This window comes from Oryza glaberrima, chromosome 4, assembly GCF_000147395.1.
Source record: "Oryza glaberrima chromosome 4, OglaRS2, whole genome shotgun sequence".
NCBI lineage: Eukaryota > Viridiplantae > Streptophyta > Magnoliopsida > Poales > Poaceae > Oryza > Oryza glaberrima.
This window is the reverse complement of record NC_068329.1, coordinates 17,741,504-17,810,593: the sequence shown is the minus strand read 5'-3', so window position 1 is coordinate 17,810,593 and position 69,090 is coordinate 17,741,504. Positions and strand designations below refer to the sequence as shown.

General features: G+C 43.5%; 8 protein-coding genes and 1 pseudogene across 15 annotated transcripts; 4 read left to right on the top strand and 5 right to left on the bottom strand.

The window, feature by feature from the left end:
* Positions 1-4,849: 4,849 nt before the first annotated feature.
* On the top strand, positions 4,850-6,654 carry LOC127771718 (E3 ubiquitin-protein ligase PUB23-like). Its single transcript, XM_052297643.1, has one exon. The coding sequence runs from the start codon at positions 4,893-4,895 to the stop codon at positions 6,258-6,260; it is 1,368 nt and encodes a 455-aa protein (XP_052153603.1). The 5' UTR covers positions 4,850-4,892; the 3' UTR covers positions 6,261-6,654.
* A 12,332-nt stretch (positions 6,655-18,986) lies between these two features.
* Positions 18,987-22,080, top strand: LOC127770668 (aluminum-activated malate transporter 1-like). Its single transcript, XM_052296466.1, has 6 exons — positions 18,987-19,459; positions 20,212-20,352; positions 20,711-20,983; positions 21,253-21,365; positions 21,484-21,633; positions 21,727-22,080. The coding sequence occupies exons 1-6, from the start codon at positions 19,126-19,128 to the stop codon at positions 22,078-22,080; spliced, it is 1,365 nt and encodes a 454-aa protein (XP_052152426.1). The 5' UTR covers positions 18,987-19,125.
* LOC127770667 (digalactosyldiacylglycerol synthase 1, chloroplastic-like) lies at positions 21,923-28,048 on the bottom strand. 3 transcript variants are annotated; one of them, XR_008017037.1, is made up of 8 exons: positions 27,389-28,048; positions 26,820-26,852; positions 26,189-26,276; positions 25,623-26,104; positions 25,259-25,525; positions 24,840-25,189; positions 24,153-24,740; positions 21,923-22,036 (listed from the first exon to the last, which is right to left on the bottom strand). XR_008017037.1 is itself a non-coding variant. In XM_052296465.1 (7 exons), the coding sequence occupies exons 1-7, from the start codon at positions 27,965-27,967 to the stop codon at positions 24,209-24,211; spliced, it is 2,331 nt and encodes a 776-aa protein (XP_052152425.1). In that variant the 5' UTR covers positions 27,968-28,048; the 3' UTR covers positions 22,336-24,208. The 3 variants fall into 3 exon arrangements, 1 of the variants encoding a protein (XP_052152425.1); XR_008017036.1 differs by having other exon boundaries at positions 22,026-22,132; XM_052296465.1 differs by lacking the exon at positions 21,923-22,036 and having other exon boundaries at positions 22,336-24,740.
* Positions 28,049-34,264: 6,216 nt separating this feature from the next.
* LOC127769439 (NDR1/HIN1-like protein 12) lies at positions 34,265-35,478 on the top strand. Its single transcript, XM_052295021.1, has 2 exons — positions 34,265-34,634; positions 34,722-35,478. Exons 1-2 carry the CDS (start codon positions 34,425-34,427, stop codon positions 35,172-35,174), a joined length of 663 nt encoding a protein of 220 aa, XP_052150981.1. The 5' UTR covers positions 34,265-34,424; the 3' UTR covers positions 35,175-35,478.
* Positions 35,479-43,759: 8,281 nt separating this feature from the next.
* On the bottom strand, positions 43,760-51,332 carry LOC127771180 (protein SMAX1-LIKE 3-like). Its single transcript, XM_052297019.1, has 4 exons — positions 50,910-51,332; positions 45,731-50,774; positions 45,044-45,287; positions 43,760-44,960 (listed from the first exon to the last, which is right to left on the bottom strand). The coding sequence occupies exons 2-4, from the start codon at positions 47,002-47,004 to the stop codon at positions 43,848-43,850; spliced, it is 2,631 nt and encodes an 876-aa protein (XP_052152979.1). The 5' UTR covers positions 47,005-50,774; positions 50,910-51,332; the 3' UTR covers positions 43,760-43,847.
* A 1,487-nt stretch (positions 51,333-52,819) lies between these two features.
* LOC127771181 (2-Cys peroxiredoxin BAS1, chloroplastic-like) lies at positions 52,820-54,927 on the bottom strand (annotated as a pseudogene).
* A 4,303-nt stretch (positions 54,928-59,230) lies between these two features.
* On the top strand, positions 59,231-64,414 carry LOC127770623 (transcription factor E2FA-like). Of its 5 annotated transcripts, none has more exons than XM_052296410.1 (15): positions 59,231-59,739; positions 60,844-61,033; positions 61,161-61,214; positions 61,377-61,462; positions 61,558-61,646; positions 61,719-61,770; positions 61,893-61,945; positions 62,022-62,072; positions 62,494-62,542; positions 62,666-62,731; positions 62,936-63,012; positions 63,088-63,298; positions 63,775-63,841; positions 63,951-64,089; positions 64,187-64,414. In XM_052296410.1, the coding sequence occupies exons 1-14, from the start codon at positions 59,551-59,553 to the stop codon at positions 64,079-64,081; spliced, it is 1,365 nt and encodes a 454-aa protein (XP_052152370.1). In that variant the 5' UTR covers positions 59,231-59,550; the 3' UTR covers positions 64,082-64,089; positions 64,187-64,414. The 5 variants fall into 5 exon arrangements, with proteins under 5 accessions (XP_052152370.1, XP_052152371.1, XP_052152369.1 ...); XM_052296409.1 differs by having other exon boundaries at positions 59,232-59,739; positions 63,951-64,084; XM_052296411.1 differs by lacking the exon at positions 64,187-64,414 and having other exon boundaries at positions 63,954-64,082.
* Positions 64,415-64,595: 181 nt separating this feature from the next.
* On the bottom strand, positions 64,596-65,675 carry LOC127770624 (uncharacterized). Its single transcript, XM_052296413.1, has 3 exons — positions 65,324-65,675; positions 65,057-65,245; positions 64,596-64,965 (listed from the first exon to the last, which is right to left on the bottom strand). Exons 1-3 carry the CDS (start codon positions 65,534-65,536, stop codon positions 64,807-64,809), a joined length of 561 nt encoding a protein of 186 aa, XP_052152373.1. The 5' UTR covers positions 65,537-65,675; the 3' UTR covers positions 64,596-64,806.
* Positions 65,676-66,217: 542 nt separating this feature from the next.
* LOC127770625 (putative lipid-transfer protein DIR1) lies at positions 66,218-67,374 on the bottom strand. 2 transcript variants are annotated; one of them, XM_052296414.1, is made up of 2 exons: positions 66,934-67,374; positions 66,218-66,516 (listed from the first exon to the last, which is right to left on the bottom strand). In XM_052296414.1, exons 1-2 carry the CDS (start codon positions 67,278-67,280, stop codon positions 66,462-66,464), a joined length of 402 nt encoding a protein of 133 aa, XP_052152374.1. In that variant the 5' UTR covers positions 67,281-67,374; the 3' UTR covers positions 66,218-66,461. The 2 variants fall into 2 exon arrangements, with proteins under 2 accessions (XP_052152374.1, XP_052152375.1); XM_052296415.1 differs by having other exon boundaries at positions 66,938-67,370.
* Between the last annotated feature and the right edge of the window lie 1,716 nt (positions 67,375-69,090).

The window sequence follows — 69,090 nt, the reverse complement described above, 5'->3', positions numbered from 1 at the left end:
GTGAAACCTACTACATACACGCACGTACGGTCGTACGCACTTCTAATGTATGTATACCCCCGAGCTTTTGCTTAATCCCTTTATCTATCCTAATTCTTACCTCATTATCTATATAAATCTTTTGAATTTTTTTTATTGTTGCGGGATAAAACCAACTGTGGACATATATACTCTCTCCGTTTAATGTTATAAAACGTTTTGATTTTGGTACTCTAAGTTTAACTAACTATATAGAAAAAAGTAGTAATATTTACAACACCAGCATATACAGTTTCATTAAATCTATAATTAAATAATTTTTCATAATATATTACTCTTGGTTAAAAATATTACTACTTTTTTTCTACAAAATTAATTAAGCTTAGAGTAGTTAACTTTGACAAAGTTAAAACGTCTTATAACCTAAAACGGAGGGAGTGTATAATAACGCAAAAAGCTATGGTTTTTTTTTCTTTACACTGTGAAAATCAACCTGACAGTCCTCATGGATTTGTACGTAGTACCAGGCCTTAGCTACGCGCAAATACGTGTTGAACGGTTTGCATATTCAATTTGTACGAATGAATACATACGCATGCATGTATATATTATGGTTTCTTCACTTCTTCAAGATTACGCACATGAGTAGCAATGTGTTTTTTTTTTTTTGCAACGAATTAATTTGGAGATGAACGAGTTTGTCAAGCATAGATCGATAGACGGTTCGAGACGTGTTGCAGTCGTGCGACGACTGCACCGTCACGATAATTAATCGCGGCCACAGGTTAGGTTAGATGCATGTATACTATACCGTCAGAATTAATAATATAAGTTGGAATGGAACTGCTAGTCTACTGTCAGCAACACATGGTAAATGCAGAATAGTGGACGAGATGACAACAATGCAAGTGACGTTATTTGTATATTGATTAGCAAAAATTTAGTCCACTAAGAAATGCTCGCGTGCTTTGAGACGTGAGACGGGTCAAAGGCGTATCGTTGGCCACATGTGGGCATGTAGAAAATGATGTGACTCCACACTATGCATTTCCTAATTGCAGCTACACAAAAAACTAATTTAGTTAATTAGCTGCACCAACCAATTTAAGAAAATAAATAAATAAATTGACAATAAAATTAGCACGAGTAATTAATTCACTTATACTTCACCGACAGGGCATGAAATGAAAATAAGTTGTAAGTACTAACTCCATGATAAAATATAAAAACTTTTACTTATAAGTCTGGACATTCTTATTTTCATAGCGAAAAGTAATTGCGTAAGTTAATTAGATTCAAATTTGATATCTTGATAACGTAATAAGTTAATATGTACCAACCAGTTAAAATAAACTTAGGCTATATTTAGAGAGCTTAAAATTATAAGAAACAGCTGATGAGAATCTGATGAAGTTGGGAAACCTAACTCCTGATTTCTACTTTATTTCCTGGTATCTACAACTACAGTTTTTCAGAATCTGAGTGAAAATTTAGATTGTTTAGGGGGGCTTATAGTAGCTACAGCTTCTAGAAGATTCTTGAGCTGCCAAAAGCTTCCCTAAATAGGCCCTTAAACTTGAACAAATAACTTAAACTAACAAAAACGTGTAGGGCATAATTGGCCTCCTACACTTAAAAGATGATACTATGTGATTCCAAGATAAATAATGTACTCTGCACCTTTATTGTATTTTACACAAAAATACATGGATTCTAGATCGTTGTGTGTCAGAGCAGACGTACACTGAAAACATCATTATTCCACGCTCTCCGCGGCGGCCTATACTATCGCTACTATTCCAGTTCAGCGCACGACATACTATACCTCCTCTGTTTTTTTTAAATGTTTAACACCATTGACTTTTTATCACATGTTTGACCGTTTATCTTATTCAAAAAATTTAAGTAATTATTAATTCTTTTCCTATCATTTGATTCATTGTTAAATATATTTTTATGTAGGCATATAATTTTACATATCTCACAAAAGTTTTTGAATAAGACGAACGGTCAAACATGAAATACCAGCATACTCCATCCGTCCTATAATATACTCTATCCGTTTCGAAATGTTTGACGCCATTGACTTTTTATCACATGTTTGATAGTTTGTCTTATTCAAAAAATTTAAGTAATTATTAATTCTTTTCCTATCATTTGATTCATTGTTAAATATATTTTTATGTAGGCATATAATTTTACATATCTCACAAAAGTTTTTGAATAAGACGAACGGTCAAACATGAAATACCAGCATACTCCATCCGTCCTATAATATACTCTATCCGTTTCGAAATGTTTGACGCCATTGACTTTTTATCACATGTTTGATCGTTTGTCTCATTCAAAAAATTTAAGTAATTATTAATTCTTTTCCTATCATTTGATTCATTGTTAAATATATTTTTATGTAGGCATATAATTTTACATATCTCACAAAAGTTTTTGAATGAGACGAACAGTCAAACATGTGCTAAAAAGTCAACGGTATCAAACATTTCGAAACGGAGCGAGTAAGAAATTTTGAGTTTTTGTTTGCACTGTTTGACCACTCGTCTTATTAAAAAAAATAGAATTATTATTTATTTTTTTACTTACTTTATTATCCAAAGTACTTTAAACATAACTTTTCATTTTTTATATTTACACAAAATTTTTGAATAAGACGAGTGGTCAAACATTACAAGCAAAATCTTAAAATCCTTATATTATGGTACGTGGGGAGTATATAAGCTCGATCAGCCGCTGGCTGCTGATCGATCGGAAGGGACAACATACGTACGTCCTCACAGTAATAAAACGTTGATTTGGGGTAGAAAAACAACGGCAGAAAATTAATTGCGGCTTGAAAATTCTACACTCGATCGAGCTGAAATCACGAAATTTTCAAAGCCAAACGAGAGCGAGCAAACCTGAGAAACGACGCGCGAGAAGAGTAGACGCGAGGAACGGCACAGTAACCGTTGAAAAATTGATTAAGAAAAAACCCCCACCCCGCGCGAGGTCAAAGCTGGAAGCAGAACGTTTCCGTGGTCATGAGGGCGCGCGCGGTGGCCGCCCCCGCGCGCCCGTCCGGCAAACACGACCCGATCGATCCATCCACCGACCGACCCCCGATCGGCCGTGCGCGCCATAGCGAATTAGCGTTCGATCAAAGCCCTCTCCTCCCATGCATATTATAATTCCACCGCCCGCCTCACGCAGCTCCCTTCCACACCAACCAACTTCAATTTTTTGAGAAACAACCAACTTCAATTCATCCTCATATTAAATTGATCAGCGCGCCGACTTTTCGAAACGATCTGGGATTAGGTCTATTTGATGCTTTCTACGTCCCATTCTAAATATAATCGTGAGTTTCTGTGTCCAACGTTTCATCGTTCGTCTTATTCAAAATTCTTTTATGATTATTATTTTTATTGTTGTTAGATGATAAAACATAAATATTACTTATGAGTGATTTATTTTTAGAAAATTTTATCATAAATTTTTTAAATAAAAAGGATGATCAAACGTTGAACACAGAGACCCATAACTGTACTTAAAATAGAACGGATAGAGTAGTAGGGATGATGATGGTTCAGTTCATAAAGTTTCCAGTTTCCAGTTTCTAGATGTGTTTTTGGAAACGGAAACTGCCGATCAGTTTTTTTTTTTGAGAATTTTTTAAACAAATTTAGAATTGTTATTTATATAACGGAAACGAATATAATAAGGCTACCATCCATTGGAAACCAGAATCGGTCGAAAACGAATTCGGAAACTCTTCATATACAACTGGTTTCAATCTTCTCCACTCTAAAATGTTCAGATTCCTTATGATTATTGAGGTGTTTAGTTAGATGAAGATGTTTCTTTTAAGGTTTTCTTTGGTCTAATTATTTTTTTATTAGGCTGAGCCATACTAATTACAGTATGTGAATATAGTTCTCGTTCTCGTGAAAAGTAAAGCATACTACTAGTTGTATTATTATTGAAACTGGTAAAATTATAAATGTCGATTTATTATTTTAGATAATATAACGAGCTACATCTTTCCGTTGATTTGAGAAGTTCAGTTTGAGAGATTTTTATATTCTGATAACTATCCATTATTGTATTGGATCCAATGCGCTTTATTTTCGTATTCGATAATATTTGATTCCGTTTGCATATCCAAGGTTTTCGATTCTAAAAAAATATGAAAAAAAAACAATAGGGATGGTTTCCATCCGTTTTCGAGCCATTTTCATCCCTATTTGGTAGAGCTCTAGCTTCACCTCTCCTGCTCAACCAAATAGTTTCAGCTTCACGTATAAAAAATGATCGGAGCAGACTAAAGTACTGTCACAAAATGAAACTTGGAAGAGATGGAGCATGATCCAAGCTGTTCCATAACTCCACTTTAAACATAACTCTCGGGGTTCAATTTAGAAGCCTACTCCCTCCGTTTCAGGTTTCCAAGACATTCTGACTTTGGTTAAAGTCAAACTGCATTAAGTTTGATTAAGTTTATAAAAAACAGTAATATTTTCAACCCAGAATAACTTTATTATGAAAATACATTCAATTAATTATTTGATAAAACTAATTTAGTATTATAAATATTACTATATTTGTCTGTAAATATAGTTAAACATGAAATAAATTGATTTTAACTAAAATCAAAATGTCTTGTAACCTTAAACGGAGGGAGTACTGGACAAGCATGTATATGGCTTTTCTTCGGTTGATACAGTCGCATAAAAAAAAAACAACACCGAACGAAGACTTGCGCCTTACTCGCTGGAACCATCCTTCTTGGCGTGGACTTCGGGTGTCATCGTCTCTCCTGTCCCTTATATAAGCTAGCTCCACAAGCTCTCCTGTTTCGATCGACCACTAGTGCATTTCTTGCTTCTCGTAGGCAGCTAGCTAGGCTAGGCTAGGCTTGCATGGGTGAAGAGTCGTCGCCGGCGGCGGCTGCGGCGGCGGCGCCGGCGGTGGAGGTGCCGTCCTACTTCGTGTGCCCGATCTCGCTGGAGATCATGCGGGACCCGGTGACGCTGTCGACGGGGATCACCTACGACCGGGAGAGCATCGAGCGGTGGGTGTTCACCGACGGCCACGGCGAGTGCCCGGTGACCAAGCAGCGGCTGGCGCCGGCGGACGGTCGGGAGCCGACTCCGAACCACACGCTCCGCCGCCTCATACAGGGGTGGTGCGCCGTCCACGCCGTCGAGCGCTTCCCCACCCCGCGCCCCCCCGTCGACGCCGCGCGCGTCGCCGCCATCGTGGACGCCGCGGGGCCGCTGCTGCGCCGCCGCCAGCGGGAGGAGCTGATGGCTTCGCTGAGGGAGCTCGCCGACATCGTCGCCGAGAGCGACCGCAACCGGCGGTGCGTCCAGGGCGCGCCCGGCGCCGTGGAGTTCCTCCTGTCCGTCGTCAAGGAGCGCGCCTCCGTGGGCGTGGACGACGCAACGTCGGCCAAGCCGGACGAAGAGACGACGTGCGGCGGCGTGCATGATCCGGCGAAGGCGAGCTCGCCGGAGGAGGCGGCCCTGAGCATCCTGCATTCGCTCAAGCTCTCCGAGGAGAGCTTCAAGAGGGTCTTGGAGGGCAGCGGCGGTGAAGATTTCTTGGAAACCATGGCGTGCGTGCTGCGGCGGCCGAGCTACCTCTCGCGGATGCAGGGAATCCACCTGCTGAAATCGGCGCTCCCGGCGATGGCCCCCGCGCGGCTGACGTCGGCGAGCGCCGCGCTGGTCGACGGCGTGTTGGGGGTGGTGGCGGACAGGCCGTCGGCGAAGGCGGTCAAGGTGGCGCTCCACGTGCTCTGCCGGCTCTGCCCGTGGGGCCGGAACCGCGTCAAGGCGGTCGACGCCGGCGCCGTGTCGGCGCTCGTGCGCCTCCTCCTCGACGAGGGCTGCGGCGGCGGCGGCGGCGGTGACAGGCGCGCGTGCGAGCTCGCCGTCGTGGCGATCGACCACATATGCGGCTGCGCGGAGGGGCGGCTGGCGCTGGTGGCGCACCCGGCGGGGCTCGCGGCGGTGGCGTGCGCGGCGACGCGGCTGCCCGCCGCCGCGGGCGCCGAGAGCGCCGTGCGCGTGCTGCACGCCGTGGCGAGGCACTCGGCGACGCCGGCGGTGCTGCAGGAGATGCTCGCCGTCGGCGTGGTGGCGAGGCTGCTCTTCCTGGTGCAGGTCGGCGCCTCCGGCGAGCGGACGAGGGCGAGGGCGAGGGAGATGCTCAAGATGCACGCCAGGGTGTGGAGGGACTCGCCATGCTTGGCCTCGCACTTGAATGCCTCCTACCCTCGCTGATATCTTCATCACATGCTTGCAAGATCCTCTTCGATCTTGGCTTCTTCATGATTTGATATACAGTGAGTTTAAGGTTCAATTAACCTTTTATTCCTTAGGGCTTCCTACGATTTTTGGATGTAAATTAAGATTGTATTATTTGTTACAATCGGCCGAAGGATTTTGATGTGTATAACGACTAGTAGCTCGTTCTCTGAAATTATTGGAGAGAACAAAATCAATAGAGGCTTGCAAAAGCAAGTGTACAATTTGGAAAACAACATTAGTTTGGATGATGATTCTGAAAAGAAATAAGATCATTTGCCCTCACTGAAAGATTTGATACCTGAAAGGATCCCAACTCCTAAAAGTGAGTAGTATGATCTTCAACTTGTCAACAGTTTGTATGATGATCCATTTTTTATCCATTGCTAAATTTTACCATTTTTTCAGTATAATCAATTTTCTAACCTTAGTTTGGCCATGGAGATTCCCTTTGCTTCAATTCGGAGGAACTAATCGTCTACAATGAAATGGCTAGAGTAGGATAAGCGTGAGGTGGAAGGGGGAACAAGGGGATCTTTAGGCTTAGAGCAGGTACAATAGCATGCTATAAGCCAGCTATAAATATATTTCAAAGAGATAAAGGAAGAGAGAAGAGCAGCGGGCTACAGATCTGTTGCCAGCTGCAGCACGGACTCCAAGACGTAACGAGTGTATGACAGGTGGGATCGGGTATTAATAGTATAGTAAGCAACTATTGTATGAATTAGCTATTTACATTGGCTGTAGATGGTTTAGAGCTAATAGTTGACTATACTATTAAACTTGCTCTTAGAAGAAGGCCAAAAGCGATATACCGATTGGGCCATGGAGCTAGACTGTGCATGGTATGTGTATATCCACTTGTATATATAGAGGTCGAATTTTATACATTATCTAAGCAAAATGAAAGGCGGTATGTGTTATATGGGAGAAGGGAATTAGAATAGGAAAGGCTGGGGAAATGGTCGACCGTGGAAGCACCAAAGATGGCAATGGAGAGGAGGAACATGAAGAGGCATCCATTAATTTCTGTCCAATGGCTGCAAAATCTGATCTTCAACGTTGATCTGTTAAAAATTATCAGCTGAGTGCCAATAATCTCATAATCAATTGCATACTTTAGAATGATGAATCCGCTTCAAAATTTCGATCGATAGTTCTGCTAAGAAAAAAGTTAGATGGTAGGAGATCATCAATTGGCAAGTATGACCATCTTTAAAGATCGCGAGTGTTCAAGTCTTTCAATTTGCAGTGGAGGTACACATATGAATAAACATATCTTGCCCATGGTTTAATTAGGGGAGAATCCAACCGGAAAATAATCGAGCGCTTGCAAAGCATTTATATTGCAATTCAAATGCGTCCAATATGGGGAGCCACATATTACATATACTACTAGACAATGGTATAATCCGGAGCCGAAGAAACTTGGCGCATAAAATAGTACGGGAGCAGGTTGATTGGTTGGAAGGCGATGATACTTGTCACTTGTTGCATGTGTGCGCCGCTGGTCGAGGGTGACCATGTCTCGATCGTGCCCCTGCAGGCCCATGCATGTGTGAAATTCAGTATGTTCAGATTAGTTGGCCGGTAGACTGGGAGCTTTTGGCATGGATGCAGGCCAATGTGGGCTCCATGATCGTATCCAAGATTCCAAGTACTCCCTCTGTCCTATAATTATACAAGGGATTTTGACTTTTTACTTACACTGTTTGACTATTCGTCTTATTAAAAAACTTTTGAAATTATTCTTTATTTTATTTATGACTTACTTTATTATCCAAAGCACTTTAAGCATAACTTTTTGTTTTTTATATTTGCACAAATTTTTTAAATAAGATGAGTGGTCAAACAATACAAGCAAAAAAAATCAAAATCCCTTATATTATGAGACGGAGGGAGTAGTAGCTAGCATACGAAGTATCCAAGGCAGCTGCTGAAAGTGAAACCGATTGAACAGAAATGTACACTGTACTGGTCTACTGGATGATCGATCTTGTATATACAAACTCGTTAGTAGCTAGGCTATGGTATTTGTTATATGTATGAGAGGTGGTTAATTATAAATATGAAGCTTAGCACCAATCATTGAAGCTCTAGTTGACCGTTCAACGGTTTGATATTATAATACTCGTTTGCTAGATCGGTCGGCTGATCACGGTTTTAAATTTTAGGCCGACAACGATTTTGCGTGCTTTCCGACTTTCGGAGCCGCAAAAGTGGGTACTATCGCTAGACATTTTTCTGGTCCAAATGCCATTCTTTGGTTTAAAAAATATTGCCTTAATTAGCTCTAACTAGAAAAATGGTGCGCCATTTGGCACACCTTGTAGTTAGCCCATTTGTGTAAGTGAAGAAAATTAAATATTTTTAACCCCTAGTAGATAAATATAAATCCATTTTTTTTCAACATTGTTTAGGGCATAACAGAATTTTGAGAACATGCAACTCAGCTCATAGAGCACACAACCATCTGTATAAATTGTAAAGGACTGTCTTTCTATTTTGATTTCAATATTAATTTGTGATTAAAATTTGTTTTTACTGTCATTTGATTTATTGTTTTCATTATTTATTCTAGTAGCAGTTTTGTATGGATAAATCTTTTCAGTTGGTTCAATTATCTGCCGCCAATATTTGATAATGCCAAAGCTCATTGAGCACATCATCATTTGTCTAAATGGTAAAAAGAAAGTATCTCTACTGATTTGTGAAATTTCTTTAGTATGGTCATTTGATTTGTATTTTTTTTCTTGGTTGAGTAGTAGCATTTTTTTCACCAATAATTTATTTTCCGTTGGTTCAATTACCTACCCTATTGTAATGATAAAATTTTGAAGGAAATAAAAGTCACGTGATGTTTTCTTTGATGCCAAAATTTTACGGTGGGATTTGTGACGTAATCTAGTATAGTATGGAGGCATATGGAATTTATATATGGTGCCTAAATCTGTTTTTGCTTTTTTTCTTCAGAAATGGTTCCTTGGTTTGCTAATCTGTACATTTTCATTTTAAGATGGTCTAATTTTCATCTTCTGATACAATTATCTACTACTACATGTTAGGAAAGGTGTATTCGGAACCCCTTTCCAACCCAAAGTGACCGCATGGAAAACGGAGCAGCGATTAGCGGGTGATTAATTAAGTATTTGCTATTTTTTTAAAAAAATGGATTAATTTGATTTTCTAAGCAATTTTCGTATAGAAACTTTTTGCAAAAAACGCACCGTTTAACAGTGGAAAAAGAGGGAGATGGGTTGGGAAGAGGGGCTGCCGAAGACAAGCCTAACTAACTTGTATTTGTATTTCTTTGGAAGGTTTCCACCCGTTTTCGGACATCAGCTTGGGCCATCACCTCCCTAGTCAATGTGCAGCTCCAGCATGGCCCAGGGACCAGGCGCCCAGCTGCCTTGCGGGCACAAGCACGAACGTGCGGAGGCAACTCGTACGATCTGCGCATTGGCTGGTGGGAAACCAAATCCAGGAATCCGGAAGTGCCACGTGTTGGGGCTAACCGTTCGAGAATTCGCCCTGAATTCGGTGTAAGAGATTAGACTGGAGAAAGAACGTGCTTGTCCCGCGGTTTATACACTTCTGTCCCTTTTCTGCAGACGAGCACGACGTTTTCCCAGAACTAAAATCAGAAAAAGGAGGACTTATTGCTCGTTACGCGTGTATTGTCGGTGCAGCTAACGGCCCAAATAGAGTCAGGGTCCCATTGGGCCTCGCCGGCTGCTGGCCTAGCTGGGAGGTGGACCGGGCCACGGAAGCGGGCGACGGGAGGGGGTGTCTGCATGCGCGGGCCGTGCGGTGTCCGAGGCTGCAGGCCTCAGCGGCTCAGCCCCATCGTTCCGCACTGGCCCCGCCCCGCGGGCAAGCCGCTCGATCGCGCGGAGTGCCATGGAGGCCCAGGAGGTTTCGGTCCATCGATATGCTGCACGACTGCACGTATGCGTCGTGCATCATAGCAACCAGACTCAGAAATAATACCATATTGTTGAGGAAAAAGTACGAATTACCCCCTAAACTATCGCGGTCGTCCGAATTACTCCCTGAACTACAAAACCGGATATTCTTCACCCCTAACTATGCAAACTGGACGAATTACCCCCCTCGACCTAATCCGCGGTGGTTTTGGTCTACGTGGCATACACGTGGCATCCCAGTCAACGTTTTTTAATTAAAAAATGGTGGGACCCACCGTCATACTCTCTCACCCTCTCTTCCCCACTTTCCTCAATCTCTCTCTCTCTTCCCCTCTTCCTCTCAATCTCTCTCTGTCTGCAGCGTGCACGGGGGCGGGCGGCGGGCGGCGGACGGCGGCGTCGCGGCAACGGTCGAGCGGAGGAGGAGAGCGGCGGCTGCGGGCGCGGAGCACGGGGGCGGGCGGCGGACGGCGGCGTCGCGGCGACGGCCGAGCTGAGGTGACTGCGGCGGCGGCTGCCGGCGCGGCGCACGGGGGCGGGCGGCGGACGGCGGCTGCGGATGCGGGCGCGGGCGCGGAGCACGGGGGCGGCTGTGACGCCATGCCCCCCTAACGCTACCACGCCACGCCCGCGCCTCCTCCCCGTCGCCGCCCTCCTCCTCGCCTCCTCCTACCTCGCCCTCACCCGCCTCCCCACCGCCGCGCCGCCGTGTTGGACGTGACCCCGTCCCCCACGGCCCCGAACTCCTCCACCGACGCCGACGCCGACACCGCGCACCGCCCCGACCCCCCGCGGTAGAACCCCGCGCAGCTGTCCCTGTCCCCGTCGACGCGTGCAGTAGCAGGGGCGATAAGGGCAGCGAGCGGCATGGCGGCTCGGAGGCGGGTGAGAGCGAGGTAGGAGGAGGCGAGGAGGAGGGCGGCGGCGGCGACGGGGAGGAGGCGCGGGCGCGGCGTGGTGACGTGAGGGAGCATGGCATCGTAGCCGACCTCGCGCTCCGCGCCCGCAGCAGCCGTCCGCCGCCCGCCCCCGTGCGCCGCTCCCGCAGCCGCCGTTCGCCGCCCGCCCTCGTGCGCAGCGCCCGCAGCCGCCGCCCTCCTCCTCCGCTCGGCGGTCGCAGCGACGCCGCCGTCCGCCGCCGCTCCTCCACGCGTCGGCTGCTACCGCCTCCGCCTCCCGGCAGCCACCACCGCCGCGGCCTCCGTGCCACGCGCCGCCGCCGCGTCACACACTGCGGCCGCCACCGCTCCGTGTCCCCCGCCACCGCTGACCCCGTGAGAGAGAGGGATAGAGAGGAAGAGTGAGAGATAGAGAAGTGAGAGAGAGTGTGTGAGAGAGAAGAGAGAGTTGTGTATGACAGGTGGGTACCACAATTTTTTTATAAATAGAATGCTGACTGGACTGCCACGTGTACGCCACGTAGACCAAAACCACCGCGGATTGGGTCGAGGGGGGTAATTTGTCCGGTATTCATAGTTGGGGGTAAAGAATGTCCGGTTTTGTGGTTCGGGGGGTAATTCGGACGACCGTGATAGTTCGGGGGTATAATTCGTACTTTTTCCTATTGTCGATGAAGGGGCTGTTCAGATTAACGTTATTTTCAACCATACTTTTTTTAAGTTAAAAAAGTATCTACATTTATTTTGTTGCCAAACTTTGCTAAATACATAACGAATCCTGTCAAAATTTTGGTAATATTACCAAACTTGATAAAATTTTAGTATGATAAGGTTTATTTTGGCTATATTCTAAACAACCCCGAAGTGTGTTAATTATATTTAAGCTAGTATATGCTTCCTTCATTTTAAAATGTATGACGCTATTAACTTTTCGCATAATGTTTGAGCCGTTTGACCATTCTTTTTATTTAAAAAGTTTGCATGAATTTCATTTATTTCGTTATGATTTGTTTTATCATCAGATGATATATAATCTTAACTAATACTTTTACGTATTTATACTAATTTTTAATAAGACGAATAGTAAAGCATTATGCGAGAAGTAAAAAAACGTCGTATATTTTAAAAATGAGGAAGAAAAAAAAACTGTAGAACAAACAAGCAACATGAGTGAGTGGATGGGGGTGAATTTTTTTAATTAATTACAAGGGTATAAAATTAAAATTTTTATATTAGAATTCGTGTTGTGACAAGTATCTACAAACAATTTGTGGTAAAAAAAGAAAAAGTAAATGAGAACTAAGGGAGTAAAGACTAGGGGAAAAAAAGGGGGCCTGGTGTTAACGTGTTTGCGCTACCAAAGCTAACCCACAAGACGCTATGTCTGTCGGCCTGTGACTCGTGAGAAAAAAAAAAGAGAAAGGATTAATTCTTGTGCTTAATTTTGTCGCATGTCTGCTTGCCGTTTTCGTTCGAGTGCCGTCGTCGTTAATTATTTCTTCCAGTGTTTTTTTTTTGTTAATGAAATAAAAATTATTATACATGAACTATATTACAATTACACTTATCCAAATGCATGGTCCTAAATGCAATGCAATCAACAATTATAATCCTAAATTATCCATGTAAATTATATAGTTTTACAATTGAAATAATCTTCACAGAATGTTTCCCTATTTTACATATGTCGTGCTTGATCATATTCATACCCCTTTCCCACTTGTTGTTGTTATTGTAATTGCGTTGGCTGGTGCCACTTAATTCCAGCCCAACCGCGCGCTCGATCTATTGGTCGTACGTCCATGGCGGTGCATACGCAGGCAGCGACCGAGCTGATGACCGGCTGCGAACAGCTTAATAGTTTGGTGTCCTAAACTCCACAAGTATTTTATACTAGTCTAGCTAGACAGACCGTGTACGTAGCGCAGGACATATGCGTGTGTAGTTGGCCGCACCTGGTGCGTGTGACGTCCAGTCCAGGCGAGGCAATAGCACCGGAAGTTCCTCCGTTGGCCGTACCCCAAAGGGCCCCGCGTGCATGACAGAATCCAAGCCTATTTTAATACTACATGTGACACCGTTCATTTTTAATTAAACGTTTGACCATTTGTCTTATTTAAAAAATTTATATAATTATTATTTATTTTATTGTGACTTGATTCGTCATTAAATATACTTTAAGTATGACATAAATATTTTCATATTTGCATAAAAATTTGCAATAAAACGAATGGTTAAACGTTGATAAAAAAGTCAATGGTATCATATATTAAAATACGGAGGGAGTATATAATAACACCGTTAACTTTTTGACAAACCCAGTTTAAGAGTTAGGTCTCTATACTTTATCTTTGAAAGGGTTCTCAACCCTCACCGCCGAAGACTGAACTGCGCTCGTTAAAAAGGAAAAAAAAATTGCACTACTACTCGATGCACGCGTGACTAGGCACTAGCTGTATATCCATGTATCGATCAAGTGATCAACCAGATGTCACGGTTCATGTTGGTGTAAGTGTACCACATCACACCTCGTGCTAAAAAAAAAAAGAAAGGGTGCATGCATTTTACACAGAGCGCACTTTACGATCCTTCAACTTGTACGAGGTACCGTCTCCGAAATAAACACGTACGTACGTGTGGCCGACAATCTGGACCACGCCGCCGGCGCCGATGGTCGATGGATGCATCCATTCCAGCGGCAGATGAGCCTCGCCAAGACCAAGATGCACATGTACGCACGATACATCACCATGACACCATGCATGTCCGTACTGCTATATACTAGTACTAGCAACATGGGAACGGGAGGTGTATCTAGCTAGGAAACATATATAAGGCCATTCCCAATCCAAGACACTAGATATAGTTTTCATAAACTTCCCATCATCAAGAAATTAGTACTAGATATTACTCTTCTAATGCAAACACCATTATTCCATACTTAAATTTAATGCTATTTATCTCACATAATATCTTGAATGTTGTGTAGAAACCATGTCTCATACAAGACATGGTTTCCTTCTATTTCCTCATTTATTCACTTGGCACATCATTCTTCATTCTAGGTGGCATGCTATGGACATCATCTAGTCATTGGGTTGGGAATAGCCTAAAGTATGTACACAAGCATAGCCCAGAGAAATCCGTCCATGGGGTGTCTAAGGCTGTGTTTGGCAGCCCCTCTTCCCAACCAATCTCCCTCGTTTTCCGCGTGCACGCTTTTCAAATGGCTAAACGGTGCATTTTTTGTAAAAAATTTCTATACGAAAGTTGCTTAAAAAATCAATTTAATCCATTTTTGAAAAAAAGCAAATGCTTAATTAATCACCCGCTAATCGTTGCTCCGTTTTCCATGCGAGCACTTAGTGTTGGGAACCAGGGGTTCCAAACACACCCTAAGAGCAAGTTTAATAGTATAGCCCACTATTAGCTCTAATTTATCTATAGCCAATCTAATAGTTAATTTATATAATAGTTGCTTACTATACTATTAATATATGGTCTCATCTGTCATACACACTGCGCCTTAGAGTCCGTGCTGCAGCTGGCTATAGATCTGTAGCCCGATACTCTTCTCTTTTATCTTTTATCTCACTATAATATGTTTATAGCTAGCTAATAGTATGCTATATTGTACCTCCTCTAAGTCTAAATATTACGCCATCCAATGTTTAGACTCCGTTTGTCCATGCCGTGCCCATGCACTCATGCAGATATGGTTCTCATCATCGTGCTTGACTATTTTGATCATATATATCGTCTCCTTTTCTAGCTTCTGATCGATCACCTTTGTACGTAGCACATACATACACGACACGAACCTGATCTCGATTCTCGCATCTCCAGAAACCTGCAGGCCGGTTTTGCAGCCTCGAAAACCGCGGTCGCCTTTATTCCCAACGAGCTCATCAGCTGCTCACAAGTATCGCAGCAAAAGAGGCAAAATCTGTTCTATTCCCTGGATGAGGTGGCTGTGTAGCCTCGCCTGTATGTTTCCGGTCGACGTCGATCTCGATCGGTCGGTCACTTACTGATCGATCGATTGTGCTAGCTACTTGCCCAAGATCTGCCGCAAGCTAGCACTGCAAGCATGCTTGCAACAAAGCTCGATTCAGACGTACACCAACTCACCAAGGACGTGACGCCTGTGGCTGCCGATGGCAGCAGTAAACTGTTTCTCTTTACCAACTTGTTCCTGCAGTGTGGTATCGATCGAAGCCTTCTATTAGCCTGTGCGTGTCCTTTCTACTGTTTAACTCGATCCTGCTGCAAGGAAATTGGGCCGATCGATCGATATTATGCTCGTATATATCGCATGCACCGATCGATCCAACAAAGCTCGATCGATCGATCTGGAGGATTGAAAGGTGAAATGTGACTGAATTTTCAGAGAGAGAGAGAGAGAGATAGAATTCGAATACCCTGTCATGAATATAATCCAGCTCTCCGGCCTGTGGCGTCTGTCTGGTGGCGATCGATGAGAAAATTATAAGTGGAGTCCAATTGCGACGTGTTCTTGTCGGACACCTTTAATTTGAGTTCTTTTTTTCCGGTCAAGTTGTGTGTTTTCCGTACCACTCACGGTTCTCGTCGATCGCTACACGCTAGCTAGTGCGGTTGCAAGAACAGGCAAATTAATTAAAGCTGCGAGATTCTTGGTATGAAACACAGACACAAAATTCGACGGCGATTTCGGCTTTAATTTTTTTCGCCCGGATAAGAAAAATCAGGGGAGGAGATGATCATGGCATCTAGTTCGTCCTTTGATCCCCCTAGATCGTCATTTTCTTTTTCCAAAGTACATTTCATGATGCCATGGTATATTTGTACTAACCTCATCCTGACCTAACAAACGCCAAATGCAGCCGTCAGACTCGAGAAAAAACCCTCCTTTTTTCAGCTCAAATCCTTAATTGATACAATTAACGCTCTTCTCCCTGAAGAAAGCAGAGACGCTCCCAACTAGAAGATCAATGAAGCAACAGGTAGAAAGAGACAAGCATGAGCAAGAAGGTCAGCTAGTTGATACTTGATAGTGCAGAATTCTCAATTAATTCTGCCACAAAGAAAAATGGTCCTAGAAGTACGTAGTACGACCAACTTCACAGGACAGAGATGTACGGTGGTCGACAGGACGAGTGCGAAATTAAAGTGCAAAATAAAGTGCAAAGCGAAGTCATACATACCATGACGGCGTGATCAAATGATGCTAAAGCTTAATTAAGTCTGAGAACACCACTATCGATCTACCAGTGTCCAAAAGGTTCCTTTTTTTTCCTGACGACAAAGGCAATCCCACTAAACCCATTTTTCTTCAGCTTCGCAGCACCTTCCATAATCCCATTACAATTTTTTTTGACTGGTAATCCCATTACAAATTGTCACCACATATATATTGCATCTATATGACTATGATCTAGGGTCACTACCCTAGCTAGCTCCATGCATTTTGGCAACGGCACATGCAAGGCAGAAACGATGCTTTACATTAATTCAGAGTTATCTGTCCTTCGCTTTAGCGGAAATTTTACGACTGAATGGTCGAGAGATAATGTGGTAATGATTTTCCTTTAGACATGTAGGCTACTAGTGGGATTTCAGGGATCCACAGAGGCCACAGGCTAGCAATGCAAGAGCTAGCACTAGAGGGAGAACCTCTGGAAGCAGCATATGAGCACATATTCTCTGGATTATGCTATGCTGTGCCGTTCCGGTTTTACTGACGAAACAGTTATTCACATGTTCCCTTCTTTGTTCTCTGAATCATATCGATGCTGTTGTTATCCGACTCATTTCTAGTACAACGCGAGAGCTAGATTTCGTGGCTTTGATACTGTACATATTGAGGTTGGCGATTGCATTATGCAGCAGGATAAGGCGCGAATATTTACAGAGAGAGGATTGGACAGGGAGAGAAGAATTTAAAGGCGAAATAAGCGGCGTAGCATTGCTCTCCTGCCTGTGAATCGATCGGCACCAAGATTCAGATCACTCTGTGCTAGCTAGCTAGCTTTGTGCATGTGTGTACTCAGCCATTTCATGTATATATGCGTATCATATCGTGTTCTTGATGAAATAAAGCTGAGCCTTCTTTTCAAAAAAAAAAAAAAAGAAATAAAGCTGAGCCTTTTGGGCGATGGATGGATAGATGGATTGTACTTTGGGTTCACTACTTCACTTGGAATGAATTTGATTCTAGCTGCTAGCTGAGTACGTAACGTTAACGTATATATACCAAGAATATTGCAGGAAAATGAAGAACCACTCAATTGCATATTTGCAGTAGTCAAGTATATGTATTGCTGTATGAGCTGTGCCTGTACATACGTAGCTAGCGACAGGCAGACAGACAGTAAAGTCTGAACTCTGAACCACTGATCAACGTCTGCAAATACTGTGGATCACCTGGGAGTACGACTGCCACTGTGTCTGCTCACAGAATTCATGAGAGCTCTGAATGCTACGGAAATTACGTGGTAAAGAAGCAAGTAAACAGTAATAGTGGGTTTTGTAGTTAGTGGTGGTCAGCTCTGAACGGTGGAGAAAAAGAGTTTTGACTAAAGGATGACAACGATTAACAATTTGTCCACATGCATTGAACAAAAAGCTCATAAATTTCGTGCTGTCAGGAAATAGAAGTGCGTGCTTGGACTAGATCGAAGCTTTTATGGAATTCAATGTGATAAGCTATGGGTTGAGATCCACCTAAATTTCAGAAATTTTTATTGATAAGTCAGGCCACATCTTGATAGCCACTAGTGATGGTACGTAGTAGAGAGACTACGGACATGAAATGGAGCACATACAAAAAGGTCATCGATCCCCCCTTTTTTTTTTCTGTTTTCAAATGATGCATAAGAGTTGCTTTACTTATCACAAATGCCAAAAAAAGTGCTTCTTTTTGTGAAAAATGCTTCAGTACGGCTCGACTTGGTCGGTTCATTAAAAAAAAGTCAGAGAGTGGAAAGATGTAGCTTGCTTAATTTATTTACAGGCCATGAGTCAGCTAAGTATAAAGCCGCACCCATATATTTGTAAGGCAAAGGACAAGTTGCATTCTACCTCAACCAACAACAATGTTTCCAAGTGAATGTACAAGTCATAATGGTGCACAATTACAAGTGGTGTTGAGAGCTACTGTACTATAGCAAATGTTAATTATGAGATTATATATACCACAAATAAAACAAACCAACAATTGTTGATTTGTACCCAGTGATACAAGGCTAATTAAACTTAACCCGGCCAAAATAGTCTAGTAGGAGTACTTCACATTTCCTCGGACCAGTGACATGATCATGAGCTGGCAATACCGATGGCATATCAACGACAACGAGAGCAACTAAACGAAGACGAGTCGAAACGAGAAACAACAAACGTAGCACAATATATATCTCAGTTCTCCATAATAAATACTCCTTCCGTTTCAGGTTACAAGACGTTTTAACTTTGGTTAAAGTCAAACTACTCTAAATTTAAATAATTTTATAGAGAAAAGTAGTAATATTTTTAACCCAAGACAAATATATTATGAAAATTTATTCAATTATAGATTTAATAAAACTATGATGATGTTGTAGATATTACTACTTTTTTCTATAAAGTTCGTTAAACTTAAAATAGATTGACTTTGACCAAAGTCAAAACGTCATGTAAACTGAAACAGATGGAGTAAAATAAAATGAAACAGCAGCAACAACAACAATATCCCAAGTCATTCTCCGAAAAAGTTGTTGATCCTGTCTGCAAAAAGGCGCCGCGCGCGCTCATGCATGTATGCAGCTGGCCCGCGCGTTCTCTGCACCGGAGCGCGCGAGCACGTCTATATAAGCGTCCCCTCTCCCCTGCACCCAGCCATCGTCTCCCGTGCTTCACTTGTAGCTATCTACTCCATCTATCAAGCCCCCAGCTCAAAGACGTACGTACGCGGCGCTAGCTATATATACTAATTAGCTACATCGATCACTAGCTATAGCTAGCTCGATCGATAACTTATCATCGTACTTCAAGGCGATCATGCAATCTGCTGCCGTGGAGACGACGCCGGCGGCGGCGGCGGCGGAGAACGGCGGCGAAGTGGTCGTCGTCGTCGGCGGGGGGTGGGTGGATGGATGCTGGGCGCGGGTGCGAGCGGCGGTGGAGGTGGCCGGGAGGTGGGTGGGCGGGCTGGCGAGGAAGGTGGGCGGGATCGCGGCGGACGACCCGAGGAGGGTGGCGCACTCGCTCAAGGTCGGGCTGGCGCTGACGCTGGTGTCCGTGCTCTACTACGTGACGCCGCTGTTCAAGGGGTTCGGGGTCTCCACGCTCTGGGCCGTGCTCACCGTCGTCGTCGTCATGGAGTACACCGTCGGTATGTAATTTTCTCTGTGTACCAAGCTAGCTAGCGCTGATGCATGCCAAGTACGTCGGGGTCTCACGGGGGAAAGTATTCTCGTTGAGACCTTGTTCGGTTAATCCCTATGAGGGAGAGGTTGAAGGAGATTTATTCTATACCTATGATGGTGTGGAATTATTCCCCTCAATCCTCTCTAATTCCCTTCAATCCCCTCTAAATCGAACAAGGCCTCATTGAGTTTCTTACTCATTGAGTTTCTTACTGATCATCATCACTTGAATAGTTACAAAACATTCTTGAGAAAATGTGATAAGTTGATCCTTAGTATATGATACATAAGTTATAAACACGCTTAAATTTGATTTATACAAATTGTAAAAAAAAGAATTACAAATGTACGTATACTGATTAGAGTTTAATTTACTTTTATAATTTGTAGAAATCGAATTTAATATTATATGTTTGTGAAGTAATATATACTATATCAATCTATTTGTCAAAATAAAAAAAAATAGTAGCTTTGGATAAACGAGGTTGAGGGACAAAATACCATCCCCAGAAAGTCGTCGTTGCCGCAGATGACGATACGTATATGTATACACGCGGGCGTACGTATCGTCGTAGCTAGGCGACGATATATATACGCTAGCTATATATCCTTGGTACCTACCACGCTCTACGTACGTAACTACGTACGCAGTACGCTATTAGTACATATCTCAGTGACGTGTTTGTGTTTTGGACGTACGTACGTACGTACGCGACAGGTGGCACACTGAGCAAAGGGTTGAACAGGGCCTTCGCGACTTTGGTGGCTGGGTTCATCGCCGTCGGGGCGCATCAGGTGGCTAACCGGTGCGGCGCACAGGGAGAGCCCATACTCCTCGCCGTCTTCGTCTTCCTACTAGGTATGTGTGTATGCATGCATGCATGTGTGTTTGTTGTTCTTCATTGACTATTCAATGTTTGGTAATGTTCGTAGGGTCTTATCTTTTCGCTTATGTTTATACTTATCAGCTAAAATTTGAATTTTCAACCTTAAATTTGTACTGATTTTAAAGTTTTTTCATTGTAGTTTATTTTTCAGCATTTGCTTTTAGATCACCAAAAACACTTATATAAAAGTTTTATAAATATGCCGGCGAAACGATGGCTATAATAGTTCATATGTTGTCATGCACTAACTTTTTTAGACGAGGAGAGAAGCAGTAGGTAGCTAGTAGCATGTACTTACCAGTGGCATTCATGTTAATTTGTTGATGGCAGCGTCGGCGGCGACGTTCTCGCGGTTCATACCGGAGATAAAGGCGAGGTACGACTACGGGGTGACCATCTTCATCCTGACCTTCAGCCTGGTGGCCGTGTCGAGCTACCGGGTGGAGGAGCTCATCCAGCTCGCGCACCAGCGCTTCTCCACCATCGTCGTCGGCGTCGCCACCTGCCTCTGCACCACCATCTTCGTCATGCCCGTCTGGGCCGGCGAGGACCTCCACAAGCTCGCCGCCGGCAACCTCGACAAGCTGGCCGACTTCCTTGAAGGTGCGTACGCACTGCTGCAAGCTGAAATGGCAGCTTGTGGCCAATATGTCACAGAAGAATAGTGTGCCCTTTCATGTTATTCTGGTTTCACTTATGTTTCTAATTAACTATGCCCTGCTTGTGCACAATACAACTGAAGGCAGAATTACAACTATATCATGTATTAAATTACTAATAGTAAACTTGTTACTCACATAGAGCTATAGAAGTAATATGCTACAGGCAGATTAATTCCACAGTGGGGCCTAAACTTTTATACATGAATGCAGGAATGGAAACCGAATGCTTTGGAGAAAGCGCTACGAGTGAGAGTTTGGAGGGCAAAGCCTTTCTCCAAGCGTACAAGAGCATACTTAATTCGAAGGCCACTGAAGACTCTCTGGTAAGCATACTATGCAGTTATATATATACATACCCCGTGCCGAGAGGCGAAGTCCTACAGACATCTTCAAGCAAGGTGGTGAAAATGATGCAATGTGACATTATTCCCAAAACTGCAGTGCAACTTTGCCAGATGGGAGCCTGGTCATGGAAAATTCAGTTTCAAACACCCATGGAGCCAATACCAGAAGATTGGAGCTCTTTCTCGCCAGTGCGCTTCTTCCATGGAGGCTATGGCTTCCTATGTCATCACACTCACAAAATCTCAGGTACTTACAACCTACAAATCATAATAATTTTCATGATCTAGACACTGGAACCCAGTTTATTGACCAATAGCTCGTACCTTTCCCTGATGACAGTATCCTGAAGCCAATCCTGAGCTGTCCTTCAAAGTACGAACAGCATGCAGTGAGATGAGCTCACACTCTGCTCAGGCACTCAGAGAGCTCTCGGCAGCGATTCGAACAATGACCGTACCATCTACAACCTCCATGTCTGCAGCCATCAAAGCTGCCAAAACACTCAGGAGCGAGCTATCAGAGGATAAAGCTCTGCTGCAAGTGATGCATGTGGCAGTTACTGCATCACTTCTTTCAGACTTGGTTACACAAGTAAAGAAAATTGCAGAATCTGTCGATAACCTGGCACGACTTGCCTGCTTCAAAGTCCCTGAAAAATCTCAGAAAGAAGTGGCTATCAACATCATGAGTTGACAAACTGACTACCTCGAGAGCATCAACACCAAATGGGACAAACTAGTACGGCCTGCAATTTTATTGTGTAGGAGTATTAGCAAGTGACTAATTCTTCGATGCTAGAAGTAATTATGATGCTGAACTGTAAAAATAAAACGTTGCAGCCTTCCGTACAACAAAGACTACTTATAAGCAGCTAAATATAAATGAACAGTTTTCTTCTTATTTTTGGGGAATGAGTGAACCGCTCCCTATGTGTTGCTGCGCCAAAGAAAATAACTGGACGACAATTATGGTTCCACAATATCCATTCAGATCATTTCAAAATTTGTGATGGTAAAGTAACAGATTTTTTCAGAAACTATTGAAGCAGAAAAAATGTGATATTGATATAACAAACATATTTTAATGGTGATATTTATCTAGTAAAATCAGACTGTCCTTTCTTTAATCATTTTTGCCAAATATTACAGCACAGGCCCGTGAGCTCATACAGTTTTCAGATTCATACACGTCACATATTCAAATCTAAAACTAAATAAAACCATACCAACCAGCTATCTACGTATGTATACGTATACGGTGCAGCTATTTTAAAACATCCTACAGATGGCATACACCGCTATACATAGATGAACACAGAAGATGAGCATAAAGCCTGCTATAATCACCACCAACACCTGTTTTTAAGTAGGACAAATTGCATAGTGTCCACGCATTGTGACAAATGCAAATAAATGTCATGTAAAAAATAATTATCTTTAAATTACAAAATTGTATATACAATACTACATGACATCAATAAACAGCCTATATATATGCAAGTACATCAATAAACTCATATATGTGGCCACAAAAGCCTTGTGGAGTGTGGAATGGGGTAGAGCACATTCTCACCTCCAACTCCTTTTAATATAGTAAAGATATTCTTGTAGAAGTAAGATAAACAGCTGAATTGGAAGATGATCCGCTTATAGGTGATAAAGTTGACCCGACTCCATAGATGCAAATCATCATCAACCACAAGTTATTGGATAACAGTGATTGGTGATAGATGGAGCGATTAGTTAGTTGATCTTTTGCACTGTCAACCACTACTGGGAACCAAGTTGCATGGGAAAAGGTACGGACTTACCTTTGAGGACAGAATTTTGAAATGGAGATAACAAGTCATAACTAATATGTTCCAACTGTGTGCTACTTTAGGGATCAAGAAGAGGTAATATAACAAGCAAGGTTCTTTATCCTTCCCATGTTACCATTTTGTTACCATGAATATAGCAGAAATACAACAATTTGAACTACACATAATTGGAATAATACCTACTAATCAACAATCACCACCAAACCGACTGCAGTGAAGCAAAGCATCCCAGCCCCTTATGCAAAGTAAATTACTATAATAAACCTCCTTATGAACAGTGAAGGATTAATGGATTACAAAAAAACAAAAACAAAACATTGCCAATTGGAGACCAAGCACTTATTTTAATGGTGCCGGAGTTGGTGGCTTATTCTTAATCCCATGTTAGTTCTACTTTTAGATGTTGCCATCTATTATTCTTTTTCATAGTGTCATAATTAAGCTTTTCTTTTATGTCATTGGTGCTCATCCAGTATGAAGTATATAAATATGAGAAACCATTGACATTAAAACTATTAAAAGGAACCAAGTCTACATGTCTTTGAGAAACTAATGACATTTTTGTTATCTATAATCTGAGACATTTAAGGATTAGAAGCCATATTAAGACAATTTGTAAGCTGGGTGCGACTTCCTAGCACAAAATGAAATTGCCTGTTCAATTTTTTTTTATCACAGATAGGATAGGCAAAAACAAAAGGCACACAAAAAGAATTTAAACTCCAGGACTTAACTTTCATTAAATTCGTTTATGTCAGAAAAAAGGAAACATCATACACGCATACTGCCATTAATACACCTAACCTATTTGGGTAACAAAAATGGATGTAGTATTTACAAGCAAAGAGTCTAAACAAAATTAATTCCATACAGACCCTAAAAGGACACTACAGAAGTACAGGATCTAGTCAGTGTGTGAACTGCATAACACTTAATAGGCACATACCTAATGAGAACATCCTTCAACTATATATATATTAGTTTAATAAAAGCGTCTTGACATCACCAGCCATATACAGGGTGTTGAACTTGGGGAGGCAATAGATTCAAATCCATGCATTGCTGTTTATCATAGTCACGTGTACCGGGAATTGCTCCTGTCGCCAATCTGAGGAACTCATTGCCAGTTAAGCAGTGATGAGCAAAGGCCAGTCCCCCATCCACAACTTCTGAAAGTCTAGGAAGTAAAGGTATCTTTCTCACTTTACTTCTCTTCCCATCTTGTCCAGAATAACCAATTTTGTTATTCAGAACTTTGTCAAGCTCTGAGTACTCCATGAATCTTTCAGTTGCTGCCTCCCATGACAAACTGTACCTTTGCTCAGGGGTCAAAGGTGAAGGTTCACTAGCCATGGCCTCTTTCACTCGGGCAACAAATTCTTCGGAAGTTTTGTATGTTAAGCAGTTGGGGAATGACTTGAAAAATTCGTTTGATGGATGATCTGCACAGATAACAAATTTCCCCATTGCAAGAGCCTCAGCTGTCGCTGTGCATAGAACATCACTGACACTTGGATTAATGAAAACCTTATACCTAAAATTAAGAAAAGAAAAAAGGCCATTGTCAATAAATAGTAAATGATAAGCCAGAGAATGAGGGTTCATTTTAGCAGCTTGCTAAAATGATACTCACCCATGAAGCGAAGAATCTGCATGGTCCCTTCCTTTGAAAAAATTGAGGCTCAAATTCAATTTCCTAGCAGCCATCTGCACTGCTTGTGAGTCCTCACCATTCCCATATACATCTACATTAAAGCCCTCCAAGTCACTTTTGTGTTTGGATAACAAATCTATAAGTTCTCTATATCCTTTAGCCCAAACCATCTTCCCAAGGAAATATGCTCCCTTTGTAAAGCTCTGCAGCCCATGCTCCTTATCAGCTGCTATTTTTTCACCAACCTTGAGGAACTTTGGATTTACACCATGAACGTTGCAGACAACAGACCTAGGTAGATCTTGAGTTGCTGCAGAAAGACGTAAAACCTGCATGCACCCATTATAAGTTTCACCCTAGCAATCAGGGCTTTTACACGAGACAAGCAAACACAATACCTTATGACAGTATGCTCTAGTCACCCAGTTGTTGATATGCTTAACAAGGAAAGCTTGAAGAGCTCCATTCTTCTCTCTCTTGATATACTCTAGGTAATTTGTGTGAACTACACCAATGACATGTTTAAACTTGTCGGTCCAACGCTTTCCATGATGATACCAGTTGAGATGCTCTGGTTCTTCCAAAATTGCTATATCAGCTTCACTCGAGGAAATGAATTGTGAAGTATCTCCAGCAGGAATAATACTACGTCGCTCCTTCGAAAACTGTATAGCATGAAATTTTAAATAAAGAAATTAAATCATTGGGGAAGAATAATGTATGGTTGAATACATCAAAATCAGATGATAACTGGATTTTTACCTTGCCAGGATAAAATGATATCTTAAAATTTGCTTCAAAGCCAAGTCTTTCCTGTAGCCAGTTCCTTATGTAATTTTCTTGTTCTTCTGGTGAACTGAAGGTGATATTATTGGGGTAAACTAGCTCTTGATCTGACTTACAGAGCCAAGGAACCACCAGTGTCACCTTCTGTTTTGTACTTCTTGCTAGATACGCAGCACGGAATAATGGATTGATTGCTGTCCCAGTCATCCATGGAAGACTTGCTGTTGTGACAATTGCAACATGCCGCCGGTTGTCCGAGAGCTTGTACTTTGCATGATCCTTCCAAAAACTTTCCTCTGTGTGATGCCCAGTACTTTCTAGCACCCTTGCTATTCTCAGATCAAGCTCATCAGTCATGTTTTCATTTCCAATTAAAGATCTATCAGCTGAAAGAGAATGATAAATGAGCCGGCCATTGTGTTTACTGTACAATGTCTCCACAATTTTGTCACATAAATCTGCATAATATAGAAAGATTTAACGATGGTCAGCACCAAAGTGACAAGAGTTGGGAAAGTGCAGGCAAATAAAACACGCCGTACCTCTTCTAATACCAAGTTGGTCCAGAAATGGTCCAGATTGCCGCACAAGATATGCCAGAATTTCAGTAAGATCCAGTGGGAGAACCTCCTGGATTGTATGCAAATATTCAGTTTAGAAAACACGCACTCTGTGAAATTAATAAGATGACATAACAATGAAGATTGCATTATCATTATAATCAACTGCTTTCAGAAAAATGCTTTATTAAAAGATATGATTTAGTTATACTCAATAATGCTGTGTCTAAGAATCTTAAAACTTGGACTTAAAGAAATTCAACCGCCATATAACTCAAGTACAGTCATTGTTACAATTTCAGTATTTCACTATGCCATTACAAAGCGATAAGCATCTAATTCTGACCTACAACTGGCTATAACGAAAATGTTCTGAAACAACTGAAAGTTTAAAGGTTAATCTAATATGTTGCATTTTGCAAAATAGTAGAGCATAAATGTTCTGAGAATCTAGCTGGACTGAACTAGGCAGCGAAAAAATAAAATCAAGTAAACCAAATTCAAGTTAATTAGGAAAGTGATCCAGAAGCATTTCTTCATCTGAAGTTACTAACTATTTGCCCTAAATAGCAGAAGATTTCCAACAGTTATGCTTAGTTTGTTCTGACATTACCTTGGATTCTTGTGACTCTTTGTTCAGAGATTTCTGCAACAAAATGAGAAACATGAATCAGTGATCCACTTAACACACAAAAATTGATGATCATATAATACACTTAGTGTTCTCAAAAGCATAATTCTGCACAAAATGCATCAGGCCGTCAGTTGTCAACTGATGTAAATGATATGGCTTTATGAGCAACTGGAATTGCTACTTTTTGGCAGTCCTTAAAAGTACTTTATTTCAGGGAAGCATTTCAATATTTTTAAATGATGGATTAGTCATATAGAGTTAGACAAAATATTAAACAATATATGAACAAAAATGGAGCAATGCCATGTTACTTATTTTTTGCAAATACACAATCCTTCTATTTGATGAAGCATTGGAACATGTATCAATCAATATGTAACTCCCTTAGATTCCTTTTCATGGATGCCAAAGTTCTACTAATGTGTAAGACTCAATTGCTCCATTCATTTATCAGTAACTTACAGAAAATGTACCTAAGCAAGTGGAAAGGTTTATCGTCCTAACCAAGTAGGAGCATATCATGATTTAAGATGGAACTTTCGAATTACCAAGCTCAACTTGAATTTCTCCACGAACTCGCCGCGGCCACGAAATCCACCAAACACCTCACTCGACAAGCTCCGGCGCTCGAACTCCTTCAGCCCGCTGCGTATCATCCTCACCACCTCCCACTCCTTCCTCCCCTCGTCGTCCGCGTGGCCCTTCCACCGCACGAGCCCCCACCTCCCGCCGCCGCCGCCGCCGCCGCCGCCCCCCTCGGCCACAATGGCGTTGCGGATCGCCGTAATCCCCGAGAGGTCGACGCGGAGGCTGGCCCCGGCGGCCTTGGGGGCCCATCCCGCGTCGCGCACCGTCGACGAGTACTGCCTCCGCAGCTCCATGATCTTGGGCTGGATCCGCTTCCGCACGAACTCCACCTCCGCGATGGGCGCCCCCGCCGCGACCGGCGGCAGCGGCGGGCCCGCGAGCGCCGACGCCGACGCGAGGAGGTGCTCCAGCTCCCGGTCGGCGCGCGCCCGCATCTGCCTCAGGTCGGCGCTCGCCGAGTCCCGCACCTCGCGCCACCCCTTGGAGATGAACGCGAAGGCGCCGCCGCCGCTGATCGGCGGCGGCCTCTCTCCGCCCATGACCTGGTTGGCTAGGGTTTGAATTCTAGAGACGCGTAGAGGAGGCGAGTGGAGGCGGGAGATGGTGGTGGGGAAGAGGAAGACGAGGACGACGACGACGACGACGGTGTGAGAGGCTTGGGGGGAAAGAGAAGGTGGGAAGCGTGTGATACTGACAGGTGGGGCCGAGGTGTCAGAGGAGTGGGATGCTGCCACGTGGGATTTGGTCCCTGTCAATCTTGACCTGTGGTGGGGGTGGTGACTTGGCACGGGGCGGTTTGAACTTTGAAATGATGTGGGGCCCGCGTATCCGAGTGGGAATATGCTTGCGTGGATGCCCAGTGGACGGACGGCCTAGCTTCGCGGTTCGCCGCTTGTGCTTTTGCAGTTTGCGTCTGCAGATGGTTCTGGATTTAACTAGTACGAGTACCCTTCTTCTTCACACATTTGACAGGAAGTGACTTTTTTTTCTTTTTCCGATTACACGCGCGCACACGTATATGCAACACTATACTCACACATCCACAAATGTTTTTACAAAATACAATGGCACGCTTATACACCACTATACACGTGACACTAAACTTACATACTAATGGTTGTACCTTCTAACACACGATTAAAGAGACATAAGCCAACGACGTATCTATCTCGGTGGGCCCCACTTCCTTCAGTTCAGTACTCACCCTCTCTGCTTTCAATCGCTTCTGATTCTCGTCCAGTCGGTAACAGCGGGAGAGGAGTTGCGCGGCGGTCGGCCGCCAGCAGGAGAGGATTTGGGTGGTGGCGGCATCACGAGCTTGAGCGGCCACCTAGCCGCACGATGCCATGACGTCATGCAACAACCAGTCCTAGGACAAGATGTTCATCTCGGCGAAGAAGACGGAGAGCGGTGGGAGGGCGCGGACGACACTGGAGAAGGGGTGGAAGAGGGATGACGTGTCGATGTCCTAGTTGAGGTCGAGGAGGGCCTCGTGGAAGCCCTGGTGGGCGACAGTGAGGAGGAGGAAGGCGTCGACGATGGCGTGGTAGAGCGTGTCCTGCAGGACGAGGAGGAGGAGTAGGTCGGCGAGGATGGAGAAGGCGTCATGGACAAGCTAGGAGGCTTAGGAGCAAATGGCAGCAAATGTGGCTCGGGAGGTGGGAGAGGAGCAGGTGGGAGTGGCATGGTAGGCTAATGGAGCGCGTGTGGCACGCCACCGCCGCCCTAGGCTTGAACGACCTTGTCAGGCTGAGAAGGAATGAAATGGAGCGGCCAAAGTTGGGGAGAGTCCTTCTTTCCACACCATGCATCCGACCTCGTCTTCGTCGATGACGGCAATGGCCACCTCCCCCACCTCCGTGAGCTTCGCTCATCTCTCTCCTCCACCAACGGTGGCGCCTCATCCCTAGCTGCCGTCGTGCCAATGTACCAGTTCATGGCGTCGGCGATGTGACTCCAGCAAGCGACATGGTGGACAGGCGGCAAAAGAGGTGTGGAGATGAGAGAGGAGAAGGACTTTTCACATATTTGGTGACTTGGCGGTGGGATCCATGCGGCGGTGGAGGAGGAGGCGACGGGGAGATTTGAGGGGAAGAGAGGGGACAAATTAAGGGACATAAGTGAACTTATTACAATCCCAGAAGCTCGGCTGTGAACGGGCTGCGGGCCGGCCAAACCGGCCGCTAATCCAGCGTGAGTCGGCCCAATAACACATGGACTTCGCTCGGGTATCTGAGTTACGGCCCAATAGCACCTCAACGCCAAGGTTACGGCCCAATTAAGTTGCGTAGGACTCCTGTACAGGAAAAGCCATGGGCTTTCTTAAACTGTCCCCTTATTCTGAACTGTCACTAAAAATCTAAAAAAAAAAGACCCCCACTTTTACTATTTTTTCCATCGAACTAGCATGGTGATCCGCGCAGATTGCGCGGCTAGTATCATTATATTTTTCTCATATAATAGTATATATATATACACACACACATATATATATACATATATTTCCAATTTATTATTAAAAATATTAAAATGACAATATAATTTCAAATTTTGTACTAAATTTACCAAACTACCAATGTGATAGTCATTAATTATTTTTAATATCAAATTTTAGTTATTTCTAAATTGCATTCCTATATGGACTCTAGACTTGTTTTTTAATATTCATTATTTTTTAATTTCAAATCTTCGTTATTTGTAAAATTTATTTCTATATAGACTCTAGGCTCTTCTTCTAATATTATTTATTTTTAATTTTGAATTTTTATTATTTCTAATTGTATTTCTATGTGGACTCTAAACTCATCTTTCAATGTTTTTTATTTTTTTATTTCGAATTTCAGTTCCTTCTAGATTGTATTCGTATATAAACTCTAGGCTATTCTTCCCATATTTTTTTAATTTTGAATTTTAGTTATTTGTAAATTATATTTTTATATGGAATCTAAATTCTACTTTTAATTTTATTATTTTTATTCCTAATTTTAGTTAATTCTAAATTCCTATAGGACTCTATATCTTCTTATAATATTCCTTATTTTTTTAATTCCAAATTTCTATTATTTATTAATTATATTTCTATATGGACTCTACACTTTTCTTCTAATATTATTTATTTTTAATTCTGAATTTCAGTTATTTTTCTTAATTGTATTTCTATATGGACCTTATACTTTTTGTCGACGTTTGATGTCGTGATTCCGGTATTTGCATAGTATGGGGATCGTTGGTACTAGGATATGCGTGAGACTGAGGTAAAAGAGATAGAGACGAGGATTTTTATACTGGTTCGGGCCCCTGAATTGTCAGGTAATAACCCTACATCCTGTTGGCTGAAGCCGATATTGCTCTTATTCGCCATAATCACACCAGTATAATATTTGGGATAGCCTATCTAACTGTTGTCGACTTGGCGGTATGAAGGTCTAATTCGTAGTCGACAACAGGGTAGTCTTCCTCCTCGAATCCGTGCCCGGCGAGATCAGAGATAGCGCTTTCGTCTCTCCTGACAGTATCCGGAGAGACCGTAGGGGACTAGCCGTGCTTATCCATGAAGTCGATATCCAGCGTTTTGTCTTGGCGTATGTTGGTTTGTATTAGCTTGTGGCTTCTGTTGTTCCGTCTATGTTGAGTATGTCCCCTCTCCTCCTAGGGGGCCTTGTATTTATACCCATAGGTGTCCCCTTGTCCAAGTAGAACTAGGGAAACCAATATGGATACAATCCGAGTAGTCCTTGTTGTTTCCATGTAGAACTCTGGTTGTATTTCCTCATCCGGAACTCCTCCTATATCCGCAGGTTGTTTCCGTATAGGACATGGTATGTGGTGGGTCCTGCCGAGATTTAGTCGACTACTATTAGGTATGTGGTATCCATAACGCTGACACTTTTCTGCTAATATTATTTATTTTTGAACTCCAAATTTCAGTTATTTCTAAATTGTATTTCTATATGAACTCTGTACTCTTCTTTCAATATTATTTTAATTCCGAATTTTAGTTATTCCAAATTTTATTTCTATATTAATTCTAAACAAATTTTAGTTTTCTTATTTAATTCTGAATTTCCATTAGTTCTAAATTGTATAACAACATGGGCTCTAGTCTCCTCTTCCAATATCTCTTCTTTTTTAATTCCGAATTTCAACTATTCCTAGATTATATTTCTATATAGACTCTGTTTTTTTCTCCGATTAATATGAGAATTTCGAGGCCGTGAGAGCGAACGTGAAGGCTATTTTTTCTATTCCTTTAATAAGTTATAATAGAATTTGAAACTTTCTAGGACATGTTTCGACCAAAATAGAGTAACCGATCATCTCACGTCACAGAAGTCCACCGCGACAGACGCTCCTCACTTATATACTAATACAGCATTTCTCACTTCAGTTACTAGCACTACTTGGAACGATTGGTTATAGCACATATGGTGACCCAACCCTACCTTTTCCCGAGCAAAATAGTGGAGAAAAACAGGGACACGTCAATAATTCTCCTTAGGTATATAGTACTACTACTACTTTACACACCAACCGTGAATCGCATGCGTGCTTCACTTGCCTCCAATTTGCTACTGCTACCGGATGCACCAAACGGAACAAAGAAGATCGGATGGTAGGTGACATGTCCAAGAACGGGCAGGATGGTGCACTTGCCTCCAATTTTTCTGATATAAGAACAGCGAGATCAAAATAGTACTATACGATACGATTAAGCTAAGCAGGGTATTAGGTCGACCGTCTTCTAGCTAAGCTCTGTACTTCGAAGTCCCTATGGTCCCTGGCCGTATGTACTACTTACATCCTGTATGCTTGTATTTTTGCATGGTGCCTGCATCTGTGGATCTGTTCTGCAATGTGTGCGTGTGAATTATTGTGTGCCGAACCCGTTGCAAAATTGCTAATAGAAACAAAGTTCTTTTATATGACCTGGCAATTGCTATATCTGAAGTGTCTGATTGATTACTCTAGAGTGATTTGGGTGCATGTGTGCATCGCTAGCTCCAAACCTTAGTAGGTTCGACATGTCTGCGTAGAACAGTCATATTTTTCATTTTACTTCCAGGCTAAGTTTGTGTGAATAACCATCCTTTTTGCAGCCCCCTTTTAGAGTCTCTTTCCCCATCCTTTATGGAAGAGATGAAAGTAAATTACCCTCACTTCTTTTGCAATGCGCATGTTTAACTATTGAGATTGATTACATGCTAAATTCCCCCCTTTTTTGTCAAAAGAGACGACCTCGATCGCACTATGCTAGCCATCCTGACTCAGAACACTACATGGAAATGGATCAAATGACACAAAAGCTCTTCAAGCCCTTCCACAACTTTTCTCGTCGGCGCTTTTTATCCGAAAGCCTGATTTGAATATACTGTAAGACAGCGATCCTGCTACTCTGCTACATAAAAGCAAATATTCCACAAATTTATCCAACAGCAACAGAAAGAAAAATGTCTACAGTTTTTTTTCCGGTCTAGTAGTATTCATTTTTTTTTAGAATAATGGATAGAAATGGTATATAGTAGTATGCATATCCGGTGTATGATGATTGATGACCAGATCAAGCCACTGTATGTATTGGAAAAAAAAAAGCTTCTTTTTTGGGCGAGGCAGTGGCGTGTGCAAGATCGTTCTGGACGCTGATAATTCACGGGAGGAGGCAAATGATCGTTGATGATTAGTTAAGAGACAGGGTCGTAGCAGGTAGCATGGTGCTTCTGGAACAGATGCTGCCATAGGGCACAGGGCACCGCAGTCGGTGGAGGAGGGGGATAAGGAATGAAGGGCACCGGCACGATGCCGGATGGACGCACACGCCTCTGCACGCGGCGGGCGCGTCCGCTTGTGCAGCTGATCTGCTGATGATGGCTGCCATATTTTCTTTATTTTGGGTGGGGTTTTCTTTGGCCCTGTTCGCCTGAGGCGACGCCGGAACGGCCGGCCTGCCTCTCGCGTGCTACGCTCCACCAACCGGCGTACTATCTCGCGTGCGTGAGGCGATCGATCGATCGATCGATCGATGGACGGCGCGGCGCACGGGCGATGTGATGTAGTGGCCGTGCACCGATCGACGCTCTCCTCGGCCCTCGGGTGATGGTCGCGGAGGCCGCCGTTCGAGGCCGCGCAGATCGACATGGGTGAGATCGCGCGCGTAATCCCTAGCCAGATTGGCAGTTTGGCCCGTCTCCGGCGCCAGCCACGCGCGCGCGCGCCACCGACCACGCCATGTGTATGGAGTGCCATTGATGATTGATCGCCCGCACACGTACACGTAACGCTGCTGATTGTTGTTATATATGTTGTGAATCGTTTATCATCTGGATATCCTATCCTGATCAGTAATACTAGTGTAGGAGAATGTACTGCGTACATGAAGGAGATTAATATTAGTTCAGTGGACAGGGGTAAAATGGTGGGCACTACTACTGGGTTGTGGGTACCATAGCCGCAGGTCAACTCAGCCTAAACGTGCACATGCAAAACACCAACCGCAATGGTAATCATCTCCTGTTGACCATCTGGAGATGGAGTGATCCTCAAGCAGCAGAGCTCCAGAGGGACACCAGTCTGCCTGGCTCATGTGTGCTCGACAAACCAATCTCAATTTAAGCTAAGTTGATGGAGTTATGTACTTAATTACTAGTGGTACACTAATACACAGGGCAGCCTCCTGTGCAACAGTGCAAGGGGGTCCAGGGGAAAGAAGAAGCAGAAGAATCTCGGTGAGTTGAGCTGTAGCTTTCGTCACCTCCCTACACCCAAAAGAAATTAAAATCCCCTTTGAAACACGCACCACCACACTTACCTGTCCTCCTATCAAGCTTAGGAGTTAGGACCTTTTAATAAAAGGCCACCCCCACTCCTCGCAGCACACTTTCCTTCTACTCACACGCACACAGTCCTCAGTATCACACACACACTCACGCTCACGCTCCACTACAACGCACTGTACACAGTTGATTATTAGCTAGTTGGGTTTCTGGCCCGGCCGCCGGCGAGATGGGCAAGGACAAGCACCACCGCGACTGGATCCTCCGGCGGTGCTGCGGCTCCATCGCCGCCTGCATCCTCACGCTCGCCGTCCTCGTCGGCTTCATCGTGCTCGTCATCTACCTCGCGATTCACCCCTCCAAGCCTTCTTTCTACCTCCAGGACGTCCAGCTCCGCAACATCGACCTCTCCGACCCTGCCATCTCCCTCAACCTCCAGGTTAATCAAATTCTGGCTAAAAATTGTACAGTTTGTTCTTGTTCTTGGGGGGACTGAAGAATCGTTTGCTTCTGTGTGTGCGTGTAGGTGACGATCGCGTCGAGGAACCCGAACGACAGGGTGGGGGTGTACTACAAGACGCTGCACGTGTTCACGACGTACAGGGAGGAGCCGATCACGGTGCCGGTGGAGCTGCCGGCGATCTACCAGGGGCACAAGGACGTGTCGGTGTGGTCGCCGGTGATGTCCGGCGAGTCGGTGCCCGTGGGGCAGTACGTGGCGGACGCCATGAGGCAGGACATCGCGGCGGGCTACGTGCTGCTGCACGTCAAGGTGGACGGCCGCGTCAAGTGGAAGGTCGGCAGCTGGGTCTCCGGCGGCTACCACCTCTTCGTCACGTGCCCGGCCCTGCTCGCCGCCAGCGGCGGCAACGTCGGCGGCGCCTTCGCCATGAGCGCCACGGCGGGCGGCGGCGCCGGCGGCAACGCCACCGTCTCGCTCAAGTTCGCGCAGGCGGCGGACTGCACCGTCGACGTGTGACGCGAAATCACCGTGCAACCCCCAGTGAGCGTGTACGCTAGCTTGTCGCGGGAGAAACGCACGCACGGCGGCGCCATGAGAGCTACAGACGCAACGGCAACGGCGCACCTCGCCGAAGTAATTAGTATCGGATTAGCAATTGTAACAGTGTAAGCTTATCGAGTCAGCGCGTCTTCCCCCCCCCCCCCCCCCACCCCAATTCTGAATCTGTGCAGAATAAAAGGCCACTTTTATATGTATACATCCGCTTAGTATCATTTGTCATTGTCGAAACAACATTTATGCATCAAAGCTTTACAATACAGTCGATCGATCGTTTTTGCATGCCTTTTGAAGAATCAACAATGTATAAAAAAACAGAGTATTTGCCCTGCCTGCCTTCCATCCCCACAACGACACTAGCGTACCTGTTCGCGTTTCAACGGAGACACATGCCGTTCATTCAAACTTTGTGCGAGTACCATAAATTACGAGAGCAAGAGTCTTCATGAGATACAGGTACGTACGTGGGCAATTTTCTCACGCCGTACAGTATAGTACAGACGAGATGATCCAACGAAAGCGAAGAGAAGGCAGAGGAAATGAAATGAAATGAAGTGCGCTAGGGCGGATGGAGAGTGACCCACCAACGTACCTAGCTAGCGGGAGTTGGGAGTGGCATTCGGCAGCGCGTCACGGTCGTCCCCGAGTACGTACGTACACTTACATCAAACGGGCAGGAGGAGAGGAGAGCTGACGAGTGATGACACTGCAGAGTCGATGGGAGAGCTATAGCTGAGGCTGATCAATCGTGACACCCGACATCAATCATCGCCTCGGCGACGACGACGTAGCTGATAGCCAACCCCGGGGTTTTATGAGCCGGAAAAATCCGGCCGCGCACCGACACACCGGCCGGCCGCGGCGCGCGCGGCGACACCGCGGCTGAAACCGACGCGCGCGCAGCCGCGCAGCGGACAAAAAGCCTTTCGCTTCATCGCGAGACGGCGAGACGTCTCGACGACAATCGCTGGAGGCGCGGGCGAGCGAGCGAGCGAGGCCATGCTTTGCTTTGCGAGGGCTCGCGGTGCGCCGTGCGCGCGGGCCGCCAGTGTGTTTATGTGGGCCGAAGAACGGAGAAGCGCGGGGGAAAATGGGCCATAGATTTTCATGGCCCATGCATGATGGTCCATGGATGTGGTAGCAGTGGCCTAGTGGTAGACGGTAGAGCCAATACAGCCCACCGCTTTATTAAATTTGGTGGATCCACTGACAAACCAAACACACTGGTCCCGACCCAATCTTATTACTCCCTCTTCCCAAATTGATCATCATATAATAAAATTCAAAATTTCTTAAATTTATCATCATATAACCGCGTGGACATGGATTTCATCAGAATATAATTAATGCAGTACGGGAGAATGTGCGCATGCTAAGGTGTACTCCCACCGTCCCACAAAAAAAATACACTCCTAGCATCCCGAGGTGAAATTAGTGGATATGGAGAATAACTAAAATACCCTTAATCATTGAAAAAAGTAGTAAGAGTGATATGTAGTTAAAGGGTATTGAAGGGATAAAACTTCTCATTTTACGTGCTGAGGGTAGGTAGTATGGTAGAAGTTGTTTTTTTATGGGACAAAATTCAAACTCTAGAAGTTAGTTTTTTGGGACAGAGGGAGTAATTGGCATGGCGTTTTAATCGATGTATTAATTGTGGGAGAATATGTGCATGCTGTCATGATTGATGTGATTGAAATTATTCTTAGTCTTGGTGCATAAACATATATGATGCTCAATTTAGGAAGGAGAGAGTATTTAGTTTTGTTGCTCTAAAACTTTTGACTCATCGTAAAATTATACTCCCTCCATTTCAAAATGCTTGACACCGTTGACTTTTTAGCACATGTTTGACCGTTCGTCTTATTCAAAAAAGTTTGTGAAATATGTAAAACTATATGGTACATGAAAGTATATTTAACAATGAATCAAATGATATGAAAAGAATAAATAATTACTTAAAATTTAAATAAGACGAATGGTCAAACACATACTGAAAAGTCAACAGTGTCAAACATTTTGAAACGGAGGGAGTACCAAAATTTGAGAAGGCGTGAAACCAATATACCACCTAACTTTAGAGGAGACTACAGCCCAGACATCCCATGCTAATCACATAATGCAAAATATTGGACGCTACCAGTGTACTACATCAGCAAGCTAATCACATAATGCAAAATATTGGACGCTACCAGTGTACTACATCAACAAGCTAATCACATAATTGCTACGTGATGATACTACATGATGTGCTTGCATTGATTAATACGATACTAGTAACTTTTGAGATGATTTATTTTCTAAACCATTTATCCATTTGTCATTCTGATTATATCGTTGTATTCGCTATAATTAAATTTTTACAACAAAATCTCGCACGATTATATTATAATTGAAAAATGATATATGTTTCAATCATTAAAATTTAATGTTTCACGTGTAAGAAGTAAATATTTCAGTTAGAATTTGACTATGTTGCGTAATTTATGTTTTTAATAAGATAGATGTTTTAATGTTACACGTGAAATCAATAAATATGTTATGATATTTCATTACTTTATTTGCGAATGTTTTACATGTTGTATTTGAATGTTTCAACAAGTATATTGTGTGCAACAGTTATAAAGAATTAGTGAAACACCAGAAAATATCTATTGAAACATCTAAATAATGCTATGAGCCTCTTTCAAAAAACATTGATACTATGAGTAAAATTTAATAAAGATATGTTGCAAGAAAAAAACTTAAAATTAGTTACAAAGTGAAATTTCATTTGAAATGTTTATTTCTTACACGTGAAACATCCAATTGCACCTGCTAAAACACACGCACGCACGCGCACGCGCACACTGCACACACACAGTGTGTGTGTGCGCGCGCGTGTATATAAAAACTTTTTTTTATCGAAAATATAATTGTATGAGATCTTGCTAGAACATAGAAAAACACCACGTACAACATTGCAAATAACTATGTGAAACATGAACCAATATTTGTTGAAACATCACAATAACACTGAGTGCAACACAAAAAAAGACGTTGAAAAAAGTCATCAGCACAGAGTGATGTGAGATCGTGTTACGAAGATTTAGTTGTAGCGAATCCAATGATAAAATTTATTCGTAGTTTGGATAAATAGTCAGAGAGAAAAAACATTTGAATTTTCAATCAATATGAACATCTTTCCTAAATCTGATTGCATGCACCTACACCCATATCCCTACTGTTCTCTTAGACTAAGAAGCGTTCGATTTTTTCCTTCCGCCCGGACGGTTGATTAGAAGCATTCTCCAACTCTATCTTATCATTTTATATATCAAAGTTCTTTTTAACCAAGTGAGAACACATGAAATACTCCAACACCCACATATATAGTTCTTTTCCAAAATAAAACAATTTTTACATATACACCTGGAGAAGTTGAAATATATCACATATGTCTAAAAAGAATACATTTAGTTTAGGCTATGCGATAAATATTTGTCCAAGTGTGCAGCTATAAATAATTATATTTTAGAACGAAGAAAGTAGTATATCACTATAGTATCATAGATACGGTAGTTCTCTACCTAAGAAAAGATCCCAGTCTTCTAGCAATCATGTACTCAAACGATGCTAGTACCCGCAAAACAACTTGAGGCCTGATCTTATGAAAAATAGTAATAAGCCGTAAAACGACATATAAGAAAAAAATAGTTTGAGTATTTTTTTTATATCCATGTTATTTATAGTTTAAGAGCAAATATTGAAAAATAAGCTATGATGAAAAAAAAAACAACTCTAAAGCTAGATTCATTAGAGTTCATCTTGTAAATATAATCTTTAAACGAATTTTCTTCTAAAACATTTTTTTTATTTACCATCCGATTACATTGTTGTATTTCTTACAATTAAATATTTATAACAAGATCTCACACAATTATATTTTGATGAAAAAATCAAATGTTTTTTGGCCAGTTTAAAAAATTGTTTTAATTCACTATATAATATACATGTTATAGATGCAATATTCAAAATATACTAACTACAACACCGTCAACCACAAATGAAACAAAAAAATGTAACTAGTTCATTTCAAATATTGCATGTTATATTCTTTGAATGTTTCAGCAGTTACCAGTAAATGTTTCATATATAATATAAAAATATCTCAATTAGAAAAATAATAATATATTATATTATTTTAAAGATTTAATTACAATGGATATGATGGTGTAATCGGATCATATATTATATAAGTAATTTAGGAGAAAAGTTGTTTAAAAATAGTTTGAAACTTGTCAAAAAGTTGTTTATACGTGCATGCAAGAGACTTACATATGCCAATTATGAGAGAGAAAAAATCGTGTGTGTGCGCGCGCGCGCTGTGTAGTACTACACTACATGCCCGTCTAAGAGAAAGGTAGAGAGAGCACAACTAGAGAGGCGGGAGCACAAATTTTACATACTCACTCGAGAGAATTGCATATGTGTTGTGAAGTAATTTACATGAGGAGAGGGCAATCGAGTCAAAAATAATTCAGGTGCCCGATTTGTAATTGCTTCAAAATAAAGTTGGTGAGAATTTTCACCCAAGTTGTGAAGAAGTATGGAAACAAAACAGCCATATGCATAATGCATTCGTAGTTGGGCAAAGTCATCCTTCAAGTCTAGAATTATGCAAGACCCTGCTGATCTTCCCGGTATCTAGCTAGGCTTGCCTCGGGATTGTCAAATAACATTTCTTCTGGGTCATACAAATAAAGCTCAGACGTAGCATGCTATCATGCTCTTCTGTTCTTACAACGTGAAACAAAGCTATATCACTGCCTCCATCTTTTTTGACCAGTCCACATTCTTAGTTCCATGCAAAAACAACTTGATAAAATGATTTGTTTCCCCCTTTTTTTTTTTCATGTTTCTACCGAAGAAAGACGTTCCAAAAGAAGGGTGAAAAAAGAGAGAGTTAAAAGAGAGCAAATGCATGCCATGATATATGTGGGTTGATCCAGACCTTTTTCTGCCATGTACGTAGCTAGTCATATATACCTCCGATAGTAGAACATGATGCGCCTAGATTGTAAAAGAGATCAAAGGCTCAAAGCTCTCTCTGTATGACTGTATCCTTGGATCCCCAACTAGTACTTGAGCTACATATGTAGCTGTAACTACTAAACACATCTTTTTGTGTATATGTAGGTTAAGTAATTACTTAATTTGCCGTGCATGCACCATAGCAACTGTAGCAAGTAGTAGCTGAGCTGCAAGTAGGCTTTAATTTGAAGGATCCAAGAACTGCTTGTACTAAGTCCCACACGAGCTAGACACGTACAACTGATGAATACACAGGTACGTAGTAGGCAGTACGTACATACATAAGCATCAGTCCTGTTTAATTTCTTCTCAAAAGTTCATATATATGAGACACGACGAGGAAAAGAGGGAACTTGTCTACCAGGCCTTCAGTATTACAATCCATTCAAATTATTATAAGGAAAAAGTCCATATAACCTCCTAAACTTTGGATGAAAGTCCGTCTAGCATCCTGAACTTTGAAACCGGACATTCTCACATTGAACTCCCTAAATTGGTACAATACCATTTATACAACCCTCTAAGATGGTTTTACATATTGGTTTTTTTATCTAATTTGTATATAAGTTGGATGAGTTTGATCATATGTCATACACTTTGGACATATATGTATATATTAAAATTTTAACTTAAATCTTTCTTTTTTCTCCTTATTAGCTCTCACTTACAAACAAGTACTAACATAATAATAGTATGATATCATTGTATAGGAATAAATTGATGATTTATAACTGATGATATGCAAATATGTTATATTAGTTATTTGGAATTGTTCATTTAAGCTTTCAAAATATGCAAAACCATCATCTGAAACCACCTTAATTAGGGGGTAATATAGATGGTATGGCAAAGTTCAGGGGATTGGATGTCCGGTTTTAAAGTTCAAGGTGCTAGATGGATTTCTATCTAAATTTAGGGGAGTATTTGGACTTTTTCCTTATCATAATTATTAGTTGATCAACATCAAGGATGGTCCATGTCAAATCTGGACTGGATACCATCATCGGTAGCTACTTCATTTCAAATATTACATATTACTCCCTCCGTTCCATAATATAATGTAAGATTTTCTAGCATTGCCCACACACATATAAATGTTAATGAATCTAGACACACATATATGTCTAGATTTATCAAAATCTATATGAATGTGGGTAATGCTAGAAAGTTTTACATTGTGAAATGGAGAAAGTATATTTTAAAAAGAAACTGGGTAGTTGTTTTTCAAAATAAATAGTTCCGTCAAATAAGTTCTAGACCGAAATCTAGATCACATGGGAACAATAGCGGAGGAAATTGGTCGGATATACTAAAATTAACGGGGAGTTGCCCTTTATAATTAATCTTGCTTTTAGTGAGAACAGTGGTGGAGCTGGCATGTTATCGCTAAGCGGATCACTAGATCATGGTGTGTGGTCCAATGGAACACTTTATGTGATGAAGTTATGCTGACATAAGCGTAGTGCCTTAGGTATCAGATCTAATACCAAGGATATCTCAGATACGATACTCATAAAAAAAGGGTTTGATACATATATAGATACCACGCCGACGTTAATACATTATCTTATATACTAGATTTGATACTGGAAGGATACTAGACGCGATACCCGTAAGGTACTATGCTAATAACATAATGATGTTAGAATACATAAACTATTTCATTGAAACGGCACATTGTTGTTCTATATTATTTCTATATCGCAAAAGGAACCATGGTAGGAATTTGTGATTTTTGGACCGTGAGATTTGTGCTGGCTGGGAAAAAAATTGCTTATGAGCGCGGGGGAGAGGTTGGAACCCACAATCTGTTGGTTTGCTGCTGCGCTAGCACAGTTTTTCTGACATATTTACGTACGTAATTTAAAAATAAATTACATTGTAGTTACAATCAAGTTACAACGAAACTAATTAGTTATATTTAAAAGTTTTCTTCCAAAAAAAAGAATGTTATATACCTATTTCCATAAATAATATATTGGGGAAGTAGTTTTGAGAGTAATGTCTATGTGACATGGCTTGGTATAGACACCGTTAAGTGATGTAGTTTAGACACAATATCACTTTGTGTTGGAAGACATGCAGTTCTTCCCTCTTCAGTTTGTTAAAAAAAAAACTCCCAATTGGCAAGTATAATGATCGATCACAAAACCCTTTTTTGCGTGTTTGTGTTTTTCCTCTAGCTTCTACTCCCTCCGTCCAAAAAAAAGGCAAACCCTGAGTTTCCGTGTCTAACTTTGACTGTCCGTCTTATATGAAATTTTTTTATAATTCGTATTTTCATTGTGGTTAAATGATAAAATATGGTTAATATTTTACGCGTGACTTGTCTTTTTAATTTTTTCATAATTTTTTCAAATAAGACGGACGGTCAAACGTTGGACACGGAAACCAGTGTTTGTCTTTTTTTTTTTAGGACGGAGGGAGTATGTTATACTCCAAGTAGGTTAAAAAAGTTTGCAGAAATGGCATGCCTTTGTGACAATACATGTGGGCCCAACGATCCTATTGGGTAGCACAAACCTGTGGAGATGATTGGAAGATATGAAATGTTGGGTCCAAATTATTTTTCTATTATGAAAAAAGGTTCACATGTAAACAATCTGATGTATTAATTCACAGGAAATCATCAGTACCCTAGCTAGCCACTGCTTGAGGTGCTTTTAGTAGCTGTAGCTACTTCAAAATCTCCAATGGCCCTGAAGAGTTCAAATTCACACTTGATTGTGAAACTCAGCAGGGGAGTGGATTTTCATCCCTCGAGGGGATATCCCCTCGTTGTTTGCATGTCACCTAAATAGTTATAAAAAAATTTAAAAATAATTGAGAAGATATATTAACATGTGATATATCACTCCACAAACATGCAAGTTCAAATTCAACTTCTACATCTCGTAACGAAAAAAAACAAATTAAACTACAACTAGTTAACATATATTCACAGTCAAATTTGTTTTTTTTCGTTGCGGGGTGTAGTAGTTGAATTTAAACTTGTATGTTTGTAGAGTGATATATCACATTTAATACATCTTCTCAAATTTTTTCGATTTTTTTCATAACTATCTGGGTGATATGCAAACAACGAGGGGATATCCCCTATCCCCTCGGGGGATGAAAATAGTTTCCCAACTCAGCAGCTGCAAAATCCAAAATATGAAAGCTCCAAGTTCGATATATAACTTCTAGCGTCTTCATATGAATTCTCACTAGTTGAATATTCACAAGCCTTTTCAGTTGGATATGCTTCTCAGAACCTTTGTCGCCTCAAACAGTGAATTCAGCACACATGTTCAAAATATAGTTATACCCATTATCCAAACCGCTGTGTCGATGAAAATATATTTGATCACCACCACCACAAATATATAACAGAGCTCCATCTTAACGAAGCTCATAATATGCCATTGTCCAACCGCACCAATGCCATGATCCTCTAAAGCCAAAGTTAATACTAGAAACAAAAAAAACCATCAAAACAAATGAAAGGAAAATCTAATTAGACGAGCAATGAGCTAGCTACCCTAGCTGATAAACATGGATCCTTCATGTACACTAGTGTTACAGTTCATCCTGCCTTCTGAAGAGCAGCACCCGGTCGACCGCCGTGAGCAGACAGACATCACCGGAGCTGAGCTCATCTGCTGCTTGATCGCTCTCCATGTCAAGGTTCAAATCGAAGCAAGAAGAGGGGGCGCCTGATTCGATTTCTAATTTGTGATCATGATCACTTGTGTTGGCTTCCTCTTTCTCCACCTTCATCTTCTTGTTCATCAGCGGCGAGCCAGCTCTAGACCTCGCCTCGAAGCTCTCGCAGCTCAGGATGATGATGGCGTCGCCCACGCCGACCTCGTCGCCGGCCTGGCTCCGGAGAACCCCTCTGTCGATGGCCTCCTTGACGCCCACCTGCCAGCGATGGTCGCCCTGCTCGACGTCCTCGATGAGGATGACGCGGTGCGGGTTCTCCGAGACGGCGTCGTAGAGCCGCTCGAGGTAGGCCTCGCTCGCCGACGACGTCGTCGTCGTCCGCGGCCGCTTGCTCCGGTGGTGATCCTCGGTGGAGCCCGACGCGGACGGCGAGGAGGAGGAGGCGCCGAGCTTGACGGAGAGGAAGCTCTTGCGTGACCCGAAGACGAGGCCGGCGAGCTCCCTCGCCACCCTCTCCTTGCCGTGCGCGTCGCCTCCGAGGAAGAAGAGCCACGTCTCCTCCTTCGCCTCCGTCGACCTCGACCTGTCCCGCCGCTTGGCGATCCCGGACCTGCACTGGAGGACGGCGCTCGCCACCTCCGGGACGATCTCCTTCTGCCACGGCACCTCCTTCTCCAGCGCGGCGCACAGGAGCTTCAGGTTCTCGGCGTTGAGCTCCTTGAACCTGGAACGGCACTCCACCTCCACCGAGCCATTGGAGGCGCCGGAGCAGTCGTCGTGCGACTTGGCCTTCTCGTCGTCGTCGTCCTCGCGCTTGGGCTTCCATGGGTGCTTGGCGTCGAGGTCGGCGAGAAGCCACGAGTGGTGAGGCTGGTGCTGCTGCTGCTGGTGGCCGTGGCCGTGCTCGTAGGAGGAGATGGAGGACGCCGGCGACACCGGCGCCGAGAAATGCAGCGTCATCCGCTGAGACGGCTTGCCGCAGATGGATCCCCATGTCTTGCCAAGATCCGCGAAATGTGTCGACTCCTATCACGAGAAGACAAAAAAAAAATCAGCAATGATTGACCGATTAATTAAGATAAAAAGATTAGCATTCGATCGAGTGGCACCTGCAGCTGCTGGTCGCGGCAATGCTGGAGCCAAGAAGGGAGGCTCGACGACGACACGAAGGAGCGGGGCAACGACGCCTTGGTGTCGTGCTCGTGCGTCGTCGTCGCGGCGGAGCAGTCGCCGCCGCAGCATCTGGAGAGGAGGTGGCTGCCGCCCAAAAGCGGCCAGCAAGACGGCGCCGGGCGGTTCCCATCGGTGGTGTGAGGGCTCGCTTTCATGGACTGATTGACTGCGCCCAGCGCGCTGCAGAAAGAATAACAAAACGGAAATTAGATTCCTGCACACACTGTCACCTCACCGATCGACATGTCTCCACAAGATCAGCTAAACTGATCATCTTTGTCAGCCGCTGTACCTCTGAAATTGTATTGTCGATATATCATGCTCTCGTGAATGTTCAAATAATGCGATATTAGAAAAAGAGAATGTGAAGCTGATGAGGAGCTATAGATTGACCTAAAGCTTTTGCCCAGAAAGCACGCAAAAGATGCAAAAGCTTTCACCCGCATGGTACTGAACTACTGATGCTTACTGATTGCTCAGTAACGAAGGGGTCAGATCACAGAGACCAGAGGCATTTCGTTTCTGCAAGGCCGGCGCGGGTGCATGATTCGTTCACCTGACGTGACACGCTGCGCCGCGAGAACTTAACAAACTTTTTTTAGATCGATCGGATGATTTTTTACCTGTCGTCGAAGGCGCAGGTGAGGCTCAGCGCGAGGCTGCCGGCGGGGACGGCGAGCGTCTGGAGCCCCCACATGCTCTCCAGCGACGGATGCCCCGCCCTGCACTTCATGTACGTCTGGTACGTCCCGAACCCGACGAGCCAGATGCCGCCGTCGCACGACGCCAGGGCGCGCACCTCGGTGACGACGTGCTCGACAGAGCAGTAGTAGCCGCCGCCGCCGCTGCCGACCCTCCTCGCGCCGGCGTGCGCGGCGGCCCAGAAGTCGGCCGCCCACTTGAGGTCCTCGACGACGAGGAGCACCCGCGCGCCGCGGCTCTTCACGAGGCACCGGAGCTCGGCGAGCCGCCGCTCCGCCTCCTCCCTCGGCATGTCGCGGAACGACGACACGCGGAGGCTGACCACCTGCGCGCCACGCAGCGCGTCGTGCTGCTTCGCCTCCCCTCTCCTGACCCTGTCCACGGCGGCGCGCGCCGTGGCCTCCGCGGCGGCCGTGCTCTCGGCGACGACGACGACCCTCCTCCTGCTGCCGCCGCCGCCCCGGCCGCCAGCCTCTGCCGGGGCAAGGCAGTCGAGCACCGCGGCGATGTCCTCGTCGCGCGCCTGCATGTCGAGCAGTGGCAGTTTGGCTTTGATCTCCGGAGGATGAGCCGGGCTGGTGGTGGCGGTGGCGGTGGCTGCGGCGCCGGTGCAGGTAGGGTTAGGGTTTTGGTTCGGTGGCGCGCTGGTGGCCGTGGTGGTGCTGCACGCCTGCTCCACGTTGGCCTTGACCTGGGTGCTGGAGAAGCCGGCCTCCCGCATGACGCGGCTGACGCTGGGGTCGTCGAGGATGGAGACGACGAGCTGCTCCAGCTCGATCTTCACGGCGAGCACCGGCTGCTGCTGGGTCTCCACGGACCCGCGCCGCTGGTGCGCCTGCGCCCGCTTGAACGCCGCGACGAGCGCGTTGGAGAGCGACGGCGGGTAGTAGTGGCCGTGGTGGCCGTGCCCGTGGCCGCCGAGCAGCGGCGACGAGGCGACGGCGGCGGAGGCCGGGAGGCGGTTGAGCGCCACGTTGAAGCAGAGCTCCAGGGCCTTGCACTGCAGCGGGTGGGAGTGCGACCGGAGGCACGCCGCGCGGAGGAGCCCCCCCGGCGGCGCCAGCATCGCGCTCGCCACGTGCAGCGGCGTCACCTGCGCGTTGCCCCTCCGCCGCGCCAGGGTCACCGCCTGCTTCACCACGGCGGCCGCCTCCGCCGTCAGCGCCTGCTGCACCGTGCACCCCCCGGCCCTCATCTCTCACACGTACACCACACCACCTAGCTAGCTACGTATACTACAAGAACCTAGCTAATCTAGTAATCTATCGATTTGATGTGGCAACGGTAGTGTGTGAGGAGAAGAAAAAGGAGAAGGAATGAGATGTGCAGATATAGAAGGGGGACGGAGGTCACTGCTGCTTCAGCTGCAACCTGCAAGTGGTGGGAGGATGCAGTGCTGCTTTATATGTTGGTGAATGTTCATCTTTTGAGTAGCTAGAGGGGGGGTGAGAAGGTACAGAGGTTGAAGGAAGGAGGAGATTATGGTGTGTGGATTTGTGCTTTTCTTGTTAGGGAGGGCTGCATAGTTGTTTTTCTTTCTCTTTGGGCTATAATTTTTAGGGTCCAAAGTGGATTTTGTGGTGGGAAAGAAAAAGTTGGCTAGGTAGAATGCATGTGCTGACAAAGCAGATACAAAGGCCCCCCAGCTTTCCCCTCTCTCTCTCTCAAGTCTCAAGTTTCAAGCAAGGCGCTCTCACATTCTCATGCAGAGGGTAGCTAGCTAGGAGATCATATGGATTGTGCACAGTATCTTTGTGACTAGTCTTCTGTATATGATCAGCTGCCTCTAAAGAATGACCTGAGCTAAATTCTATGCGTTCCTGCATCAAAGTGCGCAAAGACGGGCGACCATAAAATTTAGAACCTGATCTAGAAGGATTTGGTGAAATGACAAGTGTGCATTGGTCATTGGAGCAGACAAGGTGCCTTAGTAATGATATTTTTCAAGAATAATTGTTCCATGTAACAAAGTAAGCGCAGTAAAGTGTGAATATAAGGTAAACATAATGTCATAACCCCTGAAATTTTTTTCATTATTTCAGAGGGTCTCCATTTTCTCAGGGAAAAATATCATGACATGCAGCACAATTAACTCACAACCATGTTTGGTGAGTTGTCACTATAATATATAGTTGTGGAATCTTCCTTTTTAATCTTTATGCAACTAGATAGTAAAATGGCAAATTGAAGAATCCATATATACTTTGGGATACTATATTTAGTAATAAGAGACAAACCTTTGCTGCAACTCTTACCTGATAGAATTTATGCCTTCCCTACCTCTCCATGGCTCCATGCATGTCACCATATGTAAACACCAATACATCTCCCACCAAACCTATTAGTGCAAAAATAAAACAAAACGAAAGGAACGATCCATAGCAAAACTACAAGTAACAGCTTTTGCCACTTATCTTTTGCAGGTTATTTCTCCTTTTCTCATCAACATTGTTCAGGTGGGACAGGTTACCTATCTCAGTGTATTCTCTTCCCTTACCCATCAGTATAATATCTAAATTTATACTTCATACCACAACTTCATTATTCCCCGATTGGACATATGTGACAAGTGGTATTCATGATAAAATGATAAGGATACATGCACAAGAAATTCATAAGAAAATGATGAGAATGAAAGAAACAATGGTATGGGATAATTGTTGGTAAACCGAATTATTGGCGTAGGTATCTAGATGAGAACTAAATTTACCCCAAGCAACATAATGAATTGAGTACATATGTACAGTTTTGTTCTATCACACATGTACATATATAGAAGCACGTCTGTCTAGGACCCATGCATCTAACTAAACAGCCACTAGCTGAAAATACATCAAATTGAAAAGATGCATATAATGTAGCACAGGTATAGTACGTCCGCATAGCCTTTGTTTTAAGAGAGGGCAATCAATATATTCATCATGAAGGAAGTACATACATACTTTTATACCTGTTCACTGCTCGTCGTATACTGATACGATTGATCACATTACTAACAGGGAAATGGGGCTGATGTTGCAATGATGACGATACAACATATGATGCTTTATGTGATCGATACGATCTGATGTGGCCTGCAGTGACCTCTCATCTTTTAAGAGGGCCCATTTAAATTGGTTTTCTTTTCTGAGAGAGAGATCTTTGTGCCCTAAAAGAATCGGGAACTGTGTACGGCCTCTTTCTCTCTAGACTCAAAGTATATGGAATAAAGCGTCCCCTTATTGCCCATATGCTCTCTGTAGACTGTATGTGTGTATGCATGGAAAGATTAGAATCGCTCACAATTACTAGGAGCAGTAATGCATAAAACAGCCACATGCTGTTCAGCAAAGCCGGGGCTTTTCAGCATTCTTGTTCCCTAAAAAGCAGACTACATTACTAGACACAAAAATTGAAACATTCACTAATTAAGTTTAGGCAACTGCTGAAGGTTCAGTGCCAATGTGCCGAATCTACGAGTGAACAGAACAAATGTTTACTACTAATATATGGCAAAGATAGTACTGATCAAGATCAACATGAATATATTTGCATCATTATTAATTGCATGATTATTGACATATATAAGCGCCGCTCAAATATTCTGTTGTACTGCAGTGTTACTACAAGCAGAATTAACTGTCAGGCAAAAGCCAAAGTATGTAGTTAAAGCACGTTTACAGCATCATTGACCGGTCATTACTGCGTGCATTTGCATCAAAAGTCGTGCAAGGACATAGTTCTTTATGGGGATACGAACAGGGAAAAGGGGTCGATTAAACAGCCAGCAAAAACAAAGTATCAAAAATGACTTCCCCCTCAAGCCTTCCCAACAGATCCCCATTCATTTCTCAATCATCTTGTACGAGCTAGTGAAGTGCAATGGTGTATGTGCCTCTTCACAACAATCAGAACTGGGCCTCGCATTGATGTCGTTGAGTTTTCACAAAACCAATATATAGCGACTAGTAGTGATTACTGACTACTTCGAAACTCTTATATAGTTTCTGCACAGATAAACTTTCACCTTATTTATAGGATTCTGGCATCAATGTGTTACACGCTACATATGCAAAGCATGGTCTGTTCAAACTAATCTGAGGCAGTGGTAAGTGGTCAGTCAAATAAAGCTTTGGTCACATATGGCCCAAAAGGGGAGGAAAAGGCCAAGCCCTAATCATCACAAAGCCATTGCCCCAAAAGGAGCGCTTCAAGGAGGAAAGTATATACACAGTTTGAGGATCGACCCGGAACAGAGAGGAGCAAAATACCGCAAAAGAAAACACAAAGAGGAAAGCAGAAAAGAAACCGTAATCACTGCATACTCTTCTTTTGATCCTTTCTTTCCTTTTCTTTTTCTTTCTCTAGTTACATAATCGAAGCGGCAGTTAGGCTGCTGTATTAGATCTGTACATGGCAAAGGAGTTGTGGTATGCCCAGGAATTAAACTAACCCTAAGCATTGTGTTGCTGCAAGCAGCTTTTTAAAGTGGAGCAAGAGGGGATGCTAAAAAGTGCATGAGTGGCATTATCTGCAGAAAAGCTTCCCAATTTTAATATCCCTGGCGCACTGGTAATGGGTGCAGCACAGAAGCTGCGGCAGGAGCACTACACTACCACTCCAGGGGCCTCCAAGGTGAAGAAAAAGTGCTTGTGGTTCTGCCAGTGTAATTATAAGCGTGGCTTAGGATATGCAGTACTAGTGCTACTATTATCTTGATTTATTCTTTTTATATGAGATTAAATATGTGCCACAGTGCCATTGATCAGCTTATTGAGATAAGAACAGTAGGAATATCATGTTTATTATTAAGAAAAAAAAAGAAGTCATTCATAAAGTTAGGGGAAAGGAGTACTCTTAAACCATATTCAGATGGTTTGGAGCGGCAGAAATCCGGTGAAGATGATTGCTTCCAGCCCTGTGCTGTCCACTCTGTGCTGGGGTTCCATTTTGTTAATTTACCTAACTTTGTTTTCTCATGACTTCCTGCTAAAAAGAAGCAATTGCGCATGAGCAAAAGTTTATTTTGAAAAGTTAGAACATAGATCAGACATATGTATTCAACATGCAAAAGATACAATAACAGTGGGAAGGGAAAAAAAAAAAGTAGGTGATACTTACAGTAAGAGTTAAGACACATATGGGCCAGGGTGTTCATGCCTTCCTAGGCTGGCATACTGGGCTGTCCTCAAGAGCGCAAAATGGAGGACTTCTTGTTCCACTTTATAAGCAATGTGCTTGCCATTTAGATTGAAACGCTTCCAGGTACAAAAGAACCAATAACATTTTATTAAACATTACACAGCTTCAAGTAACTTCTTGCATAAAACCTTAACTAGCATTTCTTAAAAAAGGTGACTAGAATCAAATAAGATTATTTTTCAATGGTTGAATTTTCCTTTTTAAATGGGAGCAGAACAAATCCAAAATGAAACACAACAAAACTTTATTTGCAGAAAGTCAATGTGTCCACATAACTGCAATTTCGATCATAAGAGCAATGTGTGACCCAACAAAGGCTATGGCAAAACTTGACCATGAATGTAAATAAAATGTCTAAATAGAAGCAAAGTACTCCTTGCTGTCCTTGGGGTCAGGCTTCATTGACTTCTCCCCAGGTTTCCATCCAGCTGGGCAAACCTCATCCGGGTTTTCTTGGACATACTGTAGGGCCTGTCACCATAGGAAAACAAATTACGAACTTGCATATTTGCAAAATTTTTTCCTATCTGACTTTGTCACTCACAGTTATAACTAGTTGAGCAATTTTTGATGTTATAGACACTAGACTATGGTAAATTCAAGACGAAAAAACTGCCAAGATGCCATGTATATTGAAAAGAAATGCATGTTTGCAGATGCAATTTTATTATCTTGCTATTCTACCTGAAGGGTCCTAAGCGTCTCATCCACGCTACGGCCAATAGCAAGGTTGTTAATGGTAGAATGCTGAATCACACCCTCCTTGTCAATGATGAATAATCCTCTCAGAGCAATCCCCTGACAGCAGAAAGTATGAACTCTTATGAGATTAAGAACAAGGAATACATGACAAAAGACTTTGAATACAAACAAGTAAATTATCCAGCAGAAAGACATATATTGTATATATAGCCAACAGGCAGTCATAACTGAAGTATACCTGATCAGGGATTAGTACACCAAAAGACTTTGAAATCTATTATATTATTAAAGGAATAGAAAAAGAAGCCTCCACGTTCGCTCTCATGGTATAGAAATTCTCACATTAATCTAAGAAAAAGAAAAAACAGAGTCCATATAGAAATACAATTTTAATAATAGCTGAAATTCAGAATTAAAAATAAGGAATATAGGAAGGTAAGACTAGAGTCCATGTCGGTATACAATAGAACTAATGAAAATTCGGAATTAAAAAATAAGAAAAAATAAATATAGAGGTTAGAGTCCATCTAGAAATAAAATTTAGAAATAAAAAAAATTCGAAATTAAAAAATATATATTGGATGAAGAATATAGAGTCCATATAGAAACATAATTTAAAAATAATTAAAATTCAGAATTAAAAAATATTGAAAGATAAGTTTAGAATCCATATATAGAAATACAATTAGAAATAATAGAAATTAGGGGCAATAGAACTAATGAAAATTCGAATTAAAAAATAAGAAAAATTAAATATAGAGGTTAGAGTCCATCTAGAAATACAATTTAGAAATAAAAAATTCGAAATTAAAAAAATATATTGGATGAAGAATATAGAGTCCATATAGAAATATAATTTAAAAATAATTAAAATTAAGAATTAAAAAATATTGAAAGATAAGTTTAGAATCCATATATAGAAATAAAATTTACAAATAATATAAATTAGGAATTAAAATAAGGAATATTGGAAGAAGAGTATAGAATCCATATAAGAATTTAAAATTCAGAATAAAACTAATAAAATTTAAGTAGAATTTAGAGTACATATAGAAATACAATTTACAAATAACTAAAATTCAAAGGAATATTGGAAGTTCGCTCTCATGAACACACACAAAATTATGTTGTTATTTTAATATATTTTAATAATACATTGAGAAAACATAGATGCTATTATAAGAGAAAAAAATATAATGATGCTAGCCGCGCAATCTGCGCGGGCCACTATGCTAGTTGATTTGGTGACATCGGAAATCAGCTGGTATTTAGATCACCAAGACCACCGGATTTCCTATCTGTCTGAATCCATGCAAGATGGGAAAACTGCAAACAAAAGATATTTCAAAGCCAAATTAGTATGCGACACTTATGAAGCATAGGTTGTGGCCACTTATTAAATATTTATAGTCGACAGAGTAACAGTGAATGATACCTATAAGATAAAAAAAATGAAATGCTTAATACAGAAGCAGAAAGAGAGGATAGTAAAAAATAAATTACAGTACCACTACTGCCTACAAACTACTCACTGTAATAGTAGCAAAATCAATACTTTTACTGGATATAATATGTGATAATTATTTGAGTATGCAATGAGTCTCCTTGGCAGAAGCAAACCAGAGTATTAAGACGTTACATCAGTCTCATTTCTCAAAGTTGTTTCAAAATAACTGAATTGAATGTTTATAACGCTATTGTCTAAATATTAGAGAGCATCGGTTTTTACTTCCATTCAATATTTCCATAAGGCATAACAAACACCACACATTTCATTATAATACAGAATGAAAGTTCAACACGTGGCAATCTTATGTTAAAACTTATGGCCTAATGCAAGGGTTCATCTAATGCTCTATATTCAGACGTTAAGAACAAATAGAATATTGATCACATAACGAGGAAAGCTAAAATATTGATCACAACCTTAAGGCATTCAAGAAACCACAAATATTATCAAGAGAAAAGCTACATGTCCAGATGGAATGGAAATACGAAATTCTCAAAAGAGCAACAGACCAGGTAACGACACCGTAACAACATCGAAAGTCATGCGGGTAAAAGTTAGCATACCACACTGTCAATCGAAACACCGAGAACTTCAGTATTTATCTTCTCAAACTCCTCATATCTGTCGCTGAAAGCAGTGATCTCTGCAGAGCTTACAAACATGCATTCAGACTTTAGGAATGAAAAAAAACTGAAAAAAAAAGGCATTTCCATGACAGAGCACGACAAAGTCAACGCATCTGTTGGACAGACGAACGTGAAGTCCAGGGGGTAGAAGAACAGAACCACATATTTTTTCCCCAATATACTCAGACAGCTTGACCTGCATATACAGAAGGAGTGAAGGACACGACCAACGAAGATATCAATTGGAAGCACGATCAACCATACAGCTTCTACATTAAACAGCCGTGGATATGGACTTAACATCTAATCTAGACTACCAATCGAATAGACCACTTTTTTTTTCTTTTGGCCTGGCCCAAGCCAATTAATCCCCTATGATGAATGTAAATTTTTTTTGATAATTTCACACTTTTTTCGTTGCCCAATTACTTTAATTGACATTTGTGAGGATGACATGTGGGACCATATGAGTGAATGAAAGTGGGCTAGAATGTCAATTTATCGAAACCATTGAAAAGAGTGTTAAATTATCAAATCTCGCCGTGAATTACACTGCCAATCAAATAGGCCCCATTTTTTCCTGGGCCAATTAATCCCCTATGTCGAATAACACTGCCGCGCGTGCGTGCGTGGCGCAATGTAGCTGTGGATGTGGTTACCGGATTACCGCCATACCTTGATGAACCCCTGGTCGAACACGGCCTCCGCCTCGAAGTCCGGCGCCTTGTTCCCGACCAACGGCAGGTCCCCCTGCGCACGCACACACGCGGCCGCGCGTCAATCCCAACTCTCACAGAGGCACCAATGCCACCCCAAAAAAATCAAACATCAAATCGCGCCGAACCTCGCCTCCGGCCCGGGCGACGAAGCTGCGGGCCCTAGCCGATCTCGAGGCGGCGGCGGCGGAGAGGCGCAGGGACTTCCCGGCGGAGAAGGGAGCGGGGGAACGGCAGGGACGGCTGCGACGGCGCTGAGACGGGCACCTTCGGGGAGGCGAGAGGCGCCGCGGCAGAGGAGACGGAGAAGGCGCACGCCATCGCCGTGCCTTGTCGAGGTCGAGGCGGGCGGGGGTTTGGGCCGGGTGGGCGCGGGCGGGCGCTGATTTGGTGCCGCAGTCTGTTTCAGCCCTCGTCGTTCGGCCTAGAGACGAGGTCCAGACTGCTCCTTTCAGCCCATTTGCAGAAGACTGCGTTTGTTCTCTTGAGTACGGAACACATTTCCTCCGCACGGAAAATAGAGCGAAACATTATGTTCCCTCCGTACGAAAAATAGAGCGAAACATTTTTTTTATGATTAATTTAATATTTACTAATTTAAGTAGCTTTCGTATATAAACCTTGTGAAAAAAACACACCGTTTAACAGTTTAGGAAGCGTGCGCGTGGAAATCGAGGTGGAGGGAGTTGGGAACTAGCTGCCCGAGTGAAGGTGGAAGAGAAACGCTGCCGCTCGTCGGCCATGGCCATCGACCTCACCGCATGCCGCTCTCGGACTTTCCTCTGATGTAGAACCATTCTACGTCAGAGGATCTGGTAACGTTTGCGAAATGGAGGAAGATATTTAAACGGGTGACGTGCCGCCCTCTCAGTGGCCACAGTCAGTGCCACGTGGATTGGGTGGTTCGGTCCAGCTCGGCTTTTTCTGTTGGGGATTCTGATGCTTTGACGATCCATGGATTCGAGAGGTTTGGATCCTACTACTTCTTGGCCCCAACAGAAGCTCAACCTAGGTTGCATTTTATAGGACGTGAGGATAAATGATAGGAATAAGTTCACTTGTCATCCCTCAACTTTACATCGAGGCTACATCCCCAATCCCCAATACTAGATATGTTAACCCCTCAACTGTTCAATACTATGCAAAGTAAATCCCTCGACAGGACGAATGCCTGATTTAGTTGACGTGGCATCCTAGTTAGCAATAAAAATTAAAAGAAATACGTTAGGCCTACATGTCAGCCCCATCATCCTTCTTCTCTTTTTTTCCCCAACCTAGGAGATAGGGGGAGGTAGCCCAACGCCGGCGGGAGAAGAGGTGGCCAGCATGACCGGGAGGAGAGGGGGGAGAGGCAAAAGAAAGTGAAATAGGCGACCAAAAGCCGCCACGGCGCCCCACCTATAAGGACTGATTGACCGAGACGGCGTGCGCGACCAACGGTAGCATCTCCCTGTCGCGGCGGGCGCTTGTCATTGCGGTGTCGCCTTGACTCAATACTACCGCATATCTCGCTGACTCCTCTAACGAGCACCGCAAGCCGAGCAGCAACCCTCCCGCCGCCGGTGATGGCCATGGCCGGTAGGACGGTGGCTGCTCCCGCTGACGAGGCCGGCTGCCTCTCCCCCCTCTCCCGTCGGCCGCTCCCGCCGCCCCCCTCCCATTCCCGCGCAGGCCGCCTCTTCCCCCACCGGCGTCGGGCTGCCTTCCCCTCTCTCCCAGGCTAGGAAAAAAAAAGAGAATAAGTATGATAGGGCTGACATGTGGCCCTACTTATTTTTAAACTTTTTTTCTGACTAGGATGCCGCATCAGCAAAACCAGACATCCATACTGTCGAGAGACTTAGTATGATTTTGAACAGATGAGGGGTTAGACATTTCTGGTATTGGAGATTAGAGACATCATACACACTCGATGTAAAGTTGAGGGACGATAGTGAACTTATTCCTCATTTGATTGATGTCAGCCGGAGCTGTGCTGCGGCGTAAATGCGGCCGGCCCATTCAAGTCCTCCTTGCATGTACGGCCGATGGAGTCGGTGAATTGGTTCGGGCAGGACTTGACGCTCGCCGTCGGCCAGAATCCGGATTGCTCTCTCTAACGCCGGTGGCGGCGCCATCGATATCTTTGCTTCGCCTGGTCCTAGACTCCTAGGTGCCCTCGACGAAGACGAAGATGGGTGTTCTCTGAATGCTGAACCTAGCGGGGGCAGCGACGAGTCGGTGAAACAAGTTTAATTGGAGGCAGCGGTCGGAGCGTCCTATGCACGTCACCTACGGGCGGTGGCGCACTGGTGTTCTATAAACCGGAGGCGGTGTTTAAAAACCCCCAACCTCTGTTGGGGATTCTACGGGATGCTCGATTCTGTTGTTTGACCAGATCGATTGTATCAACTAATTGTCGCATGTCTGTCCGGTACTCATTGTCACATAAAAAACAAATCTACAACGCTATACGATATATATTAAGGCTATTCCTAACCCAAAACACTAGACGTAGTTTTCATAAACTCCACATCATTGAGAAACTAGTTCTAGACACTACTCTTCCAATACAAACATCACTATTCCATACTTAAATTTAATGCTACTTATCTCACATAATGTTTTGGATGTTGTGTAGAAACCATGTCTCATGGAAGACATAGTTTCCTTCTCTTTCCTTATTTATTTACTTGCCACATCATTTTTCATCCTATGTAGCAGCTTATTTAATGCTATGGACACCATCTTAATTATTGGATTGGGAATGGCTTAATACTACGTCTAAACAGAAACCAATCCTGGGTGAATCTAGGATTTAGAAATTCAAGGTGCCATCTACAAGACGTTAGAACGCACTTACAGCTTAGTGAACAGTGGTGTGTAGTGTGGAACTGTGGATGCGTGATCGGCATCATGCATGTTAAAATGATGAACCTATAGAGATCATCTTTTGTTTGCACTATTATGCAGAATTGCACATAAATTTGATATTTGCAGTCACCTTTTTTATAATTATTGAAATTGTACAATAATTTGCTGCAGCACTAATATATACACAAAATAATTATTTTTGTGGCGAAGTAAACGTAGCTCAATTAGTTAGGTTTCTTATGGTTGAAATAATCCACACAGGTTCAAATTATAGATTTTATACGAGTGCTTATATGATAGGTATATACATATCCGTCGATAGCGAGATGCCGGTGATGACTTCATCAATTTCAAGATATGTCGGTCTAGTTTTCTAATGACTTCACTAATCTCAAAATATACCTGGCCAATTTTTCCAAAGATACTAAGGATCTATTTGGGGAAGCTTCTAGCTGTTGCAGCTTCTCCCAAAATCAGAAGCCCCCTAAACAATACAGCTTTTGGTACAGATTCTGAGAAGATGTAGTTGTAGAATCCAAAATAAACTAGAGGCCAGAATCTGGGAAGCCTGACTTTTCCAGATTCTTAAAAGCTGGCTACATACCAGCCGCTTCTTAGAATCGATGGTGTTTGGTTGCAAGGACGGGATGTGATGAACCCACTTTTTAGGAGTGTTTGGTTGAGGGGCGAGTGGGTTGGGTTGATCCATAGAGAGGAATATTCCTCTCAAATTTGGGACCAAGCCATCCGGCAAAATCGGCCGGACGAACTCATCCCACTTGGACGGAGCACACGGCGTCAACTTGCCTCTGCATCCGCCATCGTTGTTCACGCCTGCCGCCACCTCCGCGACCGCCGGCACTCCGCCATGACCAGACACCGCCACCTCCACGACCCACCGCCACTCCTCCGTCTCCTCCGCGAGCGGCTGCCGCCTCTCCTCTGCGAGCGGCGGCCGCAACCTCGCCTCCGTCGCCTCTCCTCTGTGAGCAGCCGCCGCCTCACCTCTGTGAGCGGCGACCGCAGCCTCGGCTTCTCCATCTCCTTCGCGAGCAGCGACCGCAGCCGTGCCTCATCGGTCTTCTCCACGTGCGGCGACCGCCCCTCCGCGACCCACCGCCTCTTCGCGAGTGGCTGGCGTCCTCCGCGATCCGCCACCACCTCTGCTCCGCGAGAAGCGGCCGCCGCCTCGCCTCCGCCGCCTTCTCGCTCGTCTGTCCGCCTACTGGTCGCCGCTGCTCCTCTTTCTGCCTGCTCGCTCGTTCGCTTGTCGAGTCGTCAGCCGCGCCATCCCTACTCCGCTTGCTCGCTCGCCGAGTTGCTGGGCCGCGCCTGTTGGGATCGGATGTGGGTTGACGGTAGCCACAAACAGCGTCCATCCCATCACTCCCTCATCTTTTCAACCAAACAAAGAATGATCTCATCCTATGAACCAAACATACGTGTGAAAAATCATCCCATCTCATCTAGTTTTAGAACCAAATACATATAATCCTAAAACCAAATACTTCCTCCGTTTCACAATGCAAGTCATTTTAGCATTTTTCATATTTATATTGATGTTAATGAATCTTCTTGTGGAAATGCTAGAATAACTTATATTTTGAAACAGATAGAGTACATGTTTAAGCTCCCAAAACAGCACTTAGATGTGCGTGTGTATGTTTATACGGAATCGTTTTATTTTACATGGGGGATGGTGAAATTTCCTCCTAACGCAGCCTAGACCGCCAACAACAAAGCCGCGGGCGTAGGATAACACCAACTACCACGCCCGCGATATTTTGCACGCAGCCCCTCCATGAAGAAGCCGTGTCTCAAACCCGCGCCCCTCCCCGCTGCCTTCCCTTCCAGTTCCGGTCTTCCAGTCCACATCCACATCCATCCACACCTCCCCCCCCTACACGTCCGCGACTCGACTCGCGAACGCGGCTAAAAATTTCCCTCCCTTCCCCCCACCCTCGTTTCCTCCTCCTCCTCGCATTCTCGCTCGCACAACCTCGCGCTTTTCCCCTTAACCCCGCCGCCCCACTCCCCCCACCTCCCCGCCTCGTCGCCGCCCGCCTTGCCGGGACCCTAGCTCCGTCGGACGCGTCCGGGGGTGGTGATCGCGGCGCGCCCGCCCGATTGGGCGCTTCTCGCGGATCGGAGGCATGTCGTCGGGAGGAGGCCGTCCGCCGGCGGCGCAGCACATCGTGCGGTCGGTGCGGCAGCGGTTCGTGCCGCTGCCGCCGCCGCTGGCGCGGGCGCCCTTCGCGGCGGCCCCCGGCGATTACCACCGCTTCGCGGCGGCGTCCCGGGGCGGCGAGATCGAGGAGGGGATTGTCATCAGGAGGACACCCGTGAGTTGCCGTTTTTGAGCTTATTACCGAAGAGGTTTTTTTACTGTGTGCACCAATTGATTGGCTAGTTTTTGTTTTTTTCTTCTCGGGGATGGTTTCTGTGCGGGTTTCTGAGGTTCTGTGCGGCAGCTATTTGGCGGTACAAGGTGACATGGCGGTTCAATTAAACGGCATTTCCAGTTATTTTATTTGGGGGTGTTTGGTGTAGATTAACATGTGGATTTGGGTGAATTCGTGGGCGGCTTGTTACAGTCGCCAAATACTTTGGGGAAGATTAGAATTACTACTGTCTATGAATCTATCTATTCAGTCATGTGGTATTGACGCCAAAGTGGAAGGCTTTGTGAAATGTCTGTCTTCTGGTATATTTTTGTTTTGGGTTACTGGGTAATAGCTCTTCACTTATCCAAGCCACCCACTTGAAACTTGAAAATTGCATTGCGTCGGCTTGGATAGTATGATGGTACTATAATAGGATTTGGTACTTTCTAGGACATGTAGATGTGTCCACTGCTGTTTTACCTTAGTCGCTAGTAGCTTGGAAGATAATGTCAGCAATTCGGATAGATGCTTCTGTCATGATTCTAAATTGGAGGACAATGTATCTGAATGACGTCTGAAATGCGTATTCTGCTAGAAGTTGTGTTCATCTAGTCATCTTCAGTGCATTTGCTAGGAAGCAGTTTTATTTACTCGTGATTGAGAGTATGTTAGTTATTGGGGGTCCTCATGGATCACATTGGGGAAATACTCTCCTCCATGTGGAAATGCACAAGGCGGTTGTAGCGGCAAACAGGTGTGCTGGTGCAGAAACACATATCATTTCACAGGATTATGAAATGGATATTGCTGATAGTTATCTTACAAATTCAATGACCACCAATCATTTCACCAAAGCAGTTATACACCTATGCCTGGCATTGCTTGTACCCTTGCAAGTGTTTTCTTGGATCATGAGATTGTAATGTAGGTGTTGCTATTTATTTTTATCTAGCTTATTATGATTCATGTGTTAACTTGTCAAGTTTTCAATTCGCTTGAGTTGACCACTACATAATACTATTGCCCATTTTACGAATGCATGATCCCCCTTTATGTGCACAGCTGAAAAGAAAAACTCCATGTGGAGAAAGTGAGGCTGCTGAGTCAAGTGAACGTATGATGACTAGCCCTGGGTTTACTGAAGGAGTTGGCAGCCCACTTATGACCCCAGTTTCTGGAAAATCTTCTAGGACAACCAAATCAATGGCTAAATTCAATAAAGCTGGACCTCAGACGCCTATATCCAATGCTGGCAAGTAGAAACTTCCTCATCAGTGACATTGATTAAGTTAACAGTATTTGTTTATCACAGCTTTGTTCTGTTTTCTTTATACTTGTTTCCTGTGACTAATGCAATGCACACACATTTGTATCTGCAGGTTCACCTGGAAATCCATCCACTCCTGCCAGTTCTCGCTATGACAATTCATTAGGTGATCATAGCAGTCCCTCACCTAGAACTTTCAATTGTGGAAATCTAAATGTTAAATGTACCATTATGAATTTTTGGTGCTTTATAAATGTAGTCACATCATCTCATTTGATGCAGTTTACTCTCTTTTTAACTGACAGCTATTCATGTGATGTTTGTTCAGGACTATTGACCAGAAAATTCATTAATTTGCTCAAGCAGGCTCAAGATGGCATTCTAGATTTGAATGATGCTGCAAAGATATTAGATGTATGGGTAACCCCGCCCCCCCCTCTCTCATTTTAACAGTCATGTCTTTTCGTTAGTCTTACTACAGGTTTATATATGGTTTCCAACAAAAACAGGTTCGGAAACGGCGCATATATGACATAACAAATGTACTGGAAGGAACAGGTTTGATAGAAAAGAAGCTTAAGAACAGAATCCGTTGGAGGTAATCTTTATCTTCTGTTTCCCTTGTATGCTTGTATTTATGGTGTGAGATGCTAACCTCATGGCATCACAGGGGTTCGGATGACTCAGGAACTAACCTTGATAGTGATATTTCATGTCTCAAGGTACCTGCCGGTCTACTTTTCTCATTTACGCAATCATGTTAAAATCTATATACTCATGGCAAATTTATCTGAATGTTTGTAAAAGAAGTTCTGAGTCTAAGCTGCCTTCGGTGTTCTTGCAGACCGAAGTTGAAAACCTTTACATCCAGGAGCAAGCTTTAGATAGAAGTATAAGGTTGGTAGCTTTTGGAGGTTCCAAAATCTGAAAATTATCGGCAGTAATTTCTTATGTTCCTGATTATTTGTTGCAGTGAAATACGGGAAAAGATGGAGGAGTTAACTGAAGACGAAAGCAACCATAGGTAGTGATGTTCCTGTTTGTTGGGCATGCTAGCATGCCATTTTTTTTTAATAGTTTTCACTTTGCACCGAGTGAATTGACCCGAGTTTCACTTTGCACTGGGTTTCGTGAATCCTTTCACCATATCCCATTACACCTTACAACCATCATCCTCCCTGCTTGCTTCTACTTGATCTAGATCAACCACCAGTCAACCATCTGACATCATAGACTTATCATGCACAAATTTCCACCATTCGTCAAGACTGCAGCGTCAAAGCTGGTGTTTTCTGCAACATATCTTCTCTAGAACTGGTGCAAAATGGAAGTATTGGCAAAGCCTGGTGGAAAGTTAAACTCGTGACAATTTACCTGTTGCAAATTGTAATATGCTTATACTGTGCAATCATGTACTGAGCTATATTTTTTGTTCCTGTTTTTAGGTGGCTATTTGTTACTGAAGATGACATCAAGGGACTGCCCTGCTTTCAGGTTTGTCTATGTTATTAAGGAAGGCAATATTGTTATTGATCTAATTTTGTTTAACATAAAATTATGGGGGCTGTGCTGAATTAAAATTTTGATGTAACTTATTTGGCTTTTCTCATTCTGCAGAATGAAGCATTAATCGCAATAAAAGGACCTCGTGGTACTACAGTTGAAGTTCCAGATCCTGACGAGGTAATAAACACTAAATGACTTCTCCATATAAACAATACTTGATGATCAACTGCTACTCCCTCCATTTCATATTGTAAGTAACTTTGGGTTTGTCCTAAGTCAAACATTTTCAAGTTTGCGTAAGTTAGGATAAACTCAAAGTGACTTATACTATGAAATGGAGGGAGTATTAATTATTTCATTTTTTTTTCTTTCCATAAGCAGGCTGGTGATTATCTCCAACGGAGATATAGAATATTATTAAGGAGTACAATGGGCCCAATAGATATTTACTTGGTTAGGTAACACTTCATTCTTCTCTTGAAGCTTTTGCCTCAAAAGAAATTATCTGATGAACACCCTTACTATATTATCAGTCAATATAAGAAAATGGAGGAGCTAGGTGAAACTGCAACACCTCCAAGGCATGCAAGTGTTGTAGAGCCTCCCTCCATAGCAACAGAAGCTGGACATAGCAGCAAGCAGACCATGCCGTTGAATGTTCAGCAGGATATCCAGGAAACTCCGGAGCTTAATGCTTCACGTGCTTTTGGAAGGATGAAGAAGATTACTCCTTCAGATGTTGATGTAAGTTATGTTCTAAAACATTTTTATGCAATTTAAATTAGAATTATATGGATTTTGCGTTTTATAAAAATAAATTCCTGTGCAGGGTGGCAGAACTCATGATCATGTCATTGAGCTAAAAACAGCATCCCAATTCACACATTTGAAAATTTTGATGCTGCACTAGCTGCATAATTTTGAACTCCCCTAGTATCTTGATTTTTAGTCAGCAGCTTTAGTTGAAAGCTCAATGTTACAGAACTTCACATATGGACGATTTAGTATAGCAGAAGTGCAAAAATATCTTAAATTGCTGATCATGTGTTTGACATAATTCTTGTTTAAAATAATAAACAGCTAAATTTCTGGAACCAATAACAAAAAATTACAAGCTCATTCTTGTAGTTCAGTTATCTTACACTGCTATAGCACTCAATAATAGACAAATTACTTATGTGGTAGACTCTAACCCATGATATCCTTCTACACCTTTGCAGACTGATGCTGATTACTGGCTTCTCACCGATGATGATATCAGCATTACTCATATGTGGACAACAGCATGTATCCTTGATGAAATATAGTCATTGGGGTTTTTTTTTTCTCATATACTATAAGAGCTTACAAGTTGCACTGTGCATTGAACTTTGAAGTACTTTAACATGATAACCAGCAGAAATGCAGTGGGATCAGATTGACACCAACGACTTCTTAGCTGAAGAAATAAGTGACACCCCATGTGCACTCAACCAGCCGTCTGCTGCAGCCAGTGAACCTACAGGCGTGGGCTTCAACCATGGATAACCAGTAAGGTTTACTGCTAGACCAGATCTACTGATGTCGATTGAGGTTATTCGGTATGACTTAATTCCTCCGGTGGTTTCAATGGGAGTCTGCATCCTTTCCCAGAGAACAGGAAGTGCAGGCGCAGCGTGAAGATGTACATACTAAGATAGTCAGATAGCCATTTTTTTCTGGATTGGCGGTATGGATCTGAAAACATATTTGCTTATCACTCCACTTATGATTTGATTACCCTCCTGTTCCAATGGTGATCGATATGATTGTACATAGAGGCGTTGCTGCGTTGTGTTATTTTTATAGCTCACTCAGGTTCTTTCTCCCAGCTTAAGCTACTTGGTAGGGTCAGTCTGTAAATATTTCGACTAGGGTGTACAGCATATGAGCAACCATTGTTCTATGCAAGTTTCATGCAGAAAATGTTTTAAAAAAAGGCTTCTGAATGTTCTGGCTGTGTACCTATGATTAATAACTTAATGAGTGTTTGAATCTGCACAACACCCATTTCTGCTAGTAGTTTAATTCGGGATACACTAGATCATTATACTGTTTTAGCATGTGTTTGTACAAAAGTAGCAGCAGATTTACTGGGTAGCCCTCTACTTGAACATCTAAGCTTACATACATGATTCACATACCACTAGTATATATACTTGTCATGATTCAGTACGAACGAGCCAAGATCAAAACGAATTCACGCATTCAAAGATTAAAGTATACTTGATGGATCAGTCGCCCCCCTTCTTGATCCTCCCAATCCAGCTGGCCACCACCGGCGTCAGCGCCACCGTCGGCGGGAACCTGATCGGCGACGCCGCCTTGTGCGCCGCGTAGGCCAGCGCGAACGTCCCCACCTTCCCTCCCGTCTCCCCCGTCGCGATCCCAACCTGCGGCAAAAAGCAGGGGAGCCACGTGAGCCACCGCCGCCGGCCGGTGAGCCGCCGCAGCCCGTGCGAGCAGAGCAGGAAGACAGCTCACCTTGCCGAGGAGGTCCTGCACGTCGACGCCGGCGCTGACGAGGAGGTAGCAGAGCGTGAAGGAGATGAGCGAGAGCGTGATCGAGGTCGCCATGTACGCGCCGCCGTACTTGGCCAGGAGCTCCTTCGCCTGCTCCGTCCTCGACTTCCTCGTCTTCCCCTCCTCCTCCCCTTCCTTGGAGCTGAACACCTGCGGCAAATTCGATTGCGCTCACGATCGATTTGCTCTCCAACTCGACAAATATAGCTGCCTGCGCCGCGTGCTTACTTTCCAGAGGCCGAACTCGAGGCCGTACTTCTCGGTGATCTCCTCGGCCGTCTGGGCCTCCCCCTCCTTGGTCTCCTGCACGGCGGAGAGCCGCCACCGGGGAGGCCGAGAGGAGGCGAGGAGCCGCGGCTGCCTCCGCTGCTGCAGCAACCGGTGCTGGTGCCTCGCCGTGGGCGCGGCGGGGTTGGCGAGGAGGAGAGCCCCAGCCGCCATGGAAGGACCACGTGCGCGGATGGTTTACGAGGGAAGCGAGCGAGCGCGAGGTAGAAGAAGAGGAGGAGGAGAGGTGAATGGGGACGCAGAGGCTGGAGGGGAATCAGGGGATAGGGAGATCGAGCCGCCTGGTTTGCTCGTGGTGGTGGTGGTGGTATTCACGGGCGATATGCTCGTGATGGACGGCTGAGATTGAGCGTTTGCCACGGCGTTGGTGAGTTTCTGGGCTGGGTTGCGGGAGGAAGCCCAGCCCACGAGGTGGCAAACGTGAGGCGGGAGCACGTGACAAGTAGCCCGTTGCGGCGCCACGGAGCAGGGAGCACCGGCGTCTGATGGGAAAATGTACGGCAGAAACTAGACAACTACCGTTGAATTGAAAAATAAACGTATGAGATTCGTATTAATCATCACGAGTAAGAATTTCACTCGTAGATTTACTCATGAGTAAAACTTTTATTGAGAGAAATTTTCACTCTATGGTGACGTAATAAATCTCGGACTTTTAGTTTTCAATTAGTAATTTTTAGGTTTTCACTATGTATTTTCCTGCATCTGACACACGCAACAGTGTGACAACAACACAGACAACATGCCATGCCATGCCAGTCTATAGTTTTGTGTGGTGTATCTGCATACGCTCATTGCTACGTAGATGTTCGGTATACGTATCAGTCGGGCGGATAGTAAACTTTGTCCATTCTCATTACAACCTCAAGCAGCATATGCGGACAGGATTACACTAGCAGACCATTTGCAGCGCACGAGATTAACCAGTGTTGACGTCCCAACCATGTAGAGTTGCTTTGCTAGCTCGATCATACTTATTCATCAGCAGTACAGGGTATAGCTAGCACACTTAAGCAACAGTATTATAGGAGTAGTATGCTGTAAGCGATCTGTAGGTAGCTTTTAGTGGCGCCAGAGCCTAAACAAGGCCGTCGTACGTCGTTATCAGCCCTGCAGGCTGGGCAGCGTGTAAGCTACAAAAGGCAGAGAACCATCACACTTGTCATATACTTGGTTTTAAAATATAATCATTTCTATGTGTTTCTTGAACTGTATCTGGATATATAGATATCCAAATATGTTTCGAAAAATACGCAAAAATGTTTATATTCTACGACAGAGATATTATATACTACATCTGTTATCACTTTGATTTTTTTTAAAAATCAAATTTATTTAGCTTCGATCGAGTTTATAAAAAAATATAGTAATATTTTTAATATAAAACGAATAAATTATCAAAACATATTCAATATTAGATTTAATAAAACTAATTTAATGCTATAATTGTAATCTTTCTATAAATTTAATCAAACTTTTAAAAAGTCTGACTTGTAATATGAAACGGTATAATATGAAGCTAACCAAAGCTCTTCGCACGCAATACGTACGTACCGCCGCACTTGTAGCCGACGGGGCGGTTGGCGAGTTTGCAGCGCTTGGGGATGGTGATGGCCACCTCCGGCTTGACGCCGGAGCGCCTCACGGTGCTGGACAGCAGCACGGCGCACAGGCACGCGTGGCTCTGGTGCGTGCCGATGTCGCGCACGGCCGCGCAGCACGCGGCCGGCGGCCGGGCCCCGGGGTCCTGCGCCGCCTTCGCGCACGGCGCCAGCTTCAGCGCCACCTTCTCCGCCGGCGTCTTGCCGCACTTGCCCGCGGCGTGCGCGACCTGCCACGGAGCGGCGATGGCGGCGGCGGCCGCCAGGAGCAGGAAGATGATCGGGGACGACCTCATTGTTTGTTCCTACTGCTAGCTAGCGTTTCTGATTTCTGATAGCTTCTTGTACTTGTGTTCTATAAGCTCGTTGGCTACTACTCCCGGCTCGCTTGGGAGCTGGTTATATAGTGCTGGGCGTGCGTGAAACCGATCGATCAGGAGCGGAAACGTTATGACGGTTATGACACAAAAACGAGATGAACATATATGGATACCGGGGACACTTGGCAATCCCGGTCAATTAATGGAATAGGCTAGCAAAGTAGCACTACGTACGTGCAGAAATATCAGGACGATACATGTATAGAGATGATTCTTAAAACGATGTGTAAATATATTATCTCAGAAGTCATTCTGCAAACTCAACCTGACAATAGATGATACTCTCTGCATAGTGTCAGATGTGCTTACGATTACAACATGTTTGGTTTAGTGGATAGAATGGTTACACGAATTGTCTCGCTATTCTACTATGTAAAGTTACTAAAACACTGTTTCAAGAAACTCCTATCTAAGATCCCTAAATTTAGGGGCTCCCTACTCTAGTCTTCATATTCTCTAAAGTCATAGCACTCCTATCCGACTTGTTAGTGATTGTGTCATCTATCCTCCCACACATGATCTACTGTCTATTTTTTTGTCACTAGGATTTGTGAACTTCAAAAATCAAACTTTATTATATTTTGTGTTTTAGCTTTCACAATTCGTCTAATCACACGTTTTTTAGTTCAGTCCCTAATACTCGAGAGTTTAACAGTAAACACAACATTAATTTGACTTAAAATTAGGACAAGCCATTTATGTGCACAAAATAAGTGTGGCAGGTCGTGGCGTGTGCTATGTTTAACACAAGGAACGTGTGAGGGTGTGACACACCTTCGCTTAATTAGTAGCGTGTGTACTGTGCACCCTAACAAGTATGCCTTATGTGATGACCTGCAGGCCAAATGGCTAATGCACATGATACTTTGTTGCATGCGAGGTCGAACGTTCTCATAATTTAACCACATATAAGGTATGGAGATATTAGTTAGCAATGTTAGTACAAAATGGCCTCCGGAATTGGGGAAAAGAATAATCATAAGGCCTATTCGGTTAATCCCTGTCAGGAAAGAATTTGAGGGGATTTGAAATTATTCCCCCTCCAATCCTCTTTAAACCTCTCCAAACCGAACAAGGTCTAAGAGTGGTATACGTACACCCCACAACAAGTTTGCGATTTTGTAGGAGTATCGCCCTATATTTCGTTTGAAGCCAAAGCAGCGAAATTTTGTGAACAATGCGCCCCATTTTAGTTTGTTTTCACGGTGTTTTTCAGCGGAAGCAGCAAACGCGGGGCCTGGTGGATCCATCATTTTGCTCTGCACCTCCTATATGTGATAGAGAAATTTGTGCCCTCTGCGATGAACGATACATCTACTAGAAGATGGTGCACCAGTGTCCACGTGTAGCAACATCGTCATTGTAATACATCAAGCAAAAGATGTCTTATTATGGAGAGCACAACTTAAAAATATTATATCTGTTTTTTTAATAGATAACATTGTTAATTTTTTATCACACGTTTGATCGTTCATCTTATTAAAAAAAATTACGTAATTATACTTTATTTTGTTGTGAGTTGTTTTATCACTCAAAGTATTTTAAGTATGATATATATCTTATACATTTGTATAAATTTTTGAATAAAACGAGTGGTCAAACATGTGTTCAAAATTTAACGGTGTCATCTATTAAAAACGGAGAAAGTAGAATATAACTTACCTAAAAGACTAGTCAATCTTATTAAGTTGTGGCTCTGATTAGATTTAAAACGATCTCCTATATC

Bases quoted from the DNA above. Each gene is read 5' to 3' on its own strand.
- LOC127771718 (XM_052297643.1), top strand. From the start codon at position 4,893: ATGGGTGAAGAGTCGTCGCCGGCGGCGGCTGCGGCGGCGGCGCCGGCG.
- LOC127770668 (XM_052296466.1), top strand. From the start codon at position 19,126: ATGCAATCTGCTGCCGTGGAGACGACGCCGGCGGCGGCGGCGGCGGAG. The intron at 20,984-21,252 runs GTGCGTACGCAC...ACATGAATGCAG, and splicing joins GCTGGCCGACTTCCTTGAAG to GAATGGAAACCGAATGCTTT. The intron at 21,634-21,726 runs GTACTTACAACC...CCCTGATGACAG, and splicing joins TCACACTCACAAAATCTCAG to TATCCTGAAGCCAATCCTGA.
- LOC127770667 (XM_052296465.1), bottom strand. From the start codon at position 27,967: ATGGGCGGAGAGAGGCCGCCGCCGATCAGCGGCGGCGGCGCCTTCGCG. The intron at 26,853-27,388 runs GTAATTCGAAAG...ATTTTGTTGCAG, and splicing joins AGAAATTCAAGTTGAGCTTG to AAATCTCTGAACAAAGAGTC. The intron at 24,741-24,839 runs GTGAGTATCATT...TCTTAATTTTAG, and splicing joins GCAGATTCTTCGCTTCATGG to GTATAAGGTTTTCATTAATC.
- LOC127769439 (XM_052295021.1), top strand. From the start codon at position 34,425: ATGGGCAAGGACAAGCACCACCGCGACTGGATCCTCCGGCGGTGCTGC. The intron at 34,635-34,721 runs GTTAATCAAATT...GTGTGCGTGTAG, and splicing joins CCATCTCCCTCAACCTCCAG to GTGACGATCGCGTCGAGGAA.
- LOC127771180 (XM_052297019.1), bottom strand. From the start codon at position 47,004: ATGAGGGCCGGGGGGTGCACGGTGCAGCAGGCGCTGACGGCGGAGGCG. The intron at 45,288-45,730 runs GTAAAAAATCAT...TTCTTTCTGCAG, and splicing joins ACCTGCGCCTTCGACGACAG to CGCGCTGGGCGCAGTCAATC. The intron at 44,961-45,043 runs GTGCCACTCGAT...TTCTCGTGATAG, and splicing joins GCCGCGACCAGCAGCTGCAG to GAGTCGACACATTTCGCGGA.
- LOC127770623 (XM_052296410.1), top strand. From the start codon at position 59,551: ATGTCGTCGGGAGGAGGCCGTCCGCCGGCGGCGCAGCACATCGTGCGG. The intron at 59,740-60,843 runs GTGAGTTGCCGT...TTATGTGCACAG, and splicing joins TTGTCATCAGGAGGACACCC to CTGAAAAGAAAAACTCCATG. The intron at 61,771-61,892 runs GTACCTGCCGGT...GTGTTCTTGCAG, and splicing joins GTGATATTTCATGTCTCAAG to ACCGAAGTTGAAAACCTTTA.
- LOC127770624 (XM_052296413.1), bottom strand. From the start codon at position 65,536: ATGGCGGCTGGGGCTCTCCTCCTCGCCAACCCCGCCGCGCCCACGGCG. The intron at 65,246-65,323 runs GTAAGCACGCGG...AATTTGCCGCAG, and splicing joins TCGAGTTCGGCCTCTGGAAA to GTGTTCAGCTCCAAGGAAGG. The intron at 64,966-65,056 runs GTGAGCTGTCTT...TTTTTGCCGCAG, and splicing joins TGCAGGACCTCCTCGGCAAG to GTTGGGATCGCGACGGGGGA.
- LOC127770625 (XM_052296414.1), bottom strand. From the start codon at position 67,280: ATGAGGTCGTCCCCGATCATCTTCCTGCTCCTGGCGGCCGCCGCCGCC. The intron at 66,517-66,933 runs GTACGTATTGCG...TGCCTTTTGTAG, and splicing joins GGCTACAAGTGCGGCGGTAC to CTTACACGCTGCCCAGCCTG.